Raw genomic sequence first — 72089 nt, 5'->3', positions numbered from 1 at the left:
GATACAGTGCAGCTTTTGTAGGATGGACACAGGAAGAAATGAAAAAGCTGGATAAAGACATACGGAAAGTGTTGGTCAAGTATGGGGCACTTCACCCAAATTCTAATGTATTCAAGCTGTATATCACAAGAAAGAAAGAAGGAAGAGGTTGGTTGCGATTGAAGAATGTGTTGGGAGAAAGCTTAGAAATGTTCACTAGTACTTGGCTAAAAGCCATGAAGTGTTACTCGCAACAGTAGTGAAAGAGGAAGAGCTAGATAAAGAATCATTGGAAGATAAGCAGAAGTACAAGGACAGAATGAAAAAAAAATTTAAGGGGTCAAAACTGGGGTCAAAGTTAAAATAAAATTGACCTCTGTGGTCTCTACCAAATTACTCAGCCAATTTCTGGTCTAAACCATTGGAAATTTTACATATTCAGAGATAGGGCAAGCTTTTTAATCGGTTTGGGTCGAAAATTTGAGCTGCCAAGGGGTCAAAGTTAAAAACATTTGAGCTTTGCGGTGTCTAGCAAACTACTCAGCCTTTGTATAGTACAAGCAAACAAACAAAAAATATTTTTAATAGTTTGCATACGAAAACAGTCTTTATATAAACTTTTTAAATAGTCTTCATTTGAAATTTTATAATATAAAAATAATTTATATAAAAAACAGTCTTTATATAAACTTTTTAAATAGTCTTCATTTGAAATGTTATCATATAAAAGTAGTTTATATAAAACCCATCTTTATTTGCTCTGCTTTTTTTTAATCAAACATCATTAAAAAAAAAAGAGGCGTTGTTGTTCTTTTTTGTTTGTTTGTTTGTTTGTTTGTTTGGTTGGTTGGTTGGTTGGTTGGTTGGTTGGTTGGTTGGTTGTTTTTTTTTTTTTTTTGCGCTTCTACACTATTAGGACGAAATTTCTGAAACCGTATTCATATGAAAACAATGATATCTACGTACTCCTCATATTTTTAAGATGATTATATCCAAAAATTACGAAAATCGATAAGGTAGAAAATTATTTATTAAAGAAAATAAAAAATAGAATTTGATGAAAACGATCGTAAGACACAGTAGAGTTCAAAAGGGAGATCATTTTCCGTTTTGATTTAAACAAGATGGCGGCAATTTTTCGCCTGTTAACACAATTAAAGCTGTTTTGTTTAATAATTCAGTAATATTCAGGTAACTTCAACTGCATAATTTAGAAGCTTTTTTTTTACATGAAGGTCACCACTTATCAAGGCCCAGAAGTCACTCAGGGATAAAAGTTATTGTATGTACAGTAATCAATGGGATAGTATCGTAGTAATAGTTAGTATCGGAGATTTGATAAAGTGTCTTACTTAAGGGGGCGGTTCATCAGGAATTTGTTTATGTTGGACTTGAAGACATCCAAGTCGAAATCAGGAGGGAAACAGGCAGCGGCTGAGAGTTCTACAGGTGTGCAGTTCTAAGAATTGTAACTTATTAGAATTGACAAAAAAATCAGTTGAAATCATTTTTTTTTTTTTTTTAATCTGAAAACTCTATTTATCGACTACAAAATCTCGTCTCAGTTCTGTAAAAGCGCATTTTTTTAATCAAACATAAAAAAGAGGTGCTGTATTTTTTTTTTTAAATCAACCATTATTAAAAAAATATTTTAAAACGAGATTTGTTATAGTTTTTAATCAAACAACATAAAAATTTTTTTTTAAAAACAGGTGTTGTTATTTGGGGAAAACAACTTAAGATGGATTTTTACGGTTTACACCGTTCGTCCAACAAAACCTTTGTCAACACGGGGATGCTTCTTAATTTGTCACAAAACCTGCTGATGTTCTCTTTTTGATTCTTTCTGAAGCAATGTATGAAAAAAGACTTATTTAAAATATTGAAGAAACGTTTGTTTTTAAAATCGAATTAATGGTAACTCCTTGTTCACCTTGCTAAACAAACCCTACAAAATGGATATTTCTTTCTACAAACTGGTATATTCGCATAACCCTCTATATTTACATGATAAACCAGAAAAGCAGTAGCGGCTGCGACAGTGTCAATAATGGTGACGCAGAGAAAAATCCGTTCGTCGACATAACACATGAGCTCACTAGATTCACACGGCAACTCCAAAGCACTTTTTTTTTTCACATACACACATAGCTCGCACATCACTTCAACCAAGAAAACCGCCAGATAAGCTGCACAGCAAAAGAAAAAAACAAAATGTAAAACACAAGCACCGTAGTAAATGCAACTCAGGGAGCATATTAACGCAAATAAATAAATATTACACAAAACATTGCAACAATTCAACACCGACTAGGTTACATTCACAACGTTTTCAGCTTTAAATTGATATAACGCATGCATACATACACCAAACAGACGATTCCCTACAACGCATTAACACACAATAAACAAACACAATTAAAAAAGCAAAATACAAGCTAATTATCAATTTGCCATTTGTCTTCAACTACGTCCGCGCCATCATTATAAAAACACTAGCCGTCGCGACAAAAAGTTAGAGTCACAGCAAATCTACAGCATGGGATAATTATCGGCTCCGTCGGATTTCTTCCCGACGTTAAATCCACTCTCGCGCGCATCATCCTTACGAACTTTGAACACTTTGTTTATTTTTACTTTCTCATTAAGTTTAAGTTTTATGAATAAACGATTGTGAAATCAATCATTTAAAAATTTAAATACATATTGTTTGTCTGGTTCCTGCTCGCCACCATACGCTTATTCATAATATAACACAGCGTTATTTATTTCTGACTGACTGCGAGGCGTGATATGGACGAGTCGTATGAAAATGGTCTACGAAGGTGACACCTTTGCTCCTCTAGGTGTGTCAGAATTTGGGGGAAATTTTGTACACCTTTAAAACAAAATTGCGAATAAAATATACAAAACTCATAATTTCTTTTTTAAAGTGGGTTGTTTCAATTTTTTTCAATTTAAAAATCTATCAAAATTTTCTATTGGTTCAATTTTTAACATATTTTCAGGTTTAATGTGAAATTTTATGCTCTTTCCAATAAACCGAATATAATATTCTAGACAAACGTTTTTTTTAATTCACCCACCCACCCATTTTGAAATGTCTATTAAAAAGAAAATAATTAATTTTCTTACCTAAGGATTATATATCACAAATTGAAGATAAAAGATCAATAAATAAAATAATCTAATTTAAAAAAAAAAAAAAAGAATAGTTATGTGCAAATTTACATGGGAAGTCAAAAGTTTAAAACCTTTTTAAAAAAAAACACGTTGATTTTTTTTTAAGTGAAACCTCATATTTGGAAAATATTGTCCTGTAAAAATTGGACACCTACATCAATTTTTTCTATTTCATTCAATATTGTTTCTTTTTTTATTTCTGAAAAAAAAAATCATTCCATAAAGAAGAAATAAAATATTTTAAATAAAAAAAATCATGTAATTCTTTAAGAGAATTTTTTAAAAATGGAAAATTTGTCGGCTGGTTTGTTTTTAAAAGTAAACTTAGTTATTATACTGATGAAATATGATAATTGTTCAAATACGGTGACCTATAACTGATTAATTTGATTGTTGACAGCAAACACATGTCAGAAATTCAAAGGGGAGATAAGACACATATCAGCACTTCAAATGTTTGTTTCTTTATATAGTTACTACCGAAAAATATATTTGGTCTAATGTGTTGTTTTAACGTTTTTGAAACAATTAATTATGGCAGTTTTCGGCCTTCGTATTTCTCAACTGGAAGAAAGAGAGACAACTCCGTTTGTGAACCTCTCATATGACACTTTAAAATCGCGTTTTTTTATCCTTGCTTAATTTTTTTTTTAATTTAAAATGTACATGGAATATAAAATATAAATATGGACGAATTCTTAACAATGATGAATGGAAACACCCATTGATTATTATCTTTTATAGGTAAGTGATTTTTTGGAATTTATATATATTTTTATATTGGAAGTAAATTAAGTAAGTTAAAATTCGTTGATTTTCTTGAAATCTTTTTTTAAAGAAAATCGATTTTAAAAAATATTGCATATTTTCTGTTAAACCTTTTATTATTTTAAAATTTGGTCTTTGCTCCTTTTATTGAAAAATAAACAGGGTTTAAATCACATTTTTCAAGTAGTTATAAGCTTCAAAAGACAGTGAGTCTAATTATTCAAGATTTTATCATTCATTTTTAATGGCGACATCTAACACTGCTATCGCTCCTCCCGATGTTGTTCGAATTTTCCATTATTATTTACAAATTCACATTAGAACTGGAAGAGTGAGGGTTTTGACTGTCAGATTTTTCTGTTTTTTCCCCCATTCCCTTATTTGGCCTATGGTACATTGTTTTTTAAATAATTTTAATAACTTATGCTTTACTTCCATGGAATAGTCGTTTTGTTTGCATTTTAAAGATCACAAAACAGGGGCAGACAATGCAATTTCAGAACATGTTTCTCATAACAACTAAAAAGTCACACGCATTTCAATAATGACTGTTCAAAACTATCCATAAATACTTAAAGTCTTACATTTTGATAACTTTTTTCATTTTAGAATTTTTAATTTTGTGTAAAAAAAACGTTTAAAAATCTTTTTTGTGCTATTAAAATTTTCTTACTTTGACTCCTGACAAAAAAAAGGATTGGACCTATTGTCCGTTCGTTTGTTCGCGCTTTTCTCAATAACCACGTCTTGATTTGTTTTCATTTTGCACAAACATTAGTCATGGTGAAAGTAAATTTTTGCCAGAATAGATTTTCCGGAATAAATCCAGTTGCCTCCCCAGAGACCACTGTAGGGATAAAATTGCCCCCAAATCGTTCGTCCGTTCATTTGTTCACATTTTTTTTCAATAACCACGCTTTGGATTTGTTTTTAATTTTGCACAAACATTTGTCATGGTGAAAGTAAATTTTTGTCAGAACGGATTTTCCATCCCTTCTAATTTCATTTTATTTTAATTCAATAAGTGTTCAGATAATTGTTGTTTTATTTTGTGTTGTAGACAATTGTTGACATTTTCGGATATGACATCCTTGAATTGTTTCTCCCAGTTCTGAAATTGAATTGTCTCCTCCTATTCTGTAATCTTCAAAATGAGAACAAAAATGTTGTTCTATGGCCATAATGCAGGAGTGCCTTTACTTTTGTAATTTATCAAAAATAAATATTTACTCGTATTTTAAATTTCACGAGAATCAAATGTAACTGCTAGAAATTGCAAAATATAATTTTGTTTGCACACGAACATCTTTAAAAATGAATTCTTGACGTGTTTGTTTTTTAATTTTATTTTATATTTGTACATGAACGTGTATAAAAATTAATTCTTGACATTTTTTTATTTTATTTTAAATTTGCAGAATTTTCATCAAACTTAACAAAGGACAAATTGGATTTTAATGAATCATCATTGTTTTGCTGACTCGAAATATGATAATGTCTTAAAATTCACAGACATAATAAGATAGACGTAAGGCAGACACCTCCCATATTGGTATAGCTTCTCAATCAAATGAAAAAAGAAACACAAAATATTTCATTAAAACCGTGTGAAAATATTGTTGGATAAACGTGAATGTTGTATAAAAAAGGATGGAAAATTACGCAGAAACAAATTATGATAAAAGATTACCGCCAATAGCGAACTTGGCCTCTGATATAAAGGAGAAACCATATTCTTTTGAAGTATTATATTTTTTCTCCCCAGGAAACAACAAAAAACAACATGCAGAAAAAACAAATAATGAGAAACAAAATCCCTGTGAAATATTATGTTCTGCTTCGCCAGAAGTCAACAAGCAACAGCATTCGGAAACAAAAAATATACAGAGACCATATTCTTATGACGTATCGGGTTCATTCCCTTCTGAAAACAACGGTCAACAGCATTCGGAAACAAAGAATGTACAGAGACCATATTCTTATGAAGTATCGGGTTCATTCGCTTCTGAAAACAACGGTCAACAAAATTTAGAAACAAAGAATATAAAGAGACCATATTCTTATGACGTATCGGGTTCATTCTCTTCTGAAAACAACGGTCAACAGCATTCGGAAACAAAGAATATACAGAGACCATATTCTTATGACGTATCGGGTTCATTCCCTTCTGAAAACAACGGTCAACAAAATTTGGAAACAAAGAATATAAAGAGACCATATTCTTATGACGTATCGGGTTCATTCCCGTCTGAAAACAGCGGTCAACAAAATTTGGAAACAAAGAATATAAAGAGACCATATTCTTATGAAGTATCGGGTTCATTCCCGTCTGAAAACAACGGTCAACAAAATTTGGAAACAAAGAATATAAAGAGACCATATTCTTATGACGTATCGGGTTCATTCCCTTCTGAAAACAACGGTCAACAAAATTTGGAAACAAAGAATATAAAGAGACCATATTCTTATGACGTATCGGGTTCATTCCCTTCTGAAAACAACGGTCAACAAAATTTGGAAACAAAAAATATAAAGAGACCATATTCTTATGACGTATCGGGTTCATTCCCTTCTGAAAACAACGGTCAACAAAATTTGGAAACAAAGAATATAAAGGGGCCATATTCTTATGAAGTATTGGGTTCATTCTCTTCTGACAACTACGGTCACCAAAATTTGGAAACAAAGAATATAAAGGGACCATATTCTTATGAAGTATTAGGTTCATTCCCGTCTGAAATCAACGGGCAACAAAATTCAGAAGCAAAAAATAAAGAGAAGTCATATTCTTATGAAGTATTGGGTTCATTTTCTTCTGAAAACAACAGGCAACAACATTCGGAAACAAAGACCCAGGGGAGACCATACTCTTATGAAGTCTTGGGTTCATTCCCTTCTAAAAATAACGGGCAACAACATTTGGAAGCAAAAAATATAGAGATGCCATATTCTTATGAAGTACTGGGTTCATTGCCTTCTGAAAACAACGGAAAACAACATTCAGGAACAACAAATAAAGAGAGACCATATTCTTATGATGTATTGGGTTCATTCCCTCCAAATAAAAATGGGTCACAACATTTCGAAACAAAAAATATAGAGAGACCATATTCTTATGAAGTATTGGGATCATTCCCTTTACAAACCAATGGGCCACAACATTCAGAAACAAAAAATATAGATAAACCATATTCTTATGATGTATTGGGCTCATTTACTCTAAAAAACAATGGACCACAACATTCAGAAACAAAAAATAAGGAGATGACATATCCTTATGAAGTATTGGGTTCATACCCTCTAAACAACAATGGGCCACAACATTCAGAAACAAAAAATATAGAGAAACCATATTCTTATGATGTATTGGGTTCATTCCCTTCACAAACCAATGGGCAACAACATTCTGAAACAAGAAATAACGAGAGACCATATTCTTATGAAGTATTGGGTTCATACCCTCTAAAAAACAATGGGCCACAAAATTCCGAAACAAAAAATAAAGAGAGACCATATTCTTATCAAGTATTGGGGTCATTCCCTTCCGTACACAGCGGGCAACAACATTCAGAAACAAAGAATAAGGAGAAGCCGTATTCTTGTGAATTACCATATTTTTTCTCCCCGGTAAACAACAGACAACAGCATACAGAAACAACGAATAAAGAGCGACCATATTCTAATGAAATATCGGCTTTAATACCTTCACAAAATATCAACCAACAACATGCAGAAACAAAGAATATGGAGAAGCCATATTCTTGTGAAATACCATACTTTTTCTCCCCAGCAAACAATAAACAAGAGTATTCTGACACAAAAAATAAAGAGACACCATATTCTTATGAAGCATCGGGTTCATTTCCTCCAAAAAACAGCGGGCAACAACATTCAAATACAAAAACATATTCTTCTGAACTATCATGTGATGTCTCCCCAGAACGGCACAAGCAGCAACCTACAGAAACAAAGAATAAAGAGAAACCGTATTTTTGTGAAGTGTGTTGCTCTACTTTTTCTCGCAAATCCGAGCTATTACGTCACATGCGAACGCACACTGGCGAGAAACCATTTGCATGCAAAGTTTGTGGTTCATCTTTTTCAAGAAACTCAACTTTATTGATGCACGAACGAATACACACGGGTGAAAAGCCATATTCATGTGACGTGTGCAAATCTTGCTTCACACGGAAACACAACATGGTGTTGCACATGCGCACACACACAGGTGAGAAACCATATACATGTAAAATTTGCGGCTCTTCGTTTCGACGCAAACAACACATGTTATTACACATTAGAACTCACACTGGAGAGAAACCATATTCTTGTGAAGTATGTGGCGCTTCTTTTACCCAGAAACCAAACATGTTGCGTCATAAGAAAATTCACGCTGAAGAGACACCTTATTGAAATCACTTCTTGTAAATGATAAATAAATGTATTTGTATCAATTGTTTTTCTTGTTTAACCTCGACATTTGTGATTTATTTCATCAGTATTTCTATTTCTGTTCATAAAACATCATAAACGTTTACTTGAAAATGAGTAGTCCCCAGAAGTTTTTGATCCTCTGGAAGGATTTGACCTAGCAATTCACGCCCGTTCAAATTTCAAGGGCTTTTTTTCGGAATATATAATATATATTCTTTTTTTTATTGTTAAGATCTACGCTGCTTTATTTCATAAAAAGAAACAATAAAAATAAATTCTTGCGGGTTTAGTATTTTAAAGTTATACTTTAGTAAAATGAAACCAAACATGTTGCGTCATAAAAAAACGCCAAAGAGACATCTTATTGAAATCACTTCTAGTAAATGATAAATAAATGTATTTGTATTAATTATTTTTCATGTTCAACCTCGAATTATTTCGTCAGCACTTTTAGTTTAGGTTATAAATCGTCATAAACATTCATTCGAAAATGAGTAGTCCTCGGAAATTGTTATCATCAAAATCACATTTTTTTTCTTTGGTAATGTATTTTTTGTATGTGTGAGAATATTGAATAAACATTCACGGGCAACATGAACTGAAACAAAAACATTGGAGACATTGCAAAGGTTGCTGCAAGGAAGATGGGTTCCCTCTATTGTGCTAGAAGATTACTCATATCCGAGAGTTTCCTGCACCTATATAAAGCCACTATTCACTCATGAATGGGGTATTGTTGGCACATCTGGACTGGTGCATCTACCACATGTCTGTCATTCTTGGATAAGGTAAAAAAAAAGAGTCTTCAATCTAATAAGTCCTGCTTTGTCAACTAAGCTCCAACCTCTGTCCCATCGCCACTATGTTGCATCTCTGTGCTTGTTTTACAAATATTTTAATGGAATGTGTTCTGATGAACTCGTTGCACTTGTGCCCCCTTGATGTACATATCCCGGACAAACCCGCTTAGCAACAAAATCATACTTCTTCACTGTTAAGGTTCCTAAATGCTAGAAAGCTTTCTACTCTAATAGTTTCTTCCCTTAAAGGCTTTGTAATTTCTGTTCTGTCACTTGCTTCCCTGACTGTACTAACATGCAGAAGTTTAAATGTAACGTAAACCAACATCTTTTTAATCTTTCCTGGGCATGATCTCAAATAGTAGCTCCTTACATATAAGTGGCGATATGCATTGTTAGGGGTGAATGTGAGTAAAAAAAATAATTCTTAATTTAATGATAATATTGTTAGTTCGCAAAATTAAGTTTTTTTTCAAGGTATGTAGATTTCATTAACGCGAATTTTAAAGTTTTGTTTTCGTAATATATAAGAAATATGTTTTTCTTATGTTATTAATTGTTAATATCTAAAATGCTTTATTTAAAAAAATAAATTCACGTGGTTTTAGTATTTAAAAATATAACTTTATTAAAATGTTTTTGGGTTACACAAAATAAAGCATTTTCTTTAAGAATAAAAGATATAATTATGAATGAATTATATTTTTGGTTGTTAATTAATAAATGCTGAAAAGCACAATAAAATAGTTTCATTTCCTGAATTTTAGTACATTTTTAAGTGAAGAGAGCTATCAAAATGTTTTTACATTTTTGCAATCAGTCATTTTTCACAATAACTACATGCGATGGTTAAGATTAACTGGAATAAAAGATGTTTCACATCTTGTCAAGTGCTGCTAGAATAAGTGATACCTTAAAAAACTAAATATGCATTTTCAATATCACGAAGGCAATTTTATCAGGACGGGAAAAAGCATGTAAAATAAGAAATCTTTTAGGATAAATTAAATCGCATAAGTATATTTAGTTACCCCCCCCCCCAAAAAAAAATATAGTGAAAAAAAAATATATATACACACACGCACACACACATATATCCATTAACAAACTGTTTCACTGTATCACACCCTTTCAGTGCAGCTCGACAAGCAGATGCATCAAACCAAGATCAAAACTCAACATAGAGCTGGCAGTCAGCACTTCCAACCCCTACACTCTCGTCTGGCATTTGCTGCATTTAAGTGAAATGTCAGCTTAAACTCATTATAAATGTTGTCAAATGCCGGAGAGCTCAAATTATTTTTATCCAATGAGCAATGCTATTAGTTAGTTGCAATGAACAATTTACTTACATGAGTTCTACACCAGAGAAAGGAGAACAGACGAAATTTTTCATTGTATCACAGCTCTTCAGTGGGTCTAGACAAGAAGCTCTCTCAAGCCAGGATAAGAACTCGAGCGTTCTCTCAGTCGATATATGTCTGTGTGTCAGTATCTGGCTGTCTGTGTACATTTCCCTACACAATAACTCTGTCAATTTTCAGTCTACAGGCTCGAAATTTGACATAAGGGCTACTGAAAGTTGGGAAAATCTTTTAATCGGTTTTCGGCCAGAAATTTGGCTGTCAAGGGGGCAAAGTTCAACGATTTGACCTTTGAAAACTTTACCAAATTCCTCTGCCAATTTTACGTCTAAATACTTGAAATTTTAGATGTAGGTTACTTGGAAATGCATCAAACCTTTTAATTTGATTTGAACCCAAAACAATAAATGTTAGGGAGTCAAAATACGTGTCAAAGTTTAAAAAAAAGTTTGATCTCTCAGCCAATTTTTGGTCCAAACATTTGAAATTTTGCATAAAGTGTATTCAGACATACATAGAGAAAGCTTTTTAATCGGTTTTTGGCCGAATTTTTCGCTACCAAGGGGTCAAAGTTCAAAAGATTTGACCTTTGCAGTCTCTAGCAAACTTTTCGGTCAATTTTGGGTCTAAACATTTGAAATTTTACATAATAGAGTATTCAGACATGCAGCAAGCTTTTTAATCAGTTTTGGACGTAAATTTTGGCTGCCAAGAAGTCAAAATTGAAAGAACTGACCTTTGCAGACTCTACCAAACTCCTCCGCAAATTTTAGGTCTAAACACTTGACATTCATTTTAGATGTAGTTTAACTGGACATGAGTCAAACTTTTTAATACATATATATATACTAGCAGTTCAGCCTGGCTTTGCTCGGGCCTTTTGTACTGTTCATAACTTTCCCTATGTGTAAATAGCCTTTTATGTAAAATTTCAAATGTTTAGACCAAAAATTGTCTGAGTAATTTTGTAGAGACCGCAGAGGTAATTTTTTTTTTAAAATTGACCTCAATTTTGACTCCTTAATATTTATTGTCTTGGTTTCAAATCAAAATAAAATGTTTGACCCATGTCCAAGTTACCTACATTCAAAATTTCAAGTGTTTAGATCAAAAATTGGGGGAGAACTTTGGTAGAATCTGCTACTGACAACTCTTTCAACTTTGACGTTTTGGCAGCGAGATTTTCGACCCAAAACTGATTAAAATGCTTGCATCATGTCTGAATACACTTTATCTAAAATTTCAAATGTTTAGACCAAAAATTGGGTAAGTAGTTTACTAAAAATCGCAAAGGTGAAATTTTTAAACTTTGACCCCTTGACAGCTAAAATTTTCGACCCAAACCGATTAAAAAGCTTGCCCTATCTCTGAATACACTTTATGTAAAACTTCAAATGTTTAGACCAAAAGTTGGTTGAGTAATTTAGAAGAGACTGCAGAGACTTTTTAACTTTGACCCCAATTTTGACCCCTTAACATTTATTATTTTGGGTAGATATCAAATTGAAAAGTTTGATCCATGTCAAAGTAACCTACAGTTAAAATTTCAAGTGGTTAGACGCAAAATTGGCGAAGGAGTTTGGTAGAGTTTTCAAAGGTTAAATCGTTGACTTTTGACCCCTTGACAGCCAAATTTTGGGGCAAAAACCGATTTAAAAGTTTTTCCCAAATCTTAATACTCCTTATGTCAAATTTCGAGTCTGTAGACTGAAAATTGAGAGAGTAGTTTGGTTGTGAAATGTACACACACAGACACACACACATACACGATTTGATTTATATATATATATATATATATATATGTATATATATATATATATATATATATATATATATATAAGCTGAACGTCTGTGTGTGTGTGTGTGTGTGTGTGTGTGTGTGTGTGTGTGTGTGTGTGGTCACGAATAGGCTCCTATATGGTTGACTATTTTAAAAAAAACTGATTACATATAATGATAGAAAATGTATCGAGACACAGGAATGGGTATGTTTGATCTGGAAGAACGGGGGTTCATTAAAATTGTGGGGTCTGCGTACGCGCCTGGTCCACAAAGTATGAAAAAAAAAATTTTTAAATTAAAAAGAAAACGTTTACAAGTGTTTTTGATATAGATGTACATAAGAATACTTTGATAAGTATGTTTTAACTTAAATAGGGATGGTATAATAAAATTGTGGTGTCTGCGTTCGCTCCTGGCCTTCATAGAATGGAAATAGGCACAAACTTTAATAAAGACTTTTCATATCTATCTGCGTAAGTATACTTTAATAATTATGTTTCAGTTTGAACAAATATGGTATAATAAAATTATGAGGTGTTCGTTCGCGCCTGACCTCCATAGAATGGAAATATGCCACAAAGTTTAACAAGGAATAAAATTTTCATTGTAAGGGAGACAACTATTTATATTCTTTAACCGAACATATGAATTATTCCTCTTGCTATTTTCATTTTCTTGTTTTTTTATTTTGTTTTGTTTTTGTTTTTGCGGGGGGGGGGGTACCCGTTTATTAAATAATTTGTAATATTAAAGGAAAATAGCATTTTTAGAAATGAAAATATTTCTTAGCTTAGTTGAAATTAAAAATCAACTAAAAAAGCACAATATTATTCTGAAGGAAAAGAATCAACTTGAGCAAGAACTTAAAGATGTCAATGACAAACGTGAGTCAGTTTCACAGTGGGAGGCACAGATATCAGAAATTATAAAATGGTAAGGATAAAATTCAAATTTGTTTCATTTTTTGTTGTTTTTTTTTCCTTATATTTTCATTTTTTTTTTTCCACATTTATTTTTCATTTGTTCATTTTTTCATTGTTTGTTTTGTTTTTCATTTTTTTTTTAAAATATTTTCTTTTCCATTTTTATTTTTCATTTTTTTCATTATTTCCAAAACTTTTTCCATTTTTTTCTTTTTCAATATTGATTTTGCTTGTGGATCATTAATATTGAATTTTCAATTTTGAATAGATTATAACTTGATTTATTATCAATTTGCAGGACCATATAATAGATAAAAGAAACATGTCACTTTTAGATTGACAATTTGTACAAAATTCTTACTTTTAAACAATTTTGAAAATATAAAATTTTGGACATTTTGCAGTGAAGTTAACAGAACCCAAAAAAACAAAAAAAAAACAAAAACAAATATGCAACCAATTACAAAAGGCAAGATAATTTACTGTTCTGCTTAACTGGATAAATGTATTTTTAATTTATTTAAGTGTTTCTTACTGAATTAAAAAATGTCCCAAACACCACATTAGAATGAAAAAAAATAAAAAAATCAAGATATCAACAGGTGACTGTGAGGCTATCAAAATAGCTAAAAAATTAAAAATTTGACAAATACAGTTAATATCCAGTGATAGCATTTTAGCAAGGTAGGAAAATTAGGCAACTTCAGAATAAATATCTATTGAAAGTCATTAACCGTTGTCCTCAAGTGGCCTCTAGGCCTTGATAAATGGTTAATGGAACAAGAGCACTCTACCTCCGTGACGTAAATAAAGGGTTCCGTCCAAATTCCCGAGTTCGACAGAAACATTCCCGAGTTCAACAAGATACACCTGAAGAAGGTTGGAGGTTATATCGACCGAAACGTTAAAATCACACTCAAGATGAGAACAGTAGTCCGATGAATAATAATACAAAGTTGATTATATATATATATATATATATATATATATATATATATATATATATATATATATATATATATATATATATATACTTTAGAATAAAATTATCTAACAATCAACTGGTATGGAAACCTGTGATTATAGGTCTTACAAAATATTATTGGCAGTAATATTCTATAAGGACTATCCTATCTAAATAAAGATTACTCGATATACAAGATAGAGCAAATAAATCAAATTTTAGTCATGCAGTAGAGTTAAGGATTTGTGATGTGAAGTGGTTGAATTTCGGATCAAGGGATTTTAATTGTTCTTTGTGGGACGGGGAATACATTTGAAATATTATAACTCCTTGTCCTATTGGATTTCGATGTCTACCATCTCTTCAGATGTGAATTTCTATATCCTTTTTATTACCTTCCCTTACTCTATGATATTTAAATACTTAAAAAAAACTTTTAATTGTGATTTTCCATGTCTCACTGACTTTAGCAAATAAGGTGTAAATCATAATTATTTGCTATTTTCTCCTCTGAAGAGCTGGTAGACATCAAAATACTATAGGACAGGGGTTTACATTGCGAGTGAAACAGTCGCATTTGCGAGTGATTTTTCAAAGTGGCGACTAGAAATAATGGAACGCTTATCTTTTGGTGATTGTCTTTCTTTCACTGACAATCTTCCAAAGCTCACTACTGAGTGAAAAATATCTTTTCAACTTTTTTTTTTTAATAAAATGAACAAAGTTAAATTATTTAAACAATAAAAGTTTAATAATATATTCCCCCTTTTTTTTTGTAAACGAAGGTTGTTTAAAAAAACATCTAAAGAAATTAGAATGTTTATACCTTCAAGTATAAACACGAAATTTGTTGTATATTTAGAATTACACTTATTAAAAAAATAAAGAAAAAACGTTATTACGTATATTATTGTCACAGAACGAAAATGTCATATTCCAAAAATCACGTGGGGTTCGCTAGTAATTTTTCTATTTGGCTAGTAAACGAAAATATTTAGTTGTCAAAGGTCAACTAAAGATAAATTTGTCCATAGAGCCCTGTAGGATAACGAGTTGTAGTGTTTCAAATGTATTCTTCGTCTTGCATGGAGTGGTTGAAATCTTTTGATTTGAAATTTAACTATTTCACGTCATAGATTTTTAGTTTTATTGAGTGACTAAAATTTGATATATAATTATATGAAGAATGTTTTGAAGTTTAAATCCATGTAGTAATAGGTTGTAATAATGAAAACAAGATCTAAAACTTTTTTCTTGTTGAGCGATAAAAAACCAAACCAAAAATATAACTTCATGAAAAATAAATAAGCACTTCTAATCCCATAAGACATAGGGATCGATGTTTTGCACCTAATTATAAATTCATGATCACAAAAGAAAGAACAAAACCTGTTTAAGACAAAACAATAAAAAAGATTTATTAAATATAGGAAATAGACTGACCAAGAAGAAGTAAGCTTCATTGATGTTTGGTATGCCAAAGTTATCCAGTGAGTTGTCAGCTTCTCTGGCGAGAGTTAATAAACTGTTGTGTCCATTGGACAGTGACGAGGGAGTAGATAGATCTGTCTTGTTTTCATGTTGAGTTCTCTTTGACGAGTCGTCTCTACCAAACCACTGGATATAGCTTGTAATTAACTGTTACTATAATTGTAACTGAAATCTACAGTGATATTCGCTGCGGCACTAGGACTTTTTCTGAATAGATACAATGTTTTATCCCCAACCTAAATGACTGCCTAAAAATATGAATTCCGAATCACGAAATAATTGGTTCTCTTTACCTCCAAGATGACTGTATATGTCTAACCTGCATGCAAAATAGAGGGAAAGAAAGGAAGACTTTATTTTCTCCCAAGCTAAAACAATACTGTAAACTCTAAATCCAAATGAAACTTTACTGTATTTGAAAATAGTAAATAACCCTGACCCTTGAAAGCTAACAATCTACCCCCTCTAGCTGCTACTAAAACCCTACATTATACATACGCCTTAGTAGTGAAATCCCTAACCTCCAGCTCCTAACTTTCACATACTAACCGCCTAACAGTCTTCACTAAACATTTATACATTTCTACACCTGACATACATTAGAGTTCATTCCTATCCAGTTAGGTACTTACCAGCCAAAGTATACACTCGGATACAAAGCGATCTTCATTACATGGCAATTGCCTCTTCCTAGATGGTTTTGCAACAAACAATACTAAACCAAATCCGATACTCCCTGTCACACAAAACTCTCTATGACTCTTAAATGAAAACTGAAATTATCTCCCCCTCAATAGTAGTAATACTGACACAACTTCTATTTGCACCTACTGAAAACTTGCCCAAAATATCTATTTACTTAATTATGCATACGAAATACACCATAACTTAAAATGTACCTCCAGTTACACCCTGAGTGTACTGCACCTGCACCTTAACCTTCGTAAACCTAAATATACAGTGACTGGGCTAAATTTCTTAGCTCAATTCCTAATACATACTCAAACTATAACGTTATCCTGAACCTAAACTAACATAAAGTTTAAAAAAAAAAAAAAAAAAAAAACCTCAGGTAAGAGTCCTAATCCGCACTAACGCTTTTCTAACAAGCCTCCCCACAAAACCGCTTCTACTGCATGCCCCTAAATCACTTTGAGGAGTGTAACTATTCATTAGATATATAACCTCTACAAACTAACCCTATAACATAAACTAACCACGCGGGGTCGCAGAAATACCTGGAGTAGGACCCAGGCGCAGAGCAAACCCTCTCAGGGCTGATGGACCCAGTAGATCTTCCCAGATCATCCGTCTAGGAGAAGGAAAACTCTGAAACTAAACCAAAGGGGAGGGAGGCCTCTCTAGTCTTGGACGACAACCTTCCTAGAGCTGGTGACTCAAATAAATTACCGGTCTGCAAACCTAAACTGCTTAAGGAGTAGATAGGCTCTGTCTATCGCCGGCTTCCTTCTTTGCCTATTAGTAAGGCGCAGAGACACTATCACAAGTGAATTGATAAAACACTTAGTGGTAGATCTTGTTTCTTGTCTAGGGCATTGAATGCCGTTCCCCCACTCCCGAAACATCCCACCCCTCATAACTGGGCATTTGGGAGTGTTTGAGTACCACGCATGCCTGTGCAATTAGATTGGGGTGATCTTCTTCTGAAGAACAACAAGCATCACTTCTAGATCTGTTTCTGACGACAGTTCCCGAGGATTGTACAAAAAATGCTGACAGCCCACTCAGGAACGCTGATCATGCAGTGATAATGGTATAAATTGCCCTAAATTCTAGAGCCAAAACTGAAGAGCCAGTGCTCAAAACAACGAGATATTATAAAAAGGCTGACTGGGAAGCCATCAGAGATCTTATCAGAGATGCCCCATGGGGGAATATTTTTTCTCTTCCTGCTGAACAGTGCGCAAATGAGACCACTGAATGGTTCAAAACAGCAATGGAAGCACATGTTCCCATGCGGAAATTTTATAGCAAGCCCCACTCTCCCCAATGGTTTACTTCTAATTACAAAACTGCCATTGCTCAAAGGCAGCATGCATACCGCAGATTTAATCGACATAAGTCCAGTTTAAACAAACAGAAGTATATAGAAGCTAGAAGTAACGTTAAGAAAGAAATAGCGACAGCTAAGAGTGAATTTATTGAAACCACTAAAAAACGCATCAAAGCACAAAAATTAGGAACTCGTGACTTCTGGAAAATCTACAGCAGTGTAGTAAATAATGGGCAATCAACAATTCCCCCGCTAACCAACAATAACGAGGTTGTTTGGTCAGCAATCGACAAGGCTAATATGCTTGCCAGCCGGTTTGCCTCAAACTCCACACTGGATCCTACCAACCACCCCCTGCCTGACTTTCCTTTGCGGACAGACGCCACGCTAGACGATCTGAAAATCACTCCTGCTCAGGTACACGCTATCATAAAAAACCTTGACACTTCAAAAGCATGTGGACCTGATCTCATCCCGACTGTGCTATTAAAAAAGTGCTCAGCCGAAGTAGCTCCAGTTCTCTCCAAACTCTACAACAAATACTTTAATGAATCATGCTTTCCAGGCTGTTGGAAAACTGCTTCTGTGGTACCAATATTCAGGAATTCTGGCGAAAGAACTGACCCATCAAATTATCGCCCCATTAGCCTCCTCATACTTTTCGCCAAAATATTAGAGACCATAATTAACCATGCTCTAGTCCGGCACCTTACAGATGCTAAACTTCTGACTGACAAACAATATGGATTTAGACATGCCCGTTCCACAGCTGACATCCTCACTGTAATCTCTGAACGTATATACCATTCACTGGACAAAGCAGGGGAGGGCAGAGCGGTAGCTCTAGATATATCTAAGGCTTTTGACAGGGTATGGCACAAGGGTCTCCCCAGGAAAATTAGATCATACGGTATCACTGGTAGAATACTTACCATAATTAAATCCTTCTTAGATAAGAGAAAAATCCAGGTTGTCCTCGATGGTCGTACGTCTAAACAGTGTGATATAAATGCGGGAGTGCCTCAGTGGTCTATCCTTGGACCTCTATTGTTTCTAATATTTATTAATGACCTCCCCGACAAAACTGCCTCTGAGATGGGTATATATGCTGATGACACTACACTCTATAACAGGCATGACAGGAAAACAAACGAACACATATCTAAAGAAATGGCAAAAACACTAGAGGATGACTTCCAATCTGTAGTGGAATGGGGACATAAATGGATGCTCACATTCAATGCTGCCAAGACTAAACTGGTTTCCTTCAATAATTACAAGAAACCTTCTCTACCACCAATAGCAATGGCCAGTGACTCCCTGTTTGAGAGTACATCTTTCAAACTGCTTGGCCTAACGTTCACAGGAAACATGAGTTGGAACAATTATATTGAAAACATTGCCAGGGCCGCAGCAAAAAAGGTAGGCTCTCTCTACCGTGCTAGAAAACTGCTGACACCTGAAAGTATCCTGTACCTCTATAAGGCCACCATTCGCCCATGTATGGAGTATTGTTGTCACATTTGGGCCGGTGCATCTGCTACTAGTCTCTCGCTCCTAGACAAGGTTCAAAAAAGAGTCGCCAATCTGATAGGCCCTGAACTAGCATCTAAGCTTCAGCCTCTGTCCCATCGACGAAACGTTGCATCCCTCTGCCTGTTCTACAAGTATTTTAATGGTGAATGCTCTGACGAACTGCAAACACTTGTTCCCCCACAACGTAGACACCCTCGACAAACCCGACAGGCAGCTAAATCCCATCCCCACACAGTAGAGATCCCTAGATGTAAAAGATCTTTCTACTCCAGTAGTTTCTTCCCCAGAACCGCTAGACTCTGGAATTCCATTCCAAGTTCCTGCTTCCCCAACTGTACTGACATGCAGAAGTTCAAGTGCAACGTGAACCGACATCTTGCTGCCCAAATCCCAACATAGTGCCCCAGTAGTTGCTGCCCCTGATAGTAGCCCCCTATACCAAAGTGGCAATGCGCCTTGTTTGGGGTGAAAATGTAAAAAAAAAAAAAAAAAAAAATAGCTGTAATGTTAATTTTTTTTTTTTTTTTTTTTTTACATTTTAACCCTGAACAAGGCACATTGCTACTTTGGTGTAGGGGGCTACTATCAGTGACATAAGCTACGGGGGTACTATGTAGGGAGTTGGGCAGTAAGATGTCGGTTCACGTTACACTTGAACTTCTGCATGTCAGTATAGTTGGGGAAGCATGGAGCCAGAATGGAATTCCAAAGTCTAGCAGTTCTGGGGAAGAAACTATTGGAGTAGAAAGCTCTCCTACATCTAGGGATCTCTACTGTGTAGGGGTGTGATTTAGCTGCTTGTCGGGTTTGTCGAGGGTATTTATGTCGTGGGGGGCACAAGTGCTTGCAGTTCGTCAGAGCATTCACCATTAAAATACTTGTAGAACAAACAAACAAATGCGCAACATTTCGTCGATGGGACAGAGACTGCAGCTTAGATGACAGTTCAGGACCTATCAGGTTGGAGACTCTCTTTTGGACCTTGTCTAGGAGTGAGGAGTAGCAGATGCACCAGCCCAAATATGACAACAATGCTCCATACATGGGCGAATGGTGGCCCTATAGAGGTACAGGATATTTTCGGGCGTTAGTAGCTTTCTAGCACAGTAGAGAGAACCTACCTTCTTCGCAGTGGTCCTGGCAATGCTCTCAATGTAATTGTTCCAACTCATGTTTCCTGTGAACGTTAGGCCAAGGAGTTTAAAAGAAGTACTTTCTTTGGCCATTGCTATTGGTGGTAGAGAATGTCTCCTGTAATTATTGAAAGAAACAAGTTTAGTCTTGGCAGCATTGAATGTAACCATCCATTTTTGACCCCATTCCACTACAGATTGGAGATCGTCCTCTAGTGTTTCTGCCATTTCTTTAGATATGTGTCCATTCGTTTTCCTGTCATGCCTGTTATAAAGCGTGGTGTCATCAGCATATATACCCATCTCAGAGGCAATTTTGTCGGGGAGGTCATTTATGAATATCAGGAAGAGTAGAGGTCCAAGGATAGACCCCTGAGGCACTCCCGCATTTATATCATATTGTTTAGATGTATGACCGTCGAGGACAACCTGGATTTTTCTCTTATCTAAGAAGGATTTAATTATGGTAAGTATTCGTCCAGTGATACCGTATGATCTAATCTTCCTGAGGAGACCCTCATGCCATACTCTGTTAAAAGCCTTAGATATATCTAGAGCTACCGCTCTGCCCTCCCCTGCTTTGTCCAGTGAATGGTGTATACGTTCAGAGATTACAGTTAGGATATCTGCTGTGGAATGGACTTGCCTTAATCCATATTGTTAGTCGGTCAGAAGTTTAACATCTGTAAGGTGATGGACTAGAGCTTGGTTAATTATGGACTCAAATATTTTAGTGAAAAGTGGGAGGAGGCTAATGTTTTCCAGCAGTCCATAAAGCAAGATTCATTAAGGCATTTGTTGTAATGTTTGGAGAGAACTGGAACTACCTTGGCTTAGCATTTTTTTTAATAGCACAGTCGGGATGAGATCAGGTCCACATGCTTTTGAAGTGTCAAAGTTGTTTATGATAGCATACACCTGAGATGGGGTGTTGGCAGATTGTCTAGTTTGGCATCTGTCTACAAAGGAAAGTCAGGGAGGGGGTGATTAGCAGGATCTAGTGTGGAGTTGGAGGCAAACTGACTGACAAGCATGTTAGCCTTCTCGGTTGCTGAGCAAACAACCTCATGATTGTTGGTTAGTGGAGGAATTGCTGAGTGCCCATTATTTACTACACTGTTGTAGATTTTCCAGAAAAATAAAAACTCATTGGATTAATTTTAAAAGAAATTTTTTTCCTGTACTGTTGAAGTAATAAGAACTAATCTACGTTCGAGTTAGTGTTAGCCAGCCTGTAAAACGAATGCTGCATGGAGAGAAATGATACAAGAATGATATGGTATATACATTTAATGTAAATGTTAAAAACAGGCTTCGATCTGATGACCTCAGAGGAACATGAAATATGCACAGAATAAGGAGATGTATGCAGAGAGAGAGACTTTAATGGTACTACTCCTGCCTTCATAGCTCTTCAACATTTTTAGTTTAAAAAGTAGGAGACTTTACTTTTGGAACGACCCTTGTAATTGCAATAACAATATTTTCACATTCGCATGTTTTTATGAAAATCTAAAAGAAATGTAAATTATTTTAATTAGTATTTCTTTATTTATTTCTTTTCTTTTGATAAAATAGCGTTTGTTTATATATATATATATATATATATATATATATATATATATATATATATATATATATACACACACACACACACACACACACATATACATATAATAAAATCATTTCTTTCTATATATTACTATTAGGTCCCATTTGACTGGGGACAGACTTCTCTTTGGGCTACTGCACTGCCTGGAAAAAAAACAATTTTCGTTATTTCAGCTTTTTTGAGAACTTTCTAATCGGGTCATATGCATCGTCACGCTGGACTTATTTTGGAATACATTCTCTCTAAAGAACTATTTTGCATTTCGGATTAACTTGAGAGGATTTTCATGCAAGCTGAAATATCATGCGCGGTTTGTTTTTATATATACTTTTTTTTCATATCCAACATTTTTTTCACTTTTTTATTTGGCAGTTTATAACTACAATAAATTGCGGTTTCACTTAATGCCTAACCTAGCAAATTCTAGCATGGCTACAAATATAATTTGCTGATTTCTGTATGTCCTCTGATGAGAAGAATAACAAGAATAGCATTCTTTGAAACTCCACAGAATAAAGACTTTGTAAATTATTTTTTGGAGTATTCAGTCAAACAATAAATTTTGATTGTAAAGTTCAACTTACAGTTTTAATTTTCTTTCCCTTATAATAAGATCTACTCTCTATTGCGTATTAAGCTTTTTTTATTCGGTTTGGGATTAAATTATCTATATATAAACACTGTTATTTATATTAGTTTGAAGTTCAACATTGCGTATATCAGGTAAGCACTACATCCCTTTGTTTTCATTAATATATATATATGTATAGTAATTATCTGTATTTTTGAGATGAGGTGTTTTCATTGATTGAGATTGTCGGACTGACTTCCTCATCTTGGTTGTTATCGTCAAAACGTTTCGGCTGTTTTGCCCTCCGGCCTTCATCAGGTGTTTTGTATCGCCTCGATACAAAACACGCGAGTTAGGGTATTATTATATCCTAGTCTTCTACAGGGAAATGATGAAACGAATGGAATTGGAGGAAACAAAAACTCAATTGATGGATAAGATAAACGTTGTTTATTTACTGTTGAAAGAATTAATGTTTTAGATATAACATGTGTTCATGTCCGCGCGGGTGTAACCATCGTTTGTTGCGGGACTGGTGTTGTAGAAAGAAAAGGAAGTGTTTTCATCTCACGTTCGGGTCACTATTGTTTGTTCGCACGTGGTTAGAGTAGTGAGTAATGTAACAGAACGAGAAATGGCAGCCCATCATGTAGACAAAGAAAAGGATAGAGAGTTGACGTCAGTTAGCAATCAGCTACGCGAAGGTGTTCTCAGGGACCAGTAGTAGATAGAGAGAGAAAGAGTGAGAATGTGTACGTACGGTCTGTTAGCTTTTTGCCCCACATAGTAGCAAGTGGTGTGAGGTACGCGCTTCCCAGAAGGGAGGCGACGGTTCGTCGAACCTCTCAGCCCGAGAGCTGGTCCTAAAAGGGAGGAGCCACTTATTGCTCTTTGTTTTATACTTGTTTCTATTGAATCACTGGGATAGTATCTCTGCGCCTGACTAATATGCAAAGAAGGAGTATGGAAGTCGGGCGATAGACAGAGCCCATCTACTCCTTAAGCAGTTTAGGTTTGCAGACCGGTAATTTGTTTGAGCTCTAGGAAGGTTGTCACCCAAAACTAAAGAGGCCTCCCTCCCCTTTGGTTTAGTTTCAGAGTTTTCCTTCTCCTAGACGGATGATCTGGGAAGATCTACTCGGTCCATCAGCACTGAGAGGGTTTGCTCCGCGCCTGGGTTCTAATCCAGGTATTTCTGCGACCCCGCATGGTTAGTTAATGTTACTGGGTTAGTTTGTAGAGGTTATATATCTGCTGAATAGTTACACTCCTCAAGGTGATTTAGGGACATTGCTATTTCATTGTTACTGGATAAAGAGGGTGAGTAGAGCTCATGCAGTGTAAGCAACTAAGATTGTAAGAAGGCTTGTTAGAAAGGAGATAATGTGGTTTGAGGCTTTACCTTTATATTTTTTTATTTCATTTATGTTAGCTTAGGTCTAGGATAACGTTACAGTATGAGTAGGTATTAAGAATGGAACTACGAGTTGTGCCCAAACTATATTTTAGATGACAGGAGGGTTGAGATGTGAATGCAATATAGTACGGATAAAACAGTAAGTTTTGAGTCATGTATAATTAGGTACATAGATATATGGGCAGGTTTTCAGTAGATGCGAATAAAGTTGAAGTTGTAGGTATAAAGTGTGTTTCTATTATTGAGGGAAGATAATTTCAGCTTTCAAGTAAGAGTCATGGACATTTAGCATAACAAGGAGTATCGAAATTAAAAGCATAGTAATGTCCTTTTTAATCACTTCGAGGAGTGTAACTTTTCAGTAGATATATAACCTACTAAAAACTGATTAACATTAACTACACATGCGTGGTCACAGAAATACCTGGTTTAGGACCCAGGCACAAGGCGTACCCTCTCAGTGCTGATCGACCCATAGATCTTCCAAGGTCATCTGTCTAGGAGAAGGAAAACTCTGAATCTAAACCTAGGGGAGCCTCTTCAGTCCTAGACGACAACCTTCCTAGAGCTGGTGACTCAAACAAATTAGTGGTTGGCAAACCTAAACTGCTTAAGGAGGAGATAGGCTCTGTCTGTTGCCCGGCTTTCATACTCCTTCTTTGCCTATTAGCCAGGCATAGAGGTGCTATTACAGGGACTCGACAGAATCACCCAGTGATTGACCTTGGTTCCTGACTAGGGCAATGAATGCCGTTTTTCCCTGCTCTTGCCACATCCCATCCCCCTAAACTGGACACTGTTGGGGTACTTCAGTACCATATATGCTGGTAGAGTTGGACTGGGCTGACTTTTGTCTGATGGATAGAGGGTACCAGATTGACTGTTTCTGGCTGCTGTTTCTGACTGATGGTACAGGAGCCCTAACTCTTTGGTAGCACTTAGAGCGGCTGCTCCATCAACAGGTATAATATTGGGATGTTTGTAGTGCCATGTCGCACATGGAAAGGGACCCTGCACTCATCCCCGGTGGACTTTCCTGAGGCCACAATCCTATAGGTGAGGAGACAGCTGATGGTCTACTTGTATTGCATGTCTGATATTCTGCACAACCACCTGTCCAGCACCCCTCACTCACCCTAACTAAAACCTTTAAATCAAATCAAATGAAATGACAGTTCAATCTAAACTAGTAACTGGCTTGGATTCTCTACTTACACAGACGTAGCTGGTAGTACAACACACAGCTTCTCTATATCTCATTCCCTATCACAGACAGTTACATTTCTGACACGTTTCCCAGACCAGCAAGATCAGCATGCTTCACTTTTAGATCTATTTCTGACCACAGTTCCCAATGATTGTATAACGAATGTCCACATCCCACTCGGGAATGCTGATCACGTTGTGATAATGGTAGAAATTGCCCTTAATTCTCGACCCAAAACCAAAGATTCACTGCTCAAAACAATGAAGTATTACAAAAAGGCTGACTGGGAAGCCATCAGGGATCTCATCAGAGATGCCCCATGGGGAAATATCTTTTCTCTTTCAGCTGAACAGTGCATAAATGAGACCACTGAATGGTTCAAAACTGCAATTGAAGCACATGTTCCCACACGGAAATTCTATAGCAAGCCCCACTCTCCCCAATGGTTTACTTCTGCCTGTGCAGCTGCCATTGCTCAAAGGCAGCATGCATACCGCATATTCAACTGACATAAGTCCAGTTCAAACAGACAAATATATAGAAGCTAGAAGTAACTGTAAGAGAGAAATAGCGACAGCTAAGACAGATTACAATTGAAACCACCAGAAAACGCATTAAAACGCAGAAATTAGGAACTCGTAATTTTTGGAAAATCTGCAACAGTAGAGTAAATAATGGGCTGTCAACGATTACCCCACTACCAAACAATCACAAGGTTCTTTGCACGGGAACTGAGAAGGCTAACCTGCTTGTCAGTCGGTTTGCCTCAAACTCCACATTGGACCCGGCACACCACTCTCATCCTGACTTTCCTTTGCGGACAGACACCACACTAGATGATTTGAAAATCACCCCTTCTCAGGTACATGGTATCATAAAAAACCTAGACACCTCAAAAGCATGTGGACCCAATCTCATTCCAGCTGTGCTATTAAAAACATTCTTTGCTGAGGTTGCTCCAGTTCTCTCCAAACATTACAACAGATGCCTTAACGAATCTTGCTTTACGGACTGCTAGAAAACCGCTTCTGTGATACAAGTTTTCAAGAATTCTGGCGAAAGAACTGACCTATTAAATTATCGCCCCATTAGCCTTCTCCCGCTTTTTGTCAAAATATTTGAGTCCCTAATTAATCAAGCTCTAGTCCATCACCTTACAGCTGCTAAACTCCTGATTGACAATCAATATGGATTTAGACAAGTCCATTCCACAGCAGATATCCTAACTGTAATCTCTGAACGTACAAAACAGGGGAGGGTAGAGCAGTAGCCCTCGATATATCTAAGGCTTTTGACAGGGTATGGCACGATGGTCTTCTAAGGAAAATTACGTCATATGGTATCACTGGAAGAATACATAATGTAATTAAATCCTTCTTAAGTAAGAGAAAAATCCAGGTTGTCCTTGACGGTCATACATCTAAACAATATGATATAAATGCAGGAGTACCTCAGGGGTCTATCCTCGGACCTTTATTATTCTTGATATTCATAAATGACCTCCCTGATAAAATTGTTGCTGATGACACCACTCTCTATAACAGGCATGAGGGGAAAACAAATGAACACATATCTAAGGAAATGGCAGAAAAACTAAAGGATGACCTCCAATCTGTAGTGGATCATATACTTAAATCATTCGTTGATATCTATGCTGATGACACGACCATCTATGGCAACACATCAAAGGCTGTAAATGACAAAGTTCTCTCTGATTCGCTCTCCTCTGATCTTGAGTGCATGGTACAATGAGGGAAGAGGTGGCTGGTTACTTTTAATGCATCTAAAACCTAGCTCCTATCTTTACGTGCTCGTATCCCCATCTGCCATCAAGTGAAATGAATGGCTCTCGTCTAGGGGCGACTCCATGTTTTGATAAGCTTCTGGGATTGATCTTTACTCCTCACCTGAAATGGAACATGTACATCAAGTCTGTTGCCAAGGTCGCTGGAAGAATGGTAGGATCCTTCTACCGCTTCAGAAAATATTTCACTGCTGATGCAATTTTCTATCTATATAAAAGTCAAGTACATCTAAGGATGGAGTACTGTTACCACATCTGGGCAGGAGCTGCTAAAACAGCCTATCCTGCCTTGACAGAGTACAAAATAGACTTTGTGGCTTAGTGGGGGATGCCCTTTTCTCCTCCCTGCAACCTATCTCCCACAGAAGAGATGTTGCGAGCCTGTCTTTGTTTCATTGTTATTTCCATGGTAAGTGCTCGTCTGAGCCCCAATCTCTGGTCCCCCCTCGCCAACCTTTCATGAAAAATACCTGTCTAGCTGAAACCACTGTTAGTATTTTTCCCCATTCTTTATCTGTGCCTAAATCATAATGCAGATTCCATGAACAAAGCTTCTTTCTTAGAAGTGCATACCAGTGGAACTCTTTTCCGTTTGCCTGTTTCCCACCTGACTACAATTTGGATGTCTTCAAGTCCAACATAAACAAATTCCTGATGAACCGCTCCCTTAAGTACGACACTTTATCAAATCTCCATTACTAACGATTACTATGATATTATCCCATTGATTACTGTACACGCAATAATCCTTATACCCGAGTGGCTTTCGGGCCTTGATAAGTAAACAAAAAAAAAATGGGGACAAAAATGGATGGTCATAATGCTGTCAAGACTAAGCTTGTTTCCTTCAATAATTACAAGAAACCTTTACTACCACCAATAGCAATGGCCAAGAACAAATTACCCGAAAGTACTTCCTTTAAACTCCTTGGCCTAACGTTTACACAGGGAACATGAACTGGAATAGATACATTGAGAGCATTGCCAAGGCTTCTGCAAAGAAGGTGGGCTCTCTCTACCGTGCTAGAAAGCTCTTTACTCCTGAAAGTATCCTGTACCTCTATAAGGCCACCATTCACCCATGTATGGAGTACTGTTGTCACATTTGGGCTGATGCATCTGCTGCTTGTTTCTCACTCCTTGACAGGGTTCAAAAGAGAATCGCCAACCTGATAGGTCATGAACTGTCATCTAAGTTTCAACCTCTGTCCCATCGACGAAATGTTGCGTCCCTCTGCCTGTTCTACAAGTACTTTAATGGTGAATGCTCTGACGAACTACAAGCACTTGTACCCCCTCGACATAAATACCCCGACAAACCCGACAGCATCTAAATCCCATCCCTTCACAGTAGAGATCCCTAGGTGTAAGAAAGCATTCTACTATAATAGTTTCTGCCTCAGAACTGCTAAACTTTGGAACTCGCTTCCGAGATTCTGCTTTCCCAACTGTACTGACATGGAGAAGTTCAAGTGTAATGTGAACAGACATCTTGCTATTCATCTCCCTTCATAATACCCCTGCAACTTATATCCCCGATAGTAGCCCCCTATTTCAAAGTGCCACTGTGCCTTGTTTGGGGTTAAAATTGAATTTAAAAAAAAATCAAATTGTTAAAATGATGATGATGATGATGATGATGATGATGATGATGATGATGATGATGATGATGATGGAGGAGGAGGAGGAGGAGGAGGAGGAGGAGGAGGAGGAGGAGGAGGAGGAGGAGGATAATTTTTTTACAACCAACATCATTATCATGTCACATTTTTTATCAAAAAAAATTTATTTTCCTGAATTTTTGAGATGGTGATTGATTATTTGTATTATTTGAATTCCTTGGACTACTGTTCTCATCTTGAGTGTCATTTTCGATTTTAGTTGATGTAATCTCTGATTTTCTTCATGTGTATCTTGTCGAAGTCGTGAATCTTTCTGTAAAACTCTGGAATCTTTCGGTTGAACTTGGGGAACTGCAAGAAATTTCGAACAGAATCCTATATTTAATCCACAGGAATGGTATGCTCTCATTCCGACAGTCATGACTAGGGCTATAACAAGAGAATATTCTTTTCATTATTTTGACTCTCTTATATGTTTTAAGATAGAGTGATGTGGCTGTTGGTTGATTAACTGTGTTTAACTATGTTGGATATATACTCAAGAGTCAAAACAATGATAAGAATATTCTCTGGTCATAGCCCTAATCATGACCGGATAGAAGTCCTAAATAATTCGCAATTGTATTTTCGAGTATCATCTGCACTAAAAATGGAACCTTCATCTTCTAGAACAAGTAACTTACAACAACATTTTATCCATTACACCATGAGTCCTTACAGAGACTCTTTTTTTTTTTTAATTCATATTCATCCTAAACAAGGCTACAGAGACGTAAGGTTTTTCTATGAATTAGGGACTGTGCCTACTGGAACACTTTGAAGAGGGAGTTGATCAGCAATATGTCTGTTCATATTATATTTAAATTTCTGAATGTTAAGGGAAGTTGGGAAGCAGGAAACAGGGAGAATGCCAATTTGATTTTGGTATGAAACTACCCCCTTACCCAACCCCTCACCGAAGAACGATTGTCAATATATTAGATTCTGAATGTTTTAGTCAATTACTATGTATTGCGCTTGGTAACAATCAGACTTATTCATTTAATGAGGTTTTTTAAAAAATGGCAATAAAGGGATGAAATTCAATCGAAAAATACTGAGAGTTATTTCCCCTGTTTAATGTAGAAAGTTAACATCATATTCAGGTTAACGTGTGTTTTACATGCTGATGGTTTTAAAGAGTTGCCCGAATAAATTATTTTCTGAAATATTATTTATGATATTATTAAATTTCGTGCGTTTGTCTACCAACGTATTCTACACTTTATACGATGTAACAATTAATGTTATTCAAAATCTGTCATTTATTTTGATGAAGTCAACATTTTATAGCACTACGAAATAGTTACACAGACCTCATAAATAATTTGGAGTATTACTAAATAAAAAAACTTATACCAAGTTAAATATACAACTATTTTAGGACAAAAAAATCCAAATAATTTCTCATGATCTGTACTTTTGTGAAAATCAGCGGGACATTTAAGCGAGACGTTTCTTTATAACGAAAATCGCTTCTTTCATTTTTTTTTTTTTTTGTAATTATGTAATTTTTAGTTTAAAAAGTATAACATTTTCTTTAAATCCGTATTTAAAGATTTGAATTTGTTATACAATATACAGAGGTACGAAAAAGTGTTTATATATATATATATATATATATATATATATATATATATATATATATATATATATATATATATATATATATATATATATATATATCAAATAAATATTCTCAAAGGTAAGATAAGTTATTCTTCTACCTATCCCGAAAAGTTTTTAGTTTTAACGCATTTTCCAAACTTAAGATATTTAAGGGTCAGCTTGTCATCATTTTTTTTTTTTTTCGCACCCATCGATAAACACTATGCTTTTCGAGCCGATTAAACGTTTTAAAATGAGTAAAACTACTAAAAACATTTCTAAATAGGTAGAAGAATGTCTTACCTTGCCTTTGATAACATTTATTTTTTATATTTTTGTTTTGGAACACTTTTTTGTACCTCTACCGATTGTAAAACAAATCCAAATATTTTAATTCATTAATTATCGTTGAAGTAGTTTGATCATGGTTATTTGGAAATTTAACCTATTGTTCTAAGGGAGGTAACTCTAAGGGAGGTAATTATTTTACTAACAATTGTAAAAAAAAAATTTTTTTTGTTTCAACTACTTTATTTAATGTAACAATTAACAAAGCTTTATAAGATTAATAATAAAAATGTAAAATACGACGATATTGTAATTTTTTTAAAGGCAAAACATTCGATTAATTGTAAGAAAAACTGGCTGGGGGGGGGACATATTTTAGTAAAATAGAATTACCTCCCTTAGAAAAATTCCGAATAACCTTGATATTTTTTAAGTTGATTTATTCGAATTTGAATTAATTTTTGTTGTTTCTTCATCATTTGTGACTGTGATTTATTTAAACATGTAAATATACATTTTTTTTTCCTTTTAGAGATTAACTTTTGTCTTTCATCTTTCAAGCACAATCAAAATTAAACAGAAAAATAAAAACATAAAAACAATTACTATGATCAGCAATCAGCATCTTTTAAGAAGCAGTGGCAGCGGTGTGTGTGTTATTTATCAGCCATTTTTGTCGATATCTATGAAATACAAATGAACTTTTTTTTGTTCTTTTTAATAATTTACTTTCGGGAACATCAAGGATGGGTGATTATCCAGAATAGACAACGAAACGAAAAAGTTGTCAAACAAATTTATAATAAATAAATGTTACCAAATGCAAGATAAGTTACTCTTTGACTACCTGCATTTGTGTGTGTGTGTGTGTGTGTGTGTGTGTGTGTGTGTGTGTGTGTGTGTGTGTGTGTGTGTGTGTGTGTGTGTGTGTGTGTGTGTGTGTGTGTGTGTGTGTGTGTGTGTGTGTGTGTGTGTGTGTGTGCTTTAACTTATTTGAAATATTTACTTTAAAATATAAGTACCTATTTACAATGCCTCCCCACGGGACAGAGTTGGACATCAGGGTCGTTTTTTAACGTGGAGAAAAGGTACAAAAATAAAAATTGTCTCAGTCGTGAAGGACTGCTCCTCCACCGAAAGAGAACAAGAAATGGAAGTGCAGCATCTGAAGAACAGATACTACACTTAAAGTAGTGCCGAGTTGAGTCTTACATTAAGGCAAGAAAAAAATGGCCGACATAAGACGCAATTATGGCGACTTCCCAGATAACCATCTTATGCCCGTCATTTTTTCCTTGTTCTAACTTAAGAATCGTCACTGTTTGTATTTCGAAGTAAATTAACGCTTTAAAATAATTTAAACATAAAAAAATCACCCAAGTATGTAGAAGAATAGCTTGGATTGCCTTTGGTAACATTTAATGTTATATATTTGTTTTGGACCACTTTTAAGTTACGTTGTCTATTCTGGATAATCATCGACACATGCTTTGAACATAGGACTTTTAGCTAACGCCATTCTGAAATATATATGAGAATTGATTTGTGAAATAGGTCACTGATTTAGCTCATTACTAAACCTTGCATAAACTTATGAAATAATTCATGGCACTGTAGTGATAGCTAAATCAAATCGCTCATCACTGAATGTATTTAGTTGGAATTTATTAATTTCAGGTACAATTAGATTTTGTCACCATTCGGCCACGCAATTCTACCAGCATGTAGAATCGGGGTTGTGACGTAACTTTTTTACACAGGAATCTATAGGATTATATTTTTGTCTATTCATGCATGTAGACAGTAAACAGGCCAGAACATTCTAGAAAATTAATATAAAAGGCCTAACGCACCAAAAGTAAATCAGTTCCAGACAGTGTTTCCGCAAGTGACTTCGCTGCTGCTCATGATTTTCAGACGTGTCTGACTCCATCTGAAAGACGTACTGCTAAGAGTACCAAGCTCCACCACAATGAATAAATTACTCAATCTTTTACCAATGAAGCTAACACAAACAATAAAGAACGGATATTTTTCTTCAGAAAATTCCTACCTTCCTGGTATACCTTCATTCGTGATGTTTCTTCACAAAAAAATGTTGACAATAACAATTTCCTCAGTTGCAAAGGATTTCTTCAGCCACAAAAGATTTCCGGCCAATACCCTTACAATTATACAAATATAATTTTTTCACTTGGATTATAATTCTGGACTTTCATCCTATAAAAATTCACATTTCTTCGCTCTATTCATGGACGTTCATCTTAATAATTTCATGATCATGGGAGATAATGAACATACAGGATTGAATACAAATTACACTTCTCCCATATATATTAATAAATTACTTCTGGTTAAATAAAATTTATTATTTTGAGTTTTAGAATTTGTTCCTGAGTTGTTGATATTTATTGATGATTTTTGTTTTTCTTGTTAGAGAAAGGAGTTTCAACCAATGCTCCCGTCACCGTCACCACCACATTTCAAGTGATCGATCAAACTTATGGCATTTGTGAAACTTTCAGAATTTTTGTCAAATCAAAAGTCATCAAGTTTTGTGCCTAAATAAATATATCCTACTTCCTCGCACACACAGAAGATTTAAATTTAAAGAATTGAAGATGGTTCGACATGCTCTTCGACAAAGTTTAGTATTTGTGTTGGTACTACACTTCATGCGTTCTGTCATTAGTCAGTGCAAGAGAAATCCTTCTCGACTGAGGCAATTTTCATTTTGTTCCAATGCATAGTATCCATTATTGCAGATCTGGAATTTGCCCACATTAAAAACCACTCTTGTGCCTAACTCTTCCTTTGTTGAAATACAAACGAGAAAAGTGTTTTTCTTATTCTCACATAACACTCTATATTATGTGTGTTTTTTTAACCAAATAAACATCTTAGGATGAGTAAAACCACTAAAAACTTTTTCAGATAGGTAGAAGAATAACTTATCTTGCTTTTGATAACATTTATTTGTTATACATTTGCTTTGTTTGACAACTTTTTCGTACCTCTGTTGATTGTAAAACAAACCCTAAAATTTAATTTTTTTTATTCATAGTGCCACACATTACCTAAGGGGGGAATAAAGAAGAATTTACGAGAAAACAAATATTTATCGCATATGTGACAGGGGTAAAAATAAAAGGAAACACGAGGACAAATGCAACAACATGCAAGAAAGAACGAACACGGACACCAGTGATAACGTTTCAAAGTTAATTTTATTATGAAAATTTAAACTATGGTGGGGGAGGGGGCTGAGATTAAATTAAGAAAAAAAAAACAAATTACGAGTATGTGGAGGGGTATATTAATCTACTATCTGAAAATGCTGATGAGAAATATATCGATACAAAAAAGATATACCAGTCCAAACAAAACAATGGGAAAATGAACTCGCCATCTTAATATACAAGAGAGGGATATGTAGAGAGAGAGAGAGAGAGAGAGAGAGAGAGAGAGAGAGAGAGAGCACTCACAGTTTTTATTTTTTTATTTTTATTTTTTTTTCTTTCGTTTCGGGCAGTTGGTTAAATTAATGTCTTCAATATCTTCGTTAGTCCATAATTCGAAGACATATTTGTAAAGTTCGCCGTTTATCACTGCCGACATCACCTCCATTGGCTGTTGATATTGGATTTTTTTCGATTTGATCTCCTACTTTCCTTGTATTCCAGACACTTTTGTTTCGTTTCAGGCGGTTTAAAACATATATTCGTAAAGTTCGCCATTTCCTTGTCATTTTACGGTCGGCATTACCTCCTTTCTTTCGCTTTGTCGGGATGGGAAATGTTTCCCACTTGTCCGGCGCGGTGGCTCGGATCTGAGTGTCCTGTCAAAATGTCTCTTTCCCTCTCTCTCCCTCTCTCTTCTTACCCTCCCCTTTTTTCTTGGTTCGCTTAGTAACTAGCAGGGGTCAGAAAGTGTATGCTGACCAGGTCACCTGTCAACCCGCTTGCTGATTCACCCGCTGAACATCTTTCTCACCTCTCTCTCTCTCTCTCTCTCTCTCTCTCTCTCTCTCTCTCTCTCTCTTTCTTCTATACTCTATCTCTTTCTCCTATACTCCCTCTCTTTCTTCTATACTCTCTTTTTTCTTCCATGTTCATTTTGCCTTGGTGATAAAAATAAAAAACAGCAAAAAAAATGATACATTTTTCATTGGCTTAAAACTTAATTTTAAAATTTTCTTTAAATACATAATCCAATTTAAGGATTATGTCACAATATGTATAATTTTCATGTGTGTTTACTAATTGTTGGACTAATTATATATGCATCTGTTATCGTCACTTCTACATAGCCAAACTCATGTAGCATCCAACATGTCTGCCACGAACATGGTGATATGCATATGTAATAAATCTTACAATGAATAAATACACATGAAAATTATTTGATTAAATAGAAGAGTAAATTTCTTGCGTTTGGTAACAATTATTTGTTGTCTATTTGTATTTTCACCCTTTATTATTCTTTTGGTTAACTATACTGCACAATCGCCGTAATTACAAGGGGGTGTTAATGTCATGCTCAGTGATGCATGGATGCACATTAATAGATTAATTAACCCAAACACATGTTATAATAAATTACCATTGAAGAGTTGCCATGGCGTATGTTTTACTGATAAATGCGCATGCGTGTTTATACATATACAAAAAGATTGATGTTCTTGAAATCCAAAACAAAAGTATAGACAACATCATTACACTCATTGCTATTTATTATTCAACTACATTTTGGTCGATGTATCTGTTGCGGGGCCGAATGTCAGTGGCAATCGATCCTACAATAAAAAGACGATGCGGGCAAGAAGAAGATGGAAAACAACAATGGCAAAGAGGAGATAACTAACGTAGCAGCGGATACCGTCATAAAAGATTATACATCATTCAGGTTTATTTTTTTAAAGAAACCGAATGGTGGTAGGAGGTCTCAGGCTGAGGGTTGAAATCCAGCTAATGTTGCTCAGTTATGCATGGATGCACATTAATAGATAATGATAACCCGAACACATGTGATAATCAATTACAATTGAGGAGTTGTTATGGCGTATGTTTATAGTGCATGCGTGTTTGTACATATAAAATGCAGATTGAGATTTCAGGAATCTGGAACGAAAAAGTAGGCAATATCATTACATTTAAAAGTCAATTTCACCCAATAACTAATTATCTTTGCTCCCCCCCACCAACTAACATAGATTAAACCAATCCTGTAATGATCCAATCCCTGTTGATTTTGTGGTAGAAGTGCAGTTCTAGGAGGCCCACCATCTCAGGGCTTGCTTTCTCTCTTTGAGAATGAGTTAGTTTAGGCGCCCTTACTGGAAAATACTGACAGGGAGGGCAGGCACTTTTGAAGGTCAGAATGGCCCTCTTCAAGAGCGCTGACTTCTCAATCCCACTTTTCGACCCTGAGGTCAAAGTTCTTGCAGTGGGAGAGAACTAAAACTATCCAATAACTACTTATTGCTTTCTTTTCGTTTATCTAAAAGCTGAAAATATAACGGGCTGTTGGTGATCGGACAAAAGTTTAAAAAAAACAAAAAAAAAAACATGTTAACCACAAAGAAAATCAATTAAATGTGTTGTTTGATGAGAGTTTACTGTTATATCCCCCTTTTTAAAAATGTTTATAAGGTTATACTGAAGAGACACCTTTCCAATTTTAATCGCGTCATCTCAAGTCAGTATGGATGGCCAAAAGTGTTATAAAATCCTGGTTGGATGTAGAAGTTTATTTGATCTTTTACAAACTTTGTACAGATTTTCTTTTTTAATTTTTAAATAATTTATTTTATTGGTCCCCCGACAAAAAGAGGGTGGGCCTATAAATTCACCCTTGTCCATTTGTTCGTTCATCTGTCTGCACTTTTCTCAATAACTATGCCTTAGAATTTTAAAAAATTTTGCACAAACATTAAGTATGATATGAGTAAAAACGTAACAGAACAGAGCGTCTGAGGAAATTCCGGTCGCCCCTCCCCCTCCTTTGGGGTTCCTTTCGGATTAAAATGCTTCAAATTGACACTTTTCTGTTTACAAATTGATGCCTTAGATTTTTGTAAAACTTTCTGAAAAGTTGTAATTAACTGATTTCTATATTATTTTGTTTGTCTATACTTCGTGATAATTCTTGGATGTGCCCCAGGGGCCGTTTTAGTGCTAATAAAAACATTCCATTTTTGGGACTATTTTACCATATTTGTCCAAAATTTTCTGTGAATGTCTATTTAGCAGCTTTGCATGATGCTGAACTCAAATTTCAATATGTTAAGGCCTTGGGGACTTTTGGAGCTAAATGGTGTGCGGGGGGGGGGAATGATGGACTTAGTCATTTCTTTTTTTGCATGGTGCAAAACTCAAATTTACATATGTTAAGGCCTGAAACTGCACCGTTTGTTCATTTTCACCAGGATTTGACGTCTCCTGGGGACTTTTGGAGCTAAATAGGGGAGGGGCAATACTGAACTTAGTCATTTTTTTATGCTTCATTCACTGTGCATTCATGCATGCTTTACTTGTTTTCAATGTTTTAAAAGATTTTTTTACTACAGAATAAAACAATTTATTTTAAAACATACAAAATTTATTTTTTGAAACGAGATTTAAAAAAAACATTTTCCATGAGATTTTCTTTTTAATCTGAGTTATTTTTCTAATAAGATGTTTTTTCAACTTCAAAGAGTAAAGCAAATCTTAATGGTCATCTGTGAGAATTTCTCGAATGAAACAAATATTTTAGAAATATTTTATTTGAATATTTTTTTAGGGTATTTAATTAAATGAATTAATATTATTAAAATAAAATGCTTTTCAAAGTGAAAAATTAAACAAAAAATTAATACCCTCAAATAAACATTTTTTTTTTTTTTTGGTTTGTGAAAGCCGACAGAAAAAGGTAGCAGAACAAATAGCTTCGTAAAACTTAACAAGGAAAAGGTTTATTGAAGGCGAGTCAGGGTAAGATGCCAAAAAGATATAACTTGGATAAAACTCGTCTGCCTTTGCCTGGTAGTTATTCCCAAGTGGGAATCATCAATACCAGTGTAGGCAGAGAGAGAGTGAGGAAACAGGTTCACTCTCTTTGACGTCTCGCTGGAAAAAAGGAAGGAGTTTTTCTCGTCCGGAACGGAAGCAGTTAGAGTTCCTTAGGGGGTAAGGAAGGTCCCTGCGCTATGCCTCTGATTGGTCAGTATGTGCCATATCGCACAGTCAGGGGAGGCACTGATGCACAAGAAAAATAGTTCTATTTGTTTCTGCTACATCCACCAGATATTGGCTGGAGATAATTAACTTATTAGAATTTTTACCTGCAGTGCACCCACCAGACACTGGCTTGCGATAAATAACTCATGAGTGTTGTGATCGGCACCCACCAGACACTGACTGACGATAAATAGCTTAGTATTGTGACCTACACCCACCAGACACTGGCTGGTGATAAATAACTTATTAGTATTGTCATCTGCACCCATTAGACATTGACTGGCGATAAGCTTTCCATTTGAAACAATTGTTTATTGGGCATTTTAGAAGATTCCATTTTTAAACTAAGGGAATTCAGTATAATAACGGTTGGTATGATTTGGAACATTCCATTTTATTTCATTTGTGTTCAGGGTGTTAACGGTCGGATGAATTAGCATATTAATATGGAGATATTGAAAAGAATGATTAATGTTGAAAAAAAAAAGATTTTTATGATAAAAATATTTTATGACGTTTATTTTTAATGTTTGGGAAAGTAAAATACATTTTTTATGTTTGATTAAAAAAATATTTTTATGGGAAAATATTTTTAGGCATATTTTTATAAAATAAATATATTTTTGTGTCTATTTTTAATAAATATATCTTTTATTTAATAAGTTAATTTTATTGGTACCTGTACAGTTTAGTTAAGACATTAAAAAATGAAAATAGCGAAAAAAGGTTATATTGTACGTATCCGTTTTTGGACTGAAGATCTCCGAAAAAAAATTCATTTAATTTGATTGAGTAGTTTTTATTTTACAGCAGAAAAACACGTTGAAGTTAGCCATTACGAAATTTGCTGGACTCGCCAAAGGGAGATAACTCCAGTTAAAGCGCTGACACTCCCTCTCCACCTTTATTACTAGCTTTTCTTCCTAAAAATCGAACCTTTTGCTCGGTATCATAAATTGTTTTTTCGCTGTACAATAAAAACTACGCCAAACCATTATGGCAAACAGACGTTAAGTATTTTAAAATTCATCCTTGTTTAAACTTGTTTTTCTTGTTTTATTTATGCATATGTATTTATTTGTCTCTACTTTTCTGTCTTATTCGTCACTCTTCCCCCCCCTTTCGCAACTATTGAAACAGGCAAAACACTGCTCAGCCATGCTACAAAGTAAACTAGCGATAAAAAAAAATGCCGGGAATTATTTTCTCTATTAGAGTAGATAACGTTAGGACTTTATTTAAGTAATATACTTAATATATACTATTACTGCAAGCTTGCCTATATTGAAAATGCTTGCTTCCTGGCTAGCCAATCAAACCATCTAATATAGTTAGTCTTATTTTCAATTATATTCGAAATATAATAGTGACATTAGCAAAGAAAAAGTTACCTATGAAAACGAACCTCCTAAATTAAAACCTTGAATAATTATCTAAACTCGAATGTAAATTAATATTAAGCCGACTTTACAAATTGATAAAAGTTAATTATTGGATTTTACTTATAAGGTGAAGCCCCAATGCTTCAAACTCGAGATAGATAACGACAAACTTCCACCCATTAATATGGGAGGGGAGATTATCATCAAAATTCTGAATTGATAATTTAGCACCGGACTTACTACTTAGATATTAATAAGACACTTGTACCCATTCCCCCTCCTCCCCGTTTTTTTTTTAAATGGAGAGTAGATAATACAGTGGATGTGTTATCGGCAGCTCCAGTAACTCTCACTTCTCCTTTTTTGTCCCTCAGTCCTCATTCAAATGAGTGATTTTTCTGACAAAGAGCGAAGAAAAAGCTGCTTAAAGGTCGGTAGTACTTGGTGAACAGTAGTCTGAGATGTCGGAAATTTTTCTGTCTCTATGTCTATCCTTGTGGCCATGTCACTAGTAAGGGTGCTGAAGGTAAACGTTTTGTCTGGGCTGACGTTATCCGCCTGATAGTCAGGGACCCGAACCTTGGATTAACCACTAAGGAGGCTGTCCTATCAGCAGGCGCAAAGTACTGGGATTGCTGTATTGCCATTTGGTGAGTGGATCTGGACCATGCAGTAGTCTCTGGTGGGGCCTCTCGATGCCATACTAGTGGGTAATTGTTACGGCTTTACCTTTTCATGTGCTACAAAAAAAAATTTTTTTCCTGTCTTTTTCTCTCTTACTTTCCCTCTCTGTACTGCTCTAACCAAGTATGCCGACCTATTCCACAAATCCCAAAACCTCAACATGAAATATCTCCAGAATAAAAACTCGAATAAACCTAGAACCCTATCTTCCAACGTAGACCCCTACTACCAGGTCTCCTTCTCCAACATCAGGGATCTACATTCCAACCTTCCAGAGGTTGAAACCCAATTACAGGAGACGAAACTGAACATATTATTTCTAAGCGAAACTGGAATAGGGCCGACCACTTCCCTAGATGAGTTCATAATTAACGGATACTCTAACTTAACAGCTAAATCTGACCCCCAAGATCGCCATGGGCATGGAATATGTGCCTACATAAAAGATGGCTTCCCGTGTGGTAGGGATATCTCTAGAGAAGATCCTAATTTACCCTATATGTGCTTTTGGGTTGCACTTGCTAACACCACTACATTTATATTTGTCCTCTATCGGCCCCACAACAGCGGAGTTACTATCTTTAAGATCATATCTGAGAAAATAGACCACATACTGTCGGTACATCCCTCGGCTAACATCCACATCTGCGGTGACTTCAACGTACATAACATGGAATGGCTGACCCATTCAAATAAGACAGACGATGAGGGGAGGTTTTGTCATGATTTTGCCATTGCTTATGACCTCACTCAGATTGTTCGCGAACTCACCCGTGTGCCCGATACTACTGGTCAATATGCAAGCCTCCTAGACCTTTTTCTCTCAACTTCCCCTAAGCTATGTTCATGTTCCGTTCTTTCTCCTCTAGGATCCTCCGACCACTCCGTCATATCAGTTGAGATAAAAACGAAATGTAATAAGTCCCCAGACGTACCCCTCCACCGTACTGTATACCGATACTCTGTGTCTGACTGGGATAACTTCTGTACATTCATATCTGATTTACCTCTGCATTCCATGTTTAAAAAGGATGTGTCCTCTATAGTATCAGATCTGACCGAATGGTTAATTGTAGGCATAGACCAATTCATACCATCTAAAAAATTCCAACAAAAACCTAACAGCCAGCCATGGTTCTCCACAGAATGTGCTGCTGCTATCGTGCACAGAAATCACTTTTTCCATAACTACCAACGTAATAGATGCACTGAGATTAAAGCTGCTTTCAGGAACGCCAGCAACCACTGTAAAAGAGTGATAAAAAATGCAAGAGAGCTATATGCTCAGTCTGTTAAATCCAAAGTAGCTGATCAGCGGCTTGGTCCCCACCAGTTTTGGCAAATAACAAATAGGATCCTGAACAGAAGTGTGCGTTCTATCCCAACCATTAGCAATGGACCAGAGGTCATCTCGTCAGCATCAGACAAGGCCAAATTATTTGCAAAGAACTTTGCAGCTAATTCTACCCTATGCAACGAAGGCCATCAACTCCCCATATTTCCTCCTATAACACAGAACACGCTAGGTAACATACAAATATCCGTGCATGAGGTCGCCAAGCTAATCAAGAACCTTGATTCCAGTAAAGCAACTGGCCCTGACAGCATCCCAATTATAGTGTTAAAAAAGCTTCAACCAGAACTTGCTCTCATACTTATGAAACTGTTTAAGCGTTGCCTTAAGGAGAAGTGCTTTTCGACTCCCTGGAAAACCTCATCAGTTTGCCCTGTATTTAATTCAGGTGGTAAGTCATCTCCCTCTCATTACAGACCAATAAGTCTCCTGTGTGTTATGAGTAAGTTGCTGGAATCCATATTAAATAGAGAAATAGTCAACCACCTCAGCAGAAACAACCTTCTTAGTGACATACAATATGATTTCCGTTCTGCAAGATCTACCGCAGATGTGCTAACAGTTATATCTCACAGGATTAGTGAATCTCTTGACAAAGGGTTCCTTTCTAGGGCAATTGCTCTTGACATATCAAAGACCTTCGACAAGGTATGGCATAAGGGTCTACTTCACAAGATTTCCAGCTACGGTATAACTGGAAATGTTTTCTCAATCATTAAATCATTTCTCTCCGATAGGCTCATAAGAGTAGTGGTCGATGGACAAAATCAGAGGCCTGCAGTATTAATGCTGGAGTCCCTCAAGGGTCAATCCTGGGCCCAACTCTCTTCCTGATCTACATCAATGACCTCCCTAAACATATACTTAAATCATTCATTGACATCGATGCTGATGACATGACCATCTATAGCAACACATCAAAGGCTGTAAATGACAAAGTTCTCTCTGATTCTCTCTCTTCTGATCTCGAGCGCATGGTTCAGTGGGGGAAGACGTGGCTGGTTACCTTTAATGCATCTAAAACCAAATTCCTATCCTCACATCATCAACGCTCTGATCCCCATCTGGCATCAATTGAAATGAATGGCTCTCGTCTAGGAGAAGCCCCGTGTTTTGACCTTTACTCCTGATCTGAAATGGAACACGTACATCAAGTCTGTTGCCAAGGTCGCTGGAAAGATGGTGGGATCCTTCTACCGCTCCAGAAGATATCTCACTACTGATGCAATTCTCTATCTATATAAAAGCCTAGTACGTCCAAGGATGAAATACTGTTGCCATATCTGGGCAGGAGTTGCTAAAAACAGCCTATCCTGCCTTGACAGAGTACAAAATAGACTTTGTGGCTTAGTGGGGGATGCCCTTTTCTCTACCCTGAAACCTCTCTCCCACAGAAGAGATGTTGCGAGCCTATCCTTGTTTTATCGTTATTTCCATGGCAGGTGCTCGTCTTAACTCCAATGTCTGGTCCCCCCTCGCCAATCTTTCACGAAAAACACCCGTCTAGCTGAATCCACTGTGAAAAATTTCCCCCACTCTATATCTGTGTCTAAATAAAAACGCAGATTCCATGAACAAAGCTCTTTCTTAGAACTGCACGCCTGTGGAACTCTGTTCCGTCTACCTGCTTCCCACCTGACTACAACTTGGATGTCTTCAAGTCCAACGTTAACTAATTCCTGAACCGCCCTCTTAAGTAAACACTTCATCAAATCTCCACACTAACGTACTGTACTTGCAATAACCCTTATCCATGAGTGGCTTCCGGGCCTTGATAAGTGGTGATCACCGTGTAAAAAAAAAAAGAGTACGTACAATATAACTTGTTTTCAATATTTTGATTTTTTAATGTCTTGACTAAACTGTATAAGCGCCATTTTATTATATTTAATAAATATATTTTTATGTTTTCTTTTTTATAAAATAAATATATTTCATGTTTACTTTTTATAAAATAAACATTTTTTTTTTTTAAATAAAGACGTTTCGTCTAAACCCCTTCTAAAATATAATCCTTTACGATATTTGTAAAAGTTTAAATAACACTCTACATCCAACTAGGACTTTATAACACTTCTGGTCATCCATACTCACTCGAGACGCCTGAACAAAATTTCATCGTTTATAATTATTTATAATTTCTATCAGTTTTTGTTTTTGTTTTTTTTTTCCTTTAAGGTCGAAAAATGTTATTTGTTCTTTTTTTTGTTTCTTTTTCCCCTACTTTTTATAGAATATGAGTCATACCTCACGCATCCACAATTTATTTATCACAGAAAAACTACTTGTCCTTGATTTTAAGGGTTAAAAGGTCTATTTGTCGTTTTATCAACTCAAGGGAGATACGATGTCTGTTATTTTTTACATATTAAAATGTACGTTAAATAAAATAACAATCCCAACCGTAATCAAAGAGATCGGCCCTATTTCGAAATGATCATTAAAATTTTATCCTCTTTAATTTTCTGCGAACCTGCTGTTCTGCGCGCCATCTTGATTCACTACTTTAGACTTTTCCACCATCTACCTTAATTAACACGTCTTTACAATCGCTTCTTTCTTGAAAGTAGATAAGCCATTCAAAAGAATATTGTCGAACGAAAACAAAAGTGAGTATTACTCAAATTCAATTTTTTTTTAACACTCTTTTATGCTACATCAGCGCGATTGTTTCCCTTTGTTTTAAATATGGCTGAACGAACGAAAAATAGAGAAATGTGCTTGTTCGGAATAATAACGAAAACCGAAGATCAAATTTCAATTGAAAGCAATTTTGGTGCTAGTGCAGAGAGTGATCTGCGCTATCTTTTAAATCGTATTTCCAAGTTTAATTAAAGTTTTATGATATGTTGTTTTTTTTTTTATTCAATTGTAAATTTGAAGTATAGAATATGTACAAAACACCCCCTCCCCATGTTAAGAACGGCTTTTTAAATAATAACGTTATTATTTACGTCCGGATCACTCTCTGCACTAGTACCGCAATTTTATCTACTTAATTGTCATGTCGAAATTAATAACATATTATTACATAGAACATTTACTTTCCCAATCCACTGATCCGCCTTGACTGCAATTACCTCCACCCAACGTCATGCAGTTACCTCCCCTGGTATTATAAGTTATATTTTGTTTAGTATTTAAGTAAAACTCTCAATTTACTTCGAAAGCAATTTTCATTAATAATTATTTTCTATTACGTTCGTGCAAATTGAATAGCCGATGCTCTAGGTGTGTCAGAATTTTGGGGGAATTTTTGACACCTCTAACAAAAAAACTGCGAATAAATATTTAAAAAAAACTCGAAATTTCTCTTTTTAAACTGGGTTGTTTATTTTCTTTATGAAATATACTTCCAAAATAAATTATTGCAGTCGTTTTAAAAATAATAGAAATATTATTTTTTATTTAAAAAAAACAAAAAAAAAAACAGTGTTTACAAAGTGCCGGTGCGCCTTCATACAGCCATTTTGTTTATGTAATGAAATCAATTGAATTTTACGAGCTAATTTTTTTTCAATTTTTTCACTTTAAAAATCTAACAAAATTTTTGTATTGGTTCAATTTTTACGATATTTTCAGGTTCAATGTGAAATTATATGCTCTTTCCAATACACTGAATATAATATTAGAAGTTTTATTTTTTTAATTCACCCCCCCCATTTTGAAATGTCTATTAAAATGAAAATAATTAATTTTCTCACCTCAAATTTATATATCACAAATTGAAGATAAAAGATCAATAAATAAAATAAGGTAATTTAAAAACAAAAAAGAATAGTTATTTGCAAATTTACCTGTAAAGTTCAAAGTTTTAAACCTTCTTTTTTTTTTTTTTTGAAACCACGTTGAATTTTTTTTGTTTTTGTAAGCGAAACCTTATAATCTTGTTATATTGTCCAGAAAATTTCGTAGAATTACGACAATTTTTCCTATTTCATTCAATGTTTTTTATAGATATTAAAAAAAAAAAAATCACTCCATAAAGAAGAAATAAAATATATTAAATCAAAAACTCATGTATTTTTTTGAGAGAAGAAAAAAAATCCAAATTTCGTTAAGTGTTTTTTATTTTAAAGTCAAAACCTGATAAGTAAAATGTGATCATTTTCCAACTACGGTGACACAAATTTCTTCATGCACAAAGCTTAACGGCTTATGTGTATGTGTTGTTTTTAGGTCCTTATATCCATCCGTATTTCAAAACAGGAAGAAACACCACTTCGCTAACACTGGTTAATGCTTACATAATGGCAGTCTTTTCAAATAGTTGTTTAAAAAAAATTCTTTTATTTATAAAATACATGGAATATAAAATATAAATATGGACAAATTCTCATCAATGAAGAATGGAAGCATCCATTGATTAGTATTTTATATAGGTAAGTGATTTTTTTAATTTATTATATTTAGATTAAGTTAAAATTCGTTGAATTTCGTGAAATCTTTTTTTAAAGAAAACCGATTTAAAAAAAATTATTGTATGTTTTTCGATAAAACCTTTTATTATTTTAAAGTTTGATCTTTGTACCTTTTATTGAAAAAAAATTAGGGTTTAAATTAAATTATTCATATTGTTATAAGCTTCGAAAGCTAGCGAGTCTAAATAATCACTCCTTTTTTAATGGCAAATTCTGACACTCCTAGTGCACTGTGGGACCACCCAAAGACTTACATATAAGAAGTTGATTACGGGGGGGGGGGAATAAGAAAATGCCTTTGGAATAAGCACCCCCTAACTTCCCCATGTCAAGAACGGCTTTTGGAATACCCCTCTAACCTTCCCATGTTAAGACCGGCTTTCAGAATGCCCCCCCAACCTCCCCATGTTAAGAACAGCTTTTGGAATAAACGTTCTTTGGAAGTTGGACAACTAGTGCACATTGATCAACACCTTTACTATAGTTATGGTTTTCAGTAATAAAAAAAATGAATAAATTTTTCCTTTTTTATGGAAAAAAAGCATCATAAACTGTAATAATAAAAATAAATTAATTTTTTCACGAACATTACGGAAAAAGCCCTTTAAATCGGTATTAGTTGTTTTCAAGTTCGATGTAAACAGGTTCTTGATGAGCCATCCTTTAGAATAAATTAATCTTATCCACTATACACAATAACTGACCATCACAGTATGCATTAACTTAAGTGGCCTCAAGATAAGTGGTGATTATATTGTAAAAAAAAATGTGAAACAAAACGTTTACCAAAATTTTATGGAAAAATCTTAATTGCATTTATTTATTTACAAAATTCAATGTGAATAAGTTGACATAAAAGATGCCATTTTTTAATAACAAGTGTGGCTATCCAAAAATACTCGTTTTTTTTCTCGTCAGAGCTTACAATTATTGAGATTTCAAATTCAGCAATTAATAGGAGAAAAAAAAACAAATAAATAAAACCAGAAGAGAATGGAGGGAAAAATTCAAAGGATTTCTTGGTTGAAAAATAATAGGAATTTTTTTTTTTTTTTTAAATTACATTTTCACCCCAAACAAGGCACATTGCCACTTTGGTGTAGGGGGCTACTATCAGGGGCAGCAACTACTGGGGCACTATGTAGGGATTTGGGCAGCAAGATGTCGGTTCACTTTGCACTTGAACTTCTGCATGTCAGTACAGTTAGGGAAGCAGGAACCTGGAATAGAATTCCAGAGTCTAGCAGTTCTGGGGAAGAAACTACTGGAGTAAAATAATTATCTATAATATAAATCTCACCTGTCTGTTTAAATGTATGTTTGTATGTCTGCCTAAAACTTTTGACAGAGGTAATGGATTTTCATGAGATCAGTATCGTTTTAAAGCTCAGACGGCAAATATCGAAAAATTGGCCAAAAACATTAATTCTTTCACCTTGAACTGGGCAGTTTTCTACAAGGAGGGGTCGATTTTTTGTGAGCTATTTTTGCAAGTCATCATATCGGTTGGATTGACTGTGCCTAATTTTAATGTTTCGAACTTCCGGTCGTGTCATGGAGTAGGGGTAAGACGTCAGGTTTTCTTTCACTTCCTTTTCTGCCTTCGTGACAGGGGTTTGAGCTTGCTTGCCTACTACCACTTTTAAAATAAATTTTTTGCTCAAGACACACCTCCAAACACCCATGCAATTAATATATAAAATAAAATAAAGGAATATTACTCTATATACACTTTTGCTATTTGTTGCAAAATATTTTCCAGGAGATTTTCAACAAATTTTTGTCATCACATAAATTTGGCTAAATACGACTTATTTTACTTTTTTTTTCTTGCTATATTTTCTCAATCTGATTAGTAGTGACAGGAAACTCTGGGTCCACAACATTATATTTTTGTTGACACACAAATGATTTTAACCTTCTAGCCTCAACCGACCATATGAACTCCAAAAATCAGAAATAATTGTTGTTCCCAGATGCACAAATATCTTAAGGCTATCAATGTGGAAGAAATTCTTGACTGCATTATGTACAAAAAGCAACTTTTGGTCGTCTGATTATACCTCCCAAATACCTCCAACTGCTTCATAATTTGTATTAGTTGTATTTTTCTGTGAGAAAATAGACGAGTCTTTTGTTATAGTGCACCCTTCTCCATCAATTACTTGTGGACGCTTCAGAAATTGTTCAATGCATGCATTCTGGGAAAAGTTGACAATTCAAAATGATACAATTTCTTTCAAGTTTGATGTACTTAAAGAAAACTCTTTTTCTAAATCAACCATTCATTTCTGCAAGCAGTATCTCTACATTTCCAGATGTATCTGTCAGTTCTATTTCTGGCTTTTAGCTTCATCTCTATGCCACATGTCAAGGATAACACATCTTTTAAATTAGAATCTTGAAAATCAAGAGCAAATTTTGGGAAAAGTTTTTAAAGTTTTTGGTAAAAATGATTACTTTCTCTGAACAATAGACCTAGCGATTAAGTGGAAAAACTTTCCAATTACACACCTTGAAATTGGAATAAAATGATGTCTTTCTGCTGAAATAATATTTTAATTAAAAAAAAATCGAATTTCTTAAATAATTAGAATACTGCTGGATTGTTTTCCATAAATTTTGGGAGCACTATTTTTTACTATCACATGTATTTCTAAAATTTATTCTAATTTTTTCTTTTTAAGTAGCGTATCTACATATGAAGAAGCACTAATTATTTTCTGATATAAACTTTCTTTTAATTCTACAAAACAATTTTCCTTATTTTTTCCTCTTGTGCACAGTAAAACAAAATATTAAACATATAACCACACACAACAAATATACCTACACAATTTATGAGTAACAATGTTTATCAAATACTACTAATATTTTAGTGCACATGTATGCTGAAATATTAGCGGACAGAAAAGTTACATCTGATGTTTGTGTAGGACACAGGCATGCAGTACTAGAATAATTAAATAATCTAAAATATAAATCTCACCTGTCTGTTTAAATGTATTATGAATGTTTGTGTGTCTCGCAAAAACTTTTGCCAGAGGCGATGGATTTTAATGAGATCAGTATCATTTTGAAGCTCGAACCTTTGGATGACAAATATTGAAAAATTGTCCAAAAACATTCCTCCTTCACCCTCAACTGGGCAGTTTTCTACAGGGAGGGCCAGTTTTTTCACTGGCATTTTTTGCAAGAAATTCAACCCTCATGCCCACAACATCGCATATAAGGCATTTTGACCACCCATGATGTCACAACCACAGTAGACACATCAGCTCTTTTTCCTCTGGCACGTTAAAGGTTTGAGCCTGCTTACTACTGTAACGGACGCGTCACGCGCATCACGTTGTAACGGGAATGATGTCCCGGGCCTGCGTCGTCCAGTGGTGGACCCCTCCAGCGTGACCAGACTCGTACTGGTCCCTGGAAAACATACCTCCGCTGCTCCAGGCACGTTAAACGTGCATGACCCCAAGTCCGTGTGGCGACATTGTCCTCTTCGGCCGTCACTCTGGTTTCATGTCTGTGTCTTCGTCGTCTGGCGTCAGGGCATACCTGAAATAAACTGCATCTTCACTTATGCCGGCAATCGAAAAACAAAGAAAAAACTCTGAGGTCATTTTCGTTTAAACCAAATAAAATAATTATTTGCAATCATTCTACATTTGTTTAAAGTCATGTTTTCGTTATCCGCGCTTCGTGATGCAGGTTGTATACGTGAGATTTCAGGTTAATTCTCTAGCTAAGAACAAGAACTTTTTAAGTCAGTCCTTACTTAGATTTCTGCCCCTGCCTCTCACCCCAGGCGGGGCGAGAGCCGATGTGTACGCTTCGCTCGCTGACCAAAGACTGCCAAAACCCTTCTAACTCTTTTTCGAGTAGGCGATCGTTGTTTTTATCAAAAGCATCTTCCTTCCTTTTCTCCATTATCTTCTATTCCCCCCTCTTTCTTCTCTTGTGAATTTCTTTTTCTATCCCTCTATTTTCTTATACTTTTCCCTTTCTCTATTGTTTTGTGAACATATCTGTCAAACTAGCTTGGTGGTCTCTGAGTTAAAGCACCACGGGTCCCCGACTCCGAGCAGACATTTTGGAACCCAATTCTCGAGACTGTCCGAATCAATTACGTTAGTTAAAACTCATTCTCACCAGATCCAACTAGAAAAATAATCTCCTTTTTTTTCCGCCATTAAAACAGATATCATGTCCCGAACATCTCATAAACGCCTGTCTTAATCTTTGACACAGTATCAGCACGCCCCCCCCCCCCCCGGCCATAAGCATTCTTATCTTCACCTAGCTGAACGGGACACCCGGCATCGTCCGGTGTCCCGTCATATCCGCCCTCCCCTTACACCTGTCAATTAGCCATAATTGGCATATACGCAACCTGCATCAGAAGCCGGATCCGAAACTAGTAATTCTACAGTCTAGGTCAATTAACAGCAACTAACAAAAATTGTCCATTCGGCATGCAAAAATGTTCCTGTATCAATGGTCCGGTTGGTATGCAAAAATGTTCTGCTCTAATGGTTCTGCTTATCCCGGTGTATGAGATTGTATACATGCATATATATATTTTTTCGATTGTTAAACTCTCATTTTTTTTTCTCTACTAGTCCTTTTAAGGTGACTAACCCATGTACATGCAAAACAGTTTCTCTTTTCTTTTCATTTTTTTTTTCAATATTCGGTCCTTCTCTATGCCTTAATCTATGTGCATGCAACTGAGGAAAGATAACCATGCTCAGTTCACTATCAAAAGAGGGCTCATACACCCTTTAACTACTTGTTCATTTTCTCTTTCTCATAATTCATAAAACAATCAGAAAAATATTTGCACTTTTTATATTTGTTTTTTTTTTCCATTCTTTTTTTTTCTTTTTTTTTTGTTAATAATGGCTTAGGGATTGACTGTGCTGCAACCTTGGGTTTTGTCGATAGTTGCAGCCCATGCACCCTATCCAGGTTTTGGTGGAGAGCACCCATTGGTATCCCTGCCTCGCCCAGGCGCGCTGCCGTCAGTGGTTTACGGTCACCTGATTTCTCCCTATACTTAACACTGGGGAGGTCTCTTCATCATTGACCCCCACTCACATCCTTATCCAGCTATCTGCAAATTAAAAAACACTCTCCAGATTTTCTTTTCTCACACCTCATTGAACAAATCCTATCCACATATCCATTTTTTCTTTTTTTTCGTCTTCTTTTTTTCTTTTTCTTTCTGACACTCCCCTTCCTTTCCCAATCTGGTCCGTCCTCAACTAAACTGTTTCTTTTTTTTCTTTTTTCCCAGAATTTCCCAAATACAATACAATACAGAATTCCCAATACAATTAATTCTTTCTCCTACGAGATCAACAAAAGTTTCCCGGCACACCAACCAGATACACACACACACGTACATTTCTAGTGCATCGATCCAACCAACGGCAACAAAATCTTTCATCTCAATTTCTTCCCCATGGTCCCAAATATAAAACAACATAGGCGTGCCAGCTGGGGAGGGTTCATATCGTTTCTCCTAAGTACCCCGGTGCAAGGAGACTAAGTTTCCTCCACAGCTAATACGTTTTCCAAACCATACTTACACAACGTTGCACTTTCCTGTACAGCTTTCATTAAGCTCTATGATACCCAACCTTTTTTTTTTTTTATTACCTTCACTTGTCCCATAGGCATTCTCTCACTCAGAACAAGGTACAGCATCTGCCCTAACGCCACACCCAACATGGACTATTCTCATCCAGTGAAGGAGAGATCCTCCCCGACCGAGGCAATCCTGCCCTTCAGTCCCATAATTTGTCCCAGCAGCGCCATTTTGGTCAGAGACCAAGTGCAACAACTGTTTCAACGCTACACTAACAATATTCAATCCCCGTCCCGTGAAGGAGAGATCCTTCTCGACTGAGCATTTCTAAATTTCTCTTTTCCAAAACAGAACAATATCAGCACCGTTAGTTTCTTTAAGATATTCTACTCGACAGTTTAAATGATTTAACACTACCATCAATTAGATTATTACTTCTCTCACTCTCACTGGTAACAACAAACGTTTCTAGGCATCCTGTACTCACCCAGCCATCAGCGAACAATAACTCCATGCCATGCCCCCTTGTGAAGCATTTTCTTTTCCGCCAGGCTCCTGGTCGGCTGGTATACTGCTTCGAATACCAGGGAGGGTGCTCAGCCTCGCCCTCCAACGAGGCAGAAAAAAAATAAAATTGACGGAGTAATTACCTTCTCCTAGTATAACACACCTGACAATCACAGGTCCTTTTTCATGTCCCATCACTGGACTTACGCCGTCTTATGCGACCAGTATATTTTCCAATAATCTCACAATATGTTTTCTCGTGTTACCATACCTGACAATCACAGGTTCCCTTTTTTTTTCATCACTGGACTTACGCCGTCCCACGCGACCAGCACACTTTCCAACAACCTCACAATATGTTTTCTCGTGCCACATCCTTTGATAATTTTGCAAACCGTGCACTGGGTTTACGTCTTCCAACCACCCGTTCCCTTCGGTACTAAGATGTCTTAAAGCCCATTTTTTTATTTCGTAGGAGCAATGGAGTTCGCCGCCGAGCGACCAATAGAAACCCTTAAACACAGGACATCCCTCAATCATTAAGTTGTTTTTTTTCTTCTTCTTAACTACAATAATTATTATTTTTTTTTTTTTTCTTTCTTCCTCCCTTTTATTTCTTTATTTATTTATCTATCTAGGTAACCACACATATACACCCGTACACGCGTATACACAAGCACACGCCTGCACATACCTACATACTTGGATCAAATCTACTCCTATTCGGCAGTTTAAACACTTAAAACTAAATTTCAATAATGGAATTAATTGTCAAGAAAGACAAGTTTCGTTTTTTTTTTTTTTTTATATAATTTTTTTTTCTTTCTCTTTCTTTTCTTTAGTTTTAATAAAATTCTCCCACCCACCGTCTATTTAACGGTGTAAATGTCTCACAACTAATCGGTAAATCATTACTTCTTCTTTAAATTTCTTACGATAGCTACTATTCGTTACAAAATTAGAATGGCATCGGTGTACTGCCGGTTTCTCTCTCTCTCTCTCTCTCTCTTATGTCAGTGACAACATATGCGCGACTGTTCTTAATGCCCCAATACAACAACGTATCAACCCGTTTAAACAAATACATATTTCATTTTCACTTTTTTCTTTGGGGGGTGACAAAAAAAAAAAAAAATCAACAATTCTCTGCAATATTAAGAAAAAAAAATCTTTACAGAATACGTAACCAACGAAAAGCACCCTGACAACAGCGCCTAAAAAAAAAATCTGAGCGAAGCAAATAGGAACCAATAAAGATCTGCCCCTACCTTTCTCGTCTGCTTCCTTTCTTTCCATATCTCCACTTCCCTATCTCGCTGCACATTTTTTTTCTGCATTCTGACGGCTATTTATGCCCTCAAAGTTCAATTTCACTCTTTCTTTTCCCTTCGGTACGTTCAATATCAGTCTTTCTTTTCTCTTCGATAAGTTTTCTTTTCAATCGTTCCTTTTCTCCTATTTTTTCCTTTTTTTTTTTCTAAACATTTTTCTGTGCTATTTTCCATTTCCTTTATATATTTTTTTTCAAGAGAACTGAGTTCCAAACGCTTCAAACTGTTTTCGTGGTAACTCGTCCGTGCACATCCCAGATGTGATCGTCCTAAGTCATCGGCACCACGTTGTAACGGACGCGTCACGCGACGCGCATCACGTTGTAACGGGACGCTGTCCCGGGCCTGCGTCGTCCAGTGGTGGACCCCTTCAGCGTGACCAGACTCGTACTGGTCCCTGGAAAACATACCTCCGCTGCTCCAGGCACGTTAAACGTGCATGACCCCAAGTCCGTGTGGCGACATTGTCCTCTTCGGCCGTCACTCTGGTTTCATGTCTGTGTCTTCGTCGTCTGGCGTCAGGGCATACCTGAAATAAACTGCATCTTCACTTATGCCGGCAATCGAAAAACAAAGAAAAAACTCTGAGGTCATTTTCGTTTAAACCAAATAAAATAATTATTTGCAATCATTCTACATTTGTTTAAAGTCATGTTTTCGTTATCCGCGCTTCGTGATGCAGGTTGTATACGTGAGATTTCAGGTTAATTCTCTAGCTAAGAACAAGAACTTTTTAAGTTAGTCCTTACTTAGATTTCTGCCCCTGCCTCTCACCCCAGGCGGGGCGAGAGCCGATGTGTACGCTTCGCTCGCTGACCAAAGACTGCCAAAACCCTTCTAACTCTTTTTTGAGTAGGCGATCATTGTTTTTATCAAAAGCATCTTCCTTCCTTTTCTCCATTATCTTCTATTCCCCCCTCTTTCTTCTCTTGTGAATTTCTTTTTCTATCCCTCTATTTTCTTATACTTTTCCCTTTCTCTATTGTTTTGTGAACATATCTGTCAAACTAGCTTGGTGGTCTCTGAGTTAAAGCACCAAGGGTCCCCGACTCCGAGCAGACATTTTGGAACCCAATTCTCGAGACTGTCCGAATCACGTTAGTTAAAACTCATTCTCACCAGATCCAACTAGAAAAATAATCTCCTTTTTTTTTCCGCCATTAAAACAGATATCATGTCCCGAACATCTCATAAACGCCTGTCTTAATCTTTGACACAGTATCAGCACGCTCCCCCCCCCCCGGCCATAAGCATTCTTATCTTCACCTAGCTGAACGGGACACCCGGCATCGTCCGGTGTCCCGTCACACTACTCCTACTTTTTTTTTTTTGCACTGGCAATTTTCCTTTTTCTTTGGGCTCAACCAGCACGCTTACACACACCTCCACTTTCTTTTTCACCTCGCCTGCCTACTACAACTTTCTTTTTTTTTTTTTTTTGCTCAACACACACTTCCAAACACACGGGCAATGCCGAACACCAAGGCTCGTAATAATATAAAGAAAAAAAATAAACAGCATACCTAAAATAAGGCCCTTAGATAGTTATCTATTACTGTTATTACTTCTACAACAGACCATTATATAAGTAATCACATATACATCATCATTATATTATTGCGCTTATCGCTCCGTTCGTTATCATGCTGTGTATCCCTAAAAAAAGAAAGTGGAATATTCCAAATAAACCTTGTCACCATTAAAATATTTTTTTAAAATTGGTGTCGCTGTTGAGGCAAAGCTAATAAAAATGATTTATCTTTCTTGGCCTTTTGGCTAAGATTAAAGTGTAGAATCTGTTCTTCAGGTGCTACATTTCAATTTCTTCTCTCTCAGTGGAAGAGAAATCCTTTATGACTAAGACAATTTTTTCTCCACGTTAAAAAGCAACTCTGGTGTCTAAATCTGTCCCGTGGGGAGGCATTGTGAATAGGTACTATGTTTGATGTAACAAAGTTTTAATATTAAAAAAGTAACTGGAAAGAGTTATTTCTGATTTAATTACAAAATGCCCTGGAAATGTCACTTCTTATTAATTATAAAATGCCCTAGAAAATGTCCGTTCTGATTTTTTTTTGTTTATTTGCCTCCCCATAAGGCTGGAATTGGACTTGAGGTCGGTTAAAAATTTAGGAGGAAACCAGCTCCCCAAAAAGGGGCTCTCTGGTCAATAACTAAAATAAAAATTGTATCAGTAATGAAGGATTTCTCCTCCATTAACCAAGACCAAAAAAGAAGGGATTTAAGTCACTGGAATGCTGAAACTGATACTACACTCAGAAATTCATTTTGAAGCAATGGTTGCCTAATTTCTAACCGTGTTAATGTTTTTATGTATTACTTTCGAAAAGCTGCTGAAACAGTTTATGATTTAAACATTACTTTATTTCAAGTATATTTTAAGCAGTGGGTTACGGGATATAAAGTCAGTCCCAAAAATTATTCAAACCGTTTATGATTTAAACATTACTTTATGTATATTTTTAACAGTTGGGTGGGAGATATTAAATCAGTCCCGAAAATGGGTGAAACCATTTTCGCATTACACATTACTTTATTTAATGTATATTTTTAACATTGGGGTGGGAAATATGAAGTCGATTCCGGAAATGGCTGCAACCATTTACGTTTTGGACATTACTTTATTTAATGTATATTTTTAACAGTAGTATGGGAGATAAGAAGTCGGTCCCGAAAATGACTGAAAAAGTTTACGATTTATATATTACTTTATTACACATATATTTTCAACAGTGGGGGGGATTATAAGTCAGTTCCAGAAATGGCTGAAACAGTTTACTATCTAGACATTACATTATTTCATGTATATTTTTAGCAGTGAATTTGGGATATAAAGTCGGTCCCGGAAATAGCTGAAACAGTTTACTATTTAGACATTACATTATTTCATGTATATTTTTAGCAGTGGGTTGGGGGATATAGTCCCGGAAATGGCTGAAACAGTTTATGATTAAAACATTACTTTATTTAATGTATATTTTCAACAGTGAGGTGGCGTACATGAAGTCAGTCCTGGGATTGAATGAGATGTGCAAATATATACTATCAGAAAGCGTCGCCCACTATTGAATGAGATAGGTGGAAAACACATAGTAGCAAAATACCCAGCGTCGCCCGGGATTGAATGAGATAGGTGAATGATATATATTAGCAGAATATGCAGCGTCACCCGGGATTGGATAAGATAGGTGAAACATATATACTATGAGAATACCCAGAATTGATTGATTTGTTTGTAATGAAATAATCAGCTCAGGCAATATATCAAAGTTATTATTTAAGTAAGGGGGGGCGACATAGTGGGTTAAAGTTGAAAATTATTGTCGAAATTAATAACATATCCAAGAATTATGAAGAATGATGAAATGTGAGTTACTTGATTGGTGTGTTTGTAATGATATAATAAGCGCAGACAGTATATCAAATATATAAGTAGAAGGGAATACAATATATCAAATTTAATATTTTAGTAAAGGGAGGAGCGATAATGTGGGTTGAAATTATGAAAATTATTGTCGAACATAGTAATATATTCAATAATTATGAAAAATGATAAAATGTGAGTTAATTGACCGGTGTGTTTGTAATGAAATAATCAGCCTAGGAAATATATCAAAGTTATTATTTTAGTAAGGGGACGATACAGTTTTAATAAAAAAACTAAAATATGATTGTGCATTCATTCATGCTGAACATAACGCTCACAGCATGTCCAGCAACAATATATTACATATGAAAAATGCTGCTGTGGAATTTCCACAGGTCCCGCTAGTATATAAGTAATCACATATACAATAAAAATAACAATATACAAAATCATAAAACAAAAAATTATATATAAGAATCTATTGCAACCAAAGGGAAATAACTCTAACTTCAATGTAAGTTACTTCCCTAAGATGTTACTTACAAAAACAGAAGAGAAAGAATATATGCATGCATGTGTACGTAATAAATAATTAAATAAATATAATTACATCTAAGTGAAACACATAATAACAATAATATAATTATTACTGATAAATATTGTAACAATAATTTGATAACAAACATAAATGCTGCGATGCATTTAAAAATAATTTTAAAAACCCTGAAAATTTATTTTACTGTGGTCCTACTATATCCATGTTCCAGCCTAAATATGCCTTTACCTAGTTGTTGTACATATTTTTCTGAAAATGAGATTTACTTGAAAATTTAAGAAATCTAACACCATAATACCATCTTGGTGATTCACATTATGTTGGTAAATAAATAATCTATAATTGAAAATTATTGAGATCATTGTCTTTATTCTTTTGACCTTGTCTTGTACCTAATGGTGATTTTTTTTTTTTTTTTTTGCCAAACAACATTCTCAAAACTCCTTACATACTACACACAATGCTTTAAGCAAACTACAACATATTCGACAAACATAAAATGTTTTGTCATCTCGGTTTCTGATTAATTTGCTTTCTCATTTGATAAATTCAAAATCTCAATATATATATTAATAAAACTGTAGATGTATGTATGTGTGTCTGCGTGAAAATATTCAATCGATAAACTCTTAAACTACTGATCACATAACAGTGAAATTAACAGAAAATAGTAATCATAAACCAAGGATGGTTTCTAACAAGTAAAATCTTTGTTTGGATGGATGAATAATGCGTACAAAAATATGTTGGCAAGTTGAAATGCAAAATGTTCATTTCAACTTACCGACATATTTCTATTACTTTTGCGCATGTGCAAATTCATTCATAGCTTGAAGTAGTTTAATTTCAAATTTTTCTTATCTATCTGTCGATAACTTAAACAGTAGAGAATGCAGCTGGAATGCTAAATGTTTTGATTTCAGTACTAACTGATGTCACCCAAGTCATCTTTTTTACTTTTGAAAACAGTACTATATATTACGTAAAATATAATATATATATATATATATATATATATATATATATAAAAGCGAAAATGTATGTATGTTTGTGTGTCTGCTAAAAACTTTCGACAGATAGAACAAAAATTCAGAAACTTGGTCTCATATGAAAGCCCCATCCTTCGTCCAACAAATATCGAAAAATTTGCCAAAAACGTTGATTTTTTCACCCTGAAATCAACACTTTTCTGCAGGGAGGGTCAGCAAAAACCATCCTCTCATGACGAGATCGGTTGTACGCATGCGTCAGATGACGTCATAACCTGATTTCGTTTAAATATTTGAAGAACTGACACAATTTCATGTATGTCGTGTTAGTTCAGTTGGTTAGAGCGTTGGGTCATAATCTAAACGTTTTGGGTTCGAATTGTGGTGTGAGATGTCTTCTTTTTTTCGTTTTTTAAAATTTTAATATTGAAGCAGGGTTATTTAAGCCATTTTTCACGTAACGTTCGTTTTTCTGGGGGTTTTTTATTCGCGTATTGTTAGGTTTTCATTAACACCCCACTCCCACCCCCGACCGACCACACACACCCAAAAACACTCGGGTACCCACCGGTTTTTAAAATTTTAATATCGAAACAGGCTTATTTAAGCCATTTTTCTGTTTTCTTTTTTTACTTCGCTTATTCTTAAGTTTTCATTAACACCCCCACCCCCGACCGACCACACAAAACTCCAAACACTCGGGCAACGCCAGGTACCCCCGCTAGTCTATATATATAAAAGCGAAAATGTATGTATGTATGTAGGTATGTGTGTATGTTTGTGTGTCTGCTAAAAACTTTCGACAAACTGAACAAAAATTCACAAACTTGGTCTCATATGAAAGCCCCATCCTTCGTCCGACAAATATCGAAAAATTGGCCAAAATCGTTAATTTTTTCACCCTGAAATCAACACTTTTCTACAGGAGGGATCAGCAAAAACCATCCTCTCATGACGAGATTGGTTGTACGCGTGCGTCAGATGATGTCATGACCTAATTTAGTTTAAATATTTGAAGAACTGACACAATTTCATGTGCGTTGTGTTAGCCCAGTTTGTTAGAGCGTTGGGTCATTATCTAAACGTTTTGGGTTCGAATCGTGGTGTGAGATGTCTTCTTTTTCTCGTTTTTTTAAATTTTAATATTGAAGCAGGGTTATTTAAGCCATTTTTCATGTAACGTTCGTTTTTCTGTTTTCTTTTTTTACTTCGTTTATTGTTAGGTTTTCATTAACACCCCAACCCCCGTCCGACCACACACACACCTACAAACACCCGGGCAATGCAGGGTACACCCCCCCCCGCTAGTATTCAATAGAGAATTAGCTCTATAAAAAATAAATATGAGATCTGCATGAATTAAAATATATTTAAAAATATAGTAAACGCTAGTATACAATATATATATATATATATATATATATATATATATATATACACACGTGTGTATATATATATATATACATATACACACACACACATGTGTATGTATATATATATATATATATATGTTGTGGGGGACAAATCACCTCTATTTGAGAACTAAGTGGAATCAACCAGTCATATAAATACCACTGGTTTCAGAGACTAGATGGAGACATTCATACCATGTTTAACCGCATGTTACGAACACGTTCCTCTCGTACCACTTTAAGGGCTCCTGTATTCTTTATGATAACTACCTATTATATTCATACACTTTACACTACTTGTGGTTTCTTTCATTTGTGACTCCTAGTACGAGTCTACAACAATATATTGTTCAGCCATCGATCATTTCAATTTGCTGACAAATTTTTTAATACTTTTGCACATGTGCAAATTCATTCATAGCTTGACGTGCTTTGGAACAATCCAGTCAATTTTTTTGTAAATAAGCCATGAAAAACTTAGCCATATTGAAGTAGTGTGTCAATGAATGTATGTTCAGACATTATGTATGAAATTTCACTTTTATTTGTCAATGAAATAAATTTTATAATTTTGTAAGATATTTAATATATCTCTTCACAGTTAATATGAATTTTTTTACAACATTTAAATATTCACACATACTATATTGTAATTTGGAGTTATTTTTGTAGTTTGTTTGATATTTCTCTTTACAGTTCTCATGCAAGAATTTGAAACTTGATAATTTGCTTTTATCATTCTGTACTTTTGCTGTACAAAATTTTCAACTACAATTTTATATAACGAATTTAATATCAGCAAAAATCTATGGAATAAAAAGTAAACAAAAAGAATCTAAATTTTTCTATACACAAAACAAATCCATTAATTTATCTATTCCATATTTGAATATTCTATTTTGTATATTTTTTAGTTATTGTAATTTTTTTATATTTCTCTTCACAGATAACTGATAGAAATGAATTCGTCTAGTCAATAAACTCTTAAACTACTGGTCACATAATAGTGAAATTAACAGAAAATAGTAATCATAGTCCAAGGATGGTTCAGACGTTGTATATGAAATCACACTTTTAATTGTCAATGAAATAAATTGATTTTATAATTTTATAATTACAGTCAAAATGAATTTATTACAATATTTAAATAAACACTCATTTATTCTTTATTGTATTTTTAGTTATTCTTGTAATTTGTTTGGTATTTCTCTAACTGATAGAAATTTGTTTGATATTTCGCTAACTGATAGAAATGAAGTGTATTTTTTTAATTATTTTGTAAGATATCATTTGTTTAATATTTCTTTGCACAGTCTTCATGAAATAATCTGAAACTTGATAATTTACTTCTTTTTATCATTCTGTACTTTTACTGTACAAAATTTTCAACTAAACTCAATGTATGTTCAGACATTATATGTGAAATCTCAGTTTCTTTGTCATTGAAATATACTGATTTGAACAAGCATCTAAGTATTTGTTATACTGCATGATTTGTTTAATATATCTCTTCACAAATAACAGGTGTAATTAATGTGTCTAATCAAGAGGGAACAAGAACTCATTGAGAGAAACCTTATTGTAAACAGAATGGATATAAGTACTTTAGGATAATCCAGTTGATTTACAAGTATTTCTGCAAAAAACGTCTTCATGCAAAAATATGAAACTTAATAATTTGCTTCTTTTTAGCATTTTGTACTTTAAATGTACAAAGTTTTAAATTTTTGTTATAATTGATTTGTTACCAAAAATCTATGAAAATTATCATGGATTTATCTATTTTATATTCTGTATTGTATATTTTTTTAGTTATTCTTCTTATTTATTTAATATTTCTCTTCACAGATAACTGGTAAACATGAATTTATCTAATCCAGAAGAAATCATTGAAAAAACTGCACCAGAACTCATCATCGATCGGCCATATCATTGTGAAGTGTGCGAGTCATCCTTTCCAAGCAAATCTTCGTTACAAACGCATGTTCGAACACACACAGGAGAGAAGCCATTCACATGTGACCTCTGCGTGTCATCGTTCACAAACAATTCGGCATTGAAAACACATATGCGAACACACACTGGCGAGCGTCCATATTCGTGTCACGTGTGTAACGCGGCATTTACAACCAATTCTGCATTGAAAACGCACTTCCGAAGGCACACTGGTGAGAAACCATATTCCTGCCACATCTGCGATTCAGCATTTTCAACTAACTCTTCATTGAAAACGCATCTGCGATCGCACACAGGTGAAAAGCCGTACAAATGTAATGTGTGTTCATCAGCGTTTACAAACTATTCCGCATTACACACGCACATCCGAACACACACAGGAGAGAAACCATATTTTTGTAACGTCTGCACAACGTCATTCGCAACAAATTCAGCTTTGAAAACGCATCTGCGGACACATACTGGGGAAAAGCCGTATGCCTGTCAAATCTGTGATTCATCGTTTTCAATGAATTCGTCGCTGAAGAAGCATTTACGAACTCATACTGGAGAGAAACCATACTCTTGTGATCTGTGTGATTCAGCATTTGCTTCGAATTCCGATTTGAGGAAACATGTTCGACGACATACAGGAGAGAAACCGTATTCTTGTAAAATCTGTGGGTCAGCATTTTCACAAAGTTCGAATTATAAAATTCATGTGCGGATACATGACAAAAACAAAATACATGGTAAGAGCAAAATACATGGCAAGAACAAAATACATGACAAGAATAAAATACATGACAAGAATAAACTGAACTCAAAGTAAACAAAGAAACAATTTTTTTTCTTGTAATGTGCTTGGCTCAGTATTTTCAACCAATTTTCGTTTAAAATTATAATTAATGATAAAAACAAAGTTCCTTTATGAATTTAAAAAGAGAAAGAACCTGATTCTAAAGTCTGCAGGTTAGTATTTTCAACCAATTTTTATTTTGTTTATAAATATATTGATAGAATTATTTTAAAAAAATACAAGCCTTACTCTAAAGTTTTCAGGTCAGCATTTTCAACCAAATTTTCATTTAAAAATACAGCTAATGGAAAAGATAATATTGAGGATGTTTCAAGACTATTAAAACCCAATGTTGAAAAGTTAATGATAAAAACAAAAATCGTTTACATATAGTTTCAAGACTATTAAAAACCAATGTTGAAAAGTTAATGATAAAAACAAAAATCGTTTACATATAGTTTCAAGGCTATTAAAAACCAATGTTGAAAAGTTAATGATAAAACAAAAATCGTTTACATATAGTTTCAAGGCTATTAAAAACCAATGTTGAAAAGTTAATGATAAAACAAAAATCGTTTACATATAGTTTCAAGGCTATTAAAAACCAATGTTGAAAAGTTAATGATAAAACAAAAATCGTTTACATATAGTTTCAAGGCTATTAAAAACCAATGTTGAAAAGTTAATGATAAAACAAAAATCGTTTACATATAGTTTCAAGACTATTAAAAACCAATGTTGAAAAGTTAATGATAAAACAAAAATCGTTTACATATAGTTTCAAGACTATTAAAAACCAATGTTGAAAAGTTAATGATAAAACAAAAATCGTTTACATATAGTTTCAAGGCTATTAAAAACCAATGTTGAAAAGTTAATGATAAAACAAAAATCGTTTACATATAGTTTCAAGGCTATTAAAAACCAATGTTGAAAAGTTAATGATAAAACAAAAATCGTTTACATATAGTTTCAAGACTATTAAAAACCAATGTTGAAAAGTTAATGATAAAACAAAAATCGTTTACATATAGTTTCAAGACTATTAAAAAACAATGTTGAAAAGTTAATGATAAAAACAAAAATCGTTTACATATATTTTGCTATTATCTTTTATAAACAAAAACAAATGGACAGACCTCATTCTAAAGTCTGCGGGGCAGTATTTTCAACCAATTTTTTTTTAAAACTATGGATAATGTAAGAGATAGTACTGATGATGTTTGAAAACTATTAAAAAGTAATTTTGAAAAGTTAATGATACAACAAAATTCGTTTACAAATATTTTGCTTAAATATTTTGATATATATTCTTTTTAAAGAAAAAGGAAATTTATCTGGGCACAAATTTAAAAAAAAAAAAAATGAACCTCGTTTTCAAGTCCGAATGTAGATATTTTCAACCAATTCTCATTTATTATAAAAACAAAGTTCGGTTACAAATATTTTGGTAACAAAAGAAAATGGGCACAGATAGAAAATAAAGCTTATTCTAAAGTCTGCAGGTCAGTATTTTCAACCAATTATGATTTAAAGTTAATGATAAAAACTAAACTCGTTTACAAATATTTGATTGCATTCTTTGTAAACAAAAGAAAATTTAACTGAAGGCAAATTAAAAAAATGAACTATTAAAAACCAAGGTTTAAAATTCGTTTACAAATATTTTGATAGCATTCTTTGTAAACAAAAACAAATAGACACAAATTAAAAAGAAAACGAACATCATTCTTAAGTAACCAGTTTTTATTTAAAACTTACCTACAAATAATGTAAGAGTTATTTAAAGTTAATCATAAAAACAAAGTTTTTTGCACGGTTCGAATGATAATATTCACATGTGTATACATGCGAAGTAGAAACTGAACACAAAGTGCATTAAGAAACAAAAAAAACTTATTCTTGTAAAGTATGTGGCTCAGTATTTTTAACCAATTCTCATTTAAAGTTAATGATAAAAATATCCGTTTAAAATTAAAAAGAAAACGAACCTCATTCTAAAGTCTGAAAGTTAGTATTTTCAACCAATTTTTTATTTAAAAACTTACCTACACATAATATAAGAATCATTTAAAGTTAATGATTAAACAAAATTCGTTTACAAATATTTTGATGGTATTCATTGTAAACAAAACAAAATTTAATTGGACACAAATATAAAGAAAATAAATTATTAAAAACCAATGCTTAAAAGTTATTGATAAAAACAAAATTCGTTTATCAAAAAGAAAAGTTTACAATTTGACAATTAAAAGTCAGTAGTATGTTTAAAATGATTGTACTGACCATGTTACAAGACTATTAAATCCAATGTTGAAAAGTTAACGATAAAAACAAATTTCGTTTACAAATATTTTGATAAAATATTTAGTAGCATCCTTTGTAACCAAAACAAAACATTAACATTTGACAATGAAAAGTCAATAGAATGTTTAAAAAGAAATTCTGTAAAAATCTTTTAGGTAGAATAAGGTGGCAATGTAAGATAATAGCGGAGATGCTGATGACAGGAGAATTAGTATCTAAGAAATGTTGATCAAATAAACCATGAAAAATGTTGTGAACAATTGAAAGATAAAAGTCAAACGAGTGCTTAAACTGAAATTCTTAAGAATTTTGTCTAGAATAATAGTCAGTATGTGATCATGTGGCATCTGAGGAAAACTACACTTACAAATAAATAAAACAAAAGAGAGACTCAAGGTAAACTCAAAAAGATAAACTTAGATAATATGTCTGACATGGTACCTGAAAGCAGACTATAGTGCTTAGCTGATTTGGCCATAAATCATGAATGAAATACGCATTGAATATGTGAACATGATTTGTCTTTGATGTGATATTTTCATGTATAATTATAATAAAGCCTATCCAAACACAGAATAGGTGAACGTTTGCTACTATTATTGCATTATGGATTTTGTTGCAGATTCTCAAATCTGTCATCATCTTTACACCTGATTGTAGAACCCTTTGTTTTATTAACATCATGACATAAACCGCTATTGATTTTATATGAAGTTAAGCCTTTTCTTCAAGGTGGCAAATATTAGCCTTGATTTGCCAATGAAACATAAGAAAGGTCGAGAAATCAACAAAAATTTGCCTGAGGTAAAAAAAAAAAAAAAGCAGAAATACAAGAAAAAGAAAATAGGGATTCAATAAGCTGCCATGCCATTGAAGTAAGTTTATTAATTTTATTCTACTTTTTAAATATTAATAACTTCTGCCTGGCTTCTAGGTAAACACTTAAACAAAAGAACAAAAATATTGAAAATGATAAAAATGAAACTGAAATCAATGTCAAAAAAAAAAATAGTAGTAGGCAGGCAAACTTGGACCCATATCGCAAAGAAAAAGAATGTGAAAAAAAATGTGATGTCTTTGCCGTTGCATCCATCGCCAAACTGGAAGTGATGAAGGTTTAAATTAAGGCTAGTCAATCGAAAAGAGGGGATGACTTTTGAAAAAGGCGACCCCTCCCTGTAGAAAAGTGCCTAGTTGAGGGTGAAGGAATTAATGGTTTTAGTGAATTTTTCGATATTTGTTGTCTGAAGAGTCAAGCTTCAAAACGATACTGATCTTATGAAAATCTGTCGCCTCTGTCAAAAGTTTTAGCCAGACATACAAACATACATACATACATTTAAACAGACAGGTGAGATATTATAGACTAGCGGGGACACCCGGCGTTGCTCGAGATAGTATAAACAATGAGAAAATTGAATTTGGTTTTGTAATATATTTGTTATTCTTATGAGATAGGAATTTTGTATGTTTATGTATCATCTCTTATTTCGAGCAAAAGAATATTTTACCCACATAAGACGGGTATTACACATATGAAATAATTGTATCTTGCCTAGGGTAGGTCATTTATAGCATGTATATGAAAGGACGGGTAATATACAACACATTTATCTCATCAAATCCCAAGCGATGCCAGGTATTTTACTAATATATATTCTCGCCTATTTCATTCAATCCCAGGCAACGCTGGGTGTTTTGCTAATATATATCTCAATCAATCTCATTAAATCCTGGTTGACACAAGGTATTCTGTTAGTATATATTTCAATCAATCTAATTCAATCCAAGGCAACGCCAAGTATTTTGCTAGTATATATTTGCATCTATCTCATTACATCCCAGGCAACCGTGTATTCTGCTTGCATACATGTGCATGTATCTCATTGAATCCAAGGTGACTCCGGGTAATCTGTAAGTATATATGTGGACGTATCTCGTTAAATCCCATAATTCTTGAATTGTTACAAATTTCGACAATTTAACCCACAGTATCGCTCACCTGTCTAAAATAATAACTTTGAGACATTGTCTTGGCTGGTTTTCATTACAAACACATCATCCAAATAACTCACATTTCATCATTTTTTGGATATGTTACTAATTTCAACAACCATGTCACATGATTTAACTTACATTATCGCCACCACTCTTACTAAAATAAAAACTTTGATACATAGGCTATGGTATGTTACTAATTTCGACTATCACTTTTCATGAGTAAATCCATATTATCGCCCCCTTCTATCACTAAAATAATAACTTTTAGACATGGTATGGCTGGTTATTTCATTAAAAACCCACCAAAGAAGTAACTCACATTATATCATTTTTCATAATTCTTGGATATGTTACTAATTTCGACGATTATTTTTAATGAAGTAACGAAAATAATTGCGACCTCTTACTAAAATAATAACTTCCATACATTGTCTGGTCTGTTTACTTCATTACGAATACACCAATTAAATAACTCACATTTCATCATTTTTCATAATTTTTGGATATGTTGCTAATTTCAAACCCCTCTCCTCTTAATAAAATAATACCTTTGAGAAATTTCTGGGCTGTTTATTTCATTAGAAACACATCAATAAAATACCTCACATTGCATCATTTTTTATAATTCTTAGATAGATTATGAATTTCGCCAATCAAATTTAATGAGTGTGCACATCTAATGAAAAGAGACAAATGATTAGCAAGTTTGGATTTTGACTAAGGATACAACTAGGGCACACATTTAGAGATTAATTTGTATAAATATGAAATTAACTTTAGAGGATTTAAATAAAACTATGCAATGAAAAGCAACCTGCATACATCTTTAGTGAAATTTACAAGAATCTGAATTCATAGACAGAGGCATTTAAGAAACGATTAATAAATTTAGCAAAAAGCCCTATAATTAGTGAGAAGATAAAACGATTTCTTTAAAGAAGGATTCCTGATCTGAAGATAAAAAAGAAAGAACCAAATAGTCTGGATGCGACATACCATTTAGTAAAAGTAGAAGAGAGACTAAGGACTAGAGTTCAGTTAACCGTCTTTCTAACACATATCTGAATTAAAGGAAATATACCATACCAGCTGATAGTGTCAAAATAAATCATTTCCAAGAGGAAAACGCAATAGTAGACTCCATATGTTGAACTGGAACAGGGAGATGGGATTTGGATCTTGGTAGAATACTGCAAGTGTAAAAAGAAGGGACAGTCAGCTAGATAATGCACTTATAGATGGCTGAGAAATGTTTCTAGTCTGTTTGTAACCGGCCCAGCCAATGGATGAACAATGTATTATTCTATATTATTGGCCTAATAATCACTCCAAAGTGTATAGCAATTAGACTATGAAATATAAATTATTGATATTAGTGGAAGTCTCAGTTATCAATAGGTTGTAAAGAACACTGAATCTGAGGCTCAAGTCAGTGAAGATAACATGGGTTCTATTTACAAATGATGAAGGTAAACTAAGAACTCAGATCCATTTCTTTGTTTTTAAGAATTTAATTCGATATTATGTTCAGTTGTGACTAATTTAAATAGTTGGGTGGATATTTTGATTTAAAGTTGTTGCATTAGAAAAAACACAAGTCGATTCTTTCATTAGTTAGATTACAAAAGAACAGTGTTGAAGGCACAAATATACATGTGAATCGAAGACAAAGGTTAAAGTATTTTTCCAAAAAATTTTTAAATAAAAATATACTGAAAAATATTGACATTTTTATAATTTAAATATATTGAAAATAAAAATTTCAATTAATACTTTCTGTGATTCATTCAGCTCTGATATATTTGATTAAAAAAATAATATTTAAAGAATAAAATTTGAAATATTTATCTCTTTGTTTCATTTAAATTGAAATTCCATTTGATAATCAATACAATATTTAGTGCCTAGATACAAAAAATAGATTGTCAGTTGATAAGCACTATTTTCATTGTTTAGATAAACTTGCCCTCAACCTATTCATGTTCTAAGTAAAAATTACTTATCTTTTCAGGTTATTTTTTCAAGAAGCTAAAACTATGGAAACCTTGAATAGCTAAGAAAGGATGTGACTACTTGACGAGGTATCTTTCATTCAGGATGGGTTGAGCTGACTCCACTTGTTAAACACATCATCTTCGATAAACCAGACCACACACGAGGGTCCATAGTGGCCAAGATAGTGATGGGCAGTTATCCTTGGGATCAGCAGCAAACACCTGTAAATCAGCAGCAAACACCTGTAAATCAGCAGCAAACACCTGTAAATCAGGGCTTGGTTAGACGTCAGCTTTGATGCTCTGTAACCACATCTTCAACCTTGGAATAGTTTGGGAGCTATTGCTTTGTGGATAAACTCTCCTGGGTTGCGGTTTGCAGCATGGGCAAGCTAGCAAAGCCTCCTCTTTAAAAGAGATTGGTTGAGAGGGATAATCCTGCATCATCTGCAAAAGGAAATGAGATAGAAGTTTACTAGTCTGCCAGTGACCAGACAAAAGCCTAGAAGAGTTTCAAAGCACAAAAACTCACTGCAACCAAAAGCAATTAAATATATTGTAAAGTGATGATTTCCCCTCCTTGTTAGATGGTCTAATGAAGAATGTCATAAATTTCTGTTATCATTCAATCATGGAAGATAATGTATCAGAGGGAGGTCATTTATATTAAACATTGTTAGAAATTCGTTTCTAATGAATATGTTAATTTTTATGTATGGACATAATTTTGTATTTTTATTCATGTATTAGTTCCATTTGGCTTTTATTACTTTATTCCTTTGTTTCATATTTTTTATTTTTCATATGAGAATGGAGATAACTGCACGCCTGTGGAACTCTGTTCCGTCTGCCTGCTTCCCACCTGACTACAACTTGGATGTGTTCAAGTCCAACGTTGACAAATTCCTAATGAACCGCCCCCTTAAGTAAACACTTCATCAAATCTCCACACTAATGTAATGTACTTGCAATAACCCTTATCCCTGAGTGGCTTCCGGGCCTTGATAAGTGGTGATCACTGTGTAAAAAAAAAACAAAAAAAAACAGGTTGTTGACTTTGATGGTCACCATCTTGTTATATCTTTTTTTTTTTTTCATTCCACTGATTAGCATAACAGGGTTTTGTTTTTTAAGGCTCTTTAAAGACTCAAAGCAGCATATGAATTATTAGAGCATTATGTTGTTGACCACAGGAGCATTTAAATGTAACCATATTTATAAGTAGCCAGACAAATACAGAGGAATTTTGTTTTGCAATAGTATTTCATGTTTGTGATTAATTTCTTACAGAAATTGCAATATTGGAGAAATATGTGATTGGAACTGGTGTATCTAACTGTCTTGAAATTTAGAATGTGTTCTGTGCATTCATGAAATGTCCATCAAACAAAATTTCTTTCAAAGCAGCCTTGGTTCTTGTCCAGAATTCCCACTATATAAGAAGACAAAACTAAAGAAAAATCTGTATGGTGTACATACATATGACAGAACGAGAATGTCATATTTAAAAAATCATGTAAAATTAAGTAGTTTATTTTAACTAAGAAAATAAAATTTTATTAGCAAATGAGAATGGGGTGTCTTGCTCCAGCATCTTAAATAAACAAAGAGAAATAACTCAATTCGAACTTTTGGGACTTTTTTGTTTGTTTTCATGTTGTAATACTTGCGATTTACCATTACTGTCTTAAAATTTAAAAAAAAAAAAATGATTTTCTATATAAAAAAACAATTTGATCTATTTACATGATTTTTGGAATATATATTTTCGTTTTGTGATAGATATGTACATTATAAAGATTTTACTGTATTTTTTTATTCTTAGTATATGGAGAATTCTAGACAACCACCAAAGCTCTTTATTCACCAGAACTAAAAATTTACATAAAGAGCAGAAGCTATCGCAGTTTAAATAGAATTTTTTGCATCAGCAAAAGTAAAATTTTATGCAACAACCCTCCCCCTCCCCCCCCCCAAAAAAAAACACAAGTTTGCAAAAAACACAGATTAAACTTTGAAGCAGTTCAACTACAAAATGACATTATATATCTAACACTCTTTGTGGTAGAGATTTTTTTTTATTTAATTTTTATTTCATGGTTGAAAACTAATTTGTACAAACCCTTTTTTCCTATTTGTGTTCATTGAATTGAACCTGATCATTTCTTTTATGTTTTTCTTGGGTATATAGCTTTATCTCTATCTCTGTTAATTGACACATTTTCATTATACATATCGCTCGCATGGAAAAATTATATACAAAACGCAAATGTGTTCCCTCATTTGGGGAATCTTATGTAAAATAAATCCTTTTTTCTAGTTCTAAGCAAGCCGACTTTTACTTATTAATTCTACCCTCTTCACCTTTCCTGTAATTTTTCCCCTAGTAACTTTACCCTTGTATGTCATATTTTCACCATATATACATTTTATACATCCTAGATTTTCAGGATAAATTTCTATATTAAAAAAAAGCATAAAAAACATCTTATATTAGCCAATAATTAAAAGCAAATTTTTTTGGAAAATACTGCTGATTTGAAGTCACTATCTCAACCACCACCTCTTTCCAGGTAGGACTTGAACCATGCTGTCTTCACTGTCTTCTTTAAGAAGAACCTCACCATTGAATTGATGCTGGCAATCAGCCCCTCCTTGGTTTTGCAAGAAGTATGTTTAGTATCTTTCTTAACTGTGTTCCCTACATAGTAGTCCATGGAATTTTAATCGAGAGTTTAGGGGCCAGGTGATGTGACTGGGTTTTACCAAAGGTATGACAATGTATGAGTTTTACTTCAATCAGTCTACAACCACTTCTAGCTTATGATGCCAAGACAAAATTAGAGTTCCAAACCAGATTTCAGCATTTAAACATATTATCAATTACAAGGTGGAACGATAAATTTGTCGCCATAAAGAAAACAACACTACTGCTTTATTTAAAAACTTTTATTGAAAAAATCAATTCCGGTAACGTGATTATGTAGTAGAGCTGACATCTATTTAATGTAGCTGCCTTCAGTCTAAAACACCGATATGGGCCCAGAACTGGGAGCATGCCTTTTTTTCACAAGTGCTGGCTGGAGCTCGGCAAATACTCAGCAGATGGCTTTAGTGTTGTGGGAGGTCATGTTGGTGATGTTCTCGACGTATGACAAAGCAAAGTAGTTCAGTGAGTTCAGGTCAGGGGAGGAGGGGGCCAGTGAGAGAAGGATACAAAATCGTAGCACTCCTTCTCAAGCCAAGCCTGGGTCTCTTTAGACTTGTGGGCTAGCGCTGATTCCTGCTGCTACACCGAGAGTCTGCCAGTGGCAACCTGATTGCACCAGAGGATCATCACACTCTTCAGCACAGTCAGGTTCACTTTGGTGTTGACTTTCAAGCTGACTTCAAAAATGTGAAGTGACATGATGTGGTCCTCACTTGAAGCCACACCAAACGCCATAACCGTGGCCAGAAACTTTGTTTTTATCACCCTGGGCTTGTCTCTGTTATTCATGGTAATCCAACGATGCATTTTGAGGATGCTAGCAATGGTCTTGTTGTCATAATTTGGATCGGTAGAGAGCATGAGTTGTAAAGCGGTGCATCTCCAATCCTGCTCATTGAACATTGTGTCGCTTTCAGACATGATATGGAGAGTAGATAATACAGTGGATGTGTTATCGGCAGCTCCA

At 34.5% G+C, this 72089-nt stretch overlaps 2 protein-coding genes and 1 pseudogene across 3 annotated transcripts in view; all 3 read left to right on the top strand.

Moving 5' to 3' along the window:
* Window positions 1–8389, top strand: part of LOC145270063 (uncharacterized) — a 40844-nt gene extending 32455 nt beyond the window's left edge. For both annotated transcript variants that reach the window (XM_080125668.1, XM_080125674.1), the window contains exon 2: window positions 5349–8389. In XM_080125668.1, coding sequence (XP_079981794.1) covers window positions 5581–8343 — 2763 coding nt within the window. In that variant the 5' untranslated portion in view covers window positions 5349–5580 and the 3' untranslated portion in view covers window positions 8344–8389. The remainder of the gene's footprint in view (window positions 1–5348) is intronic.
* Window positions 8390–43437: 35048 nt separating this feature from the next.
* LOC145270074 (uncharacterized) lies at window positions 43438–70747 on the top strand. Its single transcript, XM_080125676.1, has 3 exons — window positions 43438–43788; window positions 61225–62283; window positions 68430–70747. The coding sequence occupies exon 2, from the start codon at window positions 61238–61240 to the stop codon at window positions 62141–62143; it is 906 nt and encodes a 301-aa protein (XP_079981802.1). The 5' UTR covers window positions 43438–43788; window positions 61225–61237; the 3' UTR covers window positions 62144–62283; window positions 68430–70747.
* On the top strand, window positions 54787–54902 carry LOC145274887 (U2 spliceosomal RNA; annotated as a pseudogene).
* Window positions 70748–72089: the final 1342 nt, after the last annotated feature.

The sequence above is a fragment of the Euprymna scolopes genome, chromosome 4, assembly GCF_053919585.1.
Source record: "Euprymna scolopes isolate OS-2025 chromosome 4, ASM5391958v1, whole genome shotgun sequence".
NCBI lineage: Eukaryota > Metazoa > Mollusca > Cephalopoda > Sepiida > Sepiolidae > Euprymna > Euprymna scolopes.
Note: the sequence above shows the minus strand (reverse complement) of the source record. Positions and strands in the feature narration are given on the sequence as shown.

Coding starts and splice junctions, on each gene's coding strand:
- LOC145270074 (XM_080125676.1), top strand. CDS start 61,238: ATGAATTTATCTAATCCAGAAGAAATCATTGAAAAAACTGCACCAGAA.